This window comes from Megalops cyprinoides, chromosome 1 (assembly GCF_013368585.1).
Source record: "Megalops cyprinoides isolate fMegCyp1 chromosome 1, fMegCyp1.pri, whole genome shotgun sequence".
NCBI lineage: Eukaryota > Metazoa > Chordata > Actinopteri > Elopiformes > Megalopidae > Megalops > Megalops cyprinoides.
The window spans coordinates 3,668,628-3,729,575 of NC_050583.1; the positions used below are offsets into that span (position 1 = coordinate 3,668,628).

The 60,948-nt window shown below is 41.2% G+C and overlaps 3 protein-coding genes across 3 annotated transcripts; all 3 read left to right on the forward strand.

Annotated features, from left to right (window-relative positions):
• The first annotated feature begins 1,636 nt into the window (after positions 1-1,636).
• LOC118773206 (complement C1q-like protein 4) lies at positions 1,637-3,957 on the forward strand. The gene is made up of 5 exons (XM_036522044.1): positions 1,637-1,673; positions 2,047-2,137; positions 2,285-2,341; positions 3,095-3,125; positions 3,473-3,957. The coding sequence occupies exons 2-5, from the start codon at positions 2,126-2,128 to the stop codon at positions 3,871-3,873; spliced, it is 501 nt and encodes a 166-aa protein (XP_036377937.1). The 5' UTR covers positions 1,637-1,673; positions 2,047-2,125; the 3' UTR covers positions 3,874-3,957.
• Positions 3,958-8,310: 4,353 nt separating this feature from the next.
• LOC118773197 (complement C1q-like protein 4) lies at positions 8,311-10,647 on the forward strand. The gene is made up of 5 exons (XM_036522032.1): positions 8,311-8,404; positions 8,780-8,870; positions 9,018-9,074; positions 9,810-9,840; positions 10,184-10,647. The coding sequence occupies exons 2-5, from the start codon at positions 8,859-8,861 to the stop codon at positions 10,582-10,584; spliced, it is 501 nt and encodes a 166-aa protein (XP_036377925.1). The 5' UTR covers positions 8,311-8,404; positions 8,780-8,858; the 3' UTR covers positions 10,585-10,647.
• Positions 10,648-34,897: 24,250 nt separating this feature from the next.
• Positions 34,898-50,627, forward strand: LOC118783941 (adhesion G protein-coupled receptor E2-like). Its single transcript, XM_036537878.1, has 16 exons — positions 34,898-34,907; positions 35,729-35,872; positions 36,185-36,331; positions 37,567-37,595; positions 37,839-37,904; positions 39,015-39,138; positions 40,782-40,895; positions 41,256-41,437; positions 42,923-43,084; positions 46,353-46,559; positions 47,233-47,465; positions 47,824-47,890; positions 48,603-48,694; positions 48,895-49,057; positions 49,456-49,560; positions 50,512-50,627. Exons 1-16 carry the CDS (start codon positions 34,898-34,900, stop codon positions 50,515-50,517), a joined length of 1,851 nt encoding a protein of 616 aa, XP_036393771.1. The 3' UTR covers positions 50,518-50,627.
• Positions 50,628-60,948: the final 10,321 nt, after the last annotated feature.

Sequence of the window (60,948 nt, forward strand, 5' to 3'; positions counted from 1 at the left end):
AAAATAATTGTGCATCTTTCTCAAATTACAATATCAGTTGGTATAAAAGTAAATTGATGACAGTAGCAACATTCATGGATACAGCTATTGTCATCTCTCCTCATAAAAACAACAGACAATAAATTCACACAGTTATGTTTAATAATTAAAAGAGGAGGAAACCTCTTCGTTAATCTTAAGTAGTATTGTACAGTAGATCACCTACATCATATCTATGGTTGGATGCTTATGTAACGGCTCAGTCGCAGACCAAGACAGCTTCAGTTTAAAGGCGGGTTTATTGATAACGACAGGCAAGTTGCGAAACAAAAAGCAGGCAGGGTCGAAAACCGGAAGGCAATCCGTGGACAAAAACAGGGTCGGGAACCGGAGCAGGCAGGGTCGGAAACCGGGCAGGCAAATGATCAGGCAACGGGACAAGACGGCAGGCAGAAAATGAAGACGAAGGGCAGGCAGAGTCAAACACGGAGAAATCAGAAATCAGAAATACTGCGGGAACTAAACAGGTACAAAAAAAACACTGAGACGAACTGGCAAACAAGACAGGAACAAGCAGGGTAGAAATAAGGTTGGGCTGATGAGGAGATGGGATGCAGGTGGGCAGGCAGGCAGGTGAAGGTAATGGGGCAATCAGGTGGGCGGGGACCAGGCGGGGAGCGGGGCGGGGCTGGAACCCAAGGAAAACAAAAAGCACATGGACAGGGAAAAAACAAAAACACCACAGCTAGGGCGGTGGGGTCCTGACAGCTTAAATGCAACTTAAATTGTTACTTTGCCCAGATGTATAAATTTCTTTGTCTACCTCAGTATTTATATCACAGGCTTAGTCATCTGGAATTTTGATGAATCATTCTGCAGCTACAAGTCTGTGGGTGACTTTGTTTATTTACTAAAATTCTGTGTTACTGGGATATTGTTAAGAAAAATTGGCCATCCACAGACTTGTAATGTACATGCTGCCCCAACCTGGATTTATGCCAAATTGACTGGTCTTTAACCCGAGCTTTACCTAATCTTTATAAACATGAATTGGTGACAGGTGCTATACAGTAATTTAAAATATGCAACATATGGCAGTAATAACATGTGACACTGCCAGTTGCAGGTCATAGACAACATGGCAGCCACATAATCAGCCTACTATGGCATATGTTAAATTTCTGGGTTCTGCAATGGTACTTTTTCAAGAAAGGGGGTTTGTTCATGGACTAACCTGTAAATATCAATGGAAATTTCAACCATACTGTTCAACTTAATAGAGAGGGAAGGCATTTACGCTCATGAAGTCATTCAAAAATATTTTTTGAATATTTGTTTTATCAAATAAAATTGGATGAAAAATTTAAAAAATACTTTATATCTATGTGGGTAAATCAAACACTTAAATGTGGTCATAGGTACAAAAGAATGGAAGTAAAAGTGTTTCTCTTAGGTTGCTTTGTGCCTTATCTTTTCAAGCGAAATGGGGAAGCTCTTGTGCAAACAGGTAAATTACACAGAACAGGATCTTGGTTGATAACTATTGAGGGTGTGTTGTAGATACAACATTTTGTGAGCTGTCATTCTTTGACCGCCAGCCTCCACCAAAACAGTATAAAGGTCGCTGTCTGGGACCTAGAAGAGTATACCTGAGCAATACCTCCTGTTGTCATTATCAAAACAGTCTTCGACAGGTGAGTTATGTTTTTCACATGAATTTATTCACCAGCAATGATTGACTGAAATTATTTGTGTTGTGATTTTAAAGTAACGGCTTTTGGTAAAAGCAGTAATTTTCATTGTACACTATCAATTTTTTGAATGGTAGGGGTAAAACAATTGATAATAATAGTAACAATAACAATAGTGATTGGGTTACATTTATATCACACATTTCATGGATCACAATGCTCTGCAATGAAGGGGATTAACTCACATCAACCACCCCAAAATTCTACAGTGTAGTTCCCAAACCCAATATATGACAGCTATTGTGACAGTCAACGAGCAAATATGTTTCACATCAGTTTTTCACATGAAGCGATGTTCCTGTTGAATCCCTTAAAGATTGTTTGGTCCTCAGACTGAAGCAGGACCTTTAGCATTCAACAGGCTTGTTGTTAAATTTCTGGGCATCTTCAGCACAATGCATGTCAAGGTAAGAGTGCATTTCTCTATAAATCTGAATTCACACCTTTACGCATACAACGTTACTGCATTGCATTATGCAAGGAATCAAATGGCACATAATTTGTTACTTACTGTACATATATATGCAGACAGGTTTCTTTTCTGTTTTTCTCAGGCTGTCACTGTTGTTTACTTGATGGTGGCACTGCTGGGGGAAAGTAGTGCACAGAATGTGAGTATTCTCCACCATGATCCTTTAAAAGCAACTTAACCATAAGACACTGCAGCTGAATGGAGAATGCGATATGAAGCGTGAAATACTGTGGAGGATGTTATAGTGGTTTATCAAATCACAGTGTTACTGTGTGAATTAGGGGTGTAGTGATACACTGATTCATATCGGGGCATCCATACAAAAGCATGTGCACATCTGTATTGATGTTACATGTGAGATTCAATTCCACTGATTTTTTTTTTTAATTCTGTGTATAATATTCATATTAATGCCTAAAATTTAATGAAACTAGAGCACCTGTGACAATTCTAGTTATCTTTGAAGACTGAGTGTTATTTCAGTGGCACATAATGAACTAATGTTTAGATACTCTAGATTTCTTTAAAAGCATAGAGTAATTATGGTAAATAAGGTTATGTTGAATCACATTTTTACAAAACGTATCAGCATGAGAATATATAGGTGAGGGCATTAGACTAGTGGTATTGTACACTGTCTTACTTAACAATAATACTCTGTAAGTGTTAGACTGAGCGATCTTGCAGTGTGTGTGTGTATTCAGGTTTATTTGGTGTGGTTAGTACGTCCAACTGAACACTTTCCCAGGGGTTCATTTTCCAAATAAATATTGATTTTGCAAGTATTTGCCAGCTAGGTGTAAAATTATGATTGTGAATCACTGCTAATATTTCACAGAACAGCCTTAAGTACAATTTAAAGTTGACCTTAAGTACTGTTGTGTATCTACAGGTGGGACAGACAGGCATCCTTGTGAATCAAGGTCAGTATCTCTCACATGGCTTGACATTTCACAAACACACACACACACACACACAAACAAACAAACAAAGAATAGTGGCATTTCACAGGAAAAGCTGAAAAAAGATCAAGAAAACCACCAATAAAATCCCCCTGTGTTTTGTGATATAGCAAAACACAGTTGTTGTGTATGTGATAAAGAGATTACAAGCTCAGCACCAAGGTGGAAATTACATTCACTTCACTCAGATGCAAAATTCTAAATGCAAACAAGAGCATTTAGTAGATGGATTGGCAGCATTTTTGAATCAGTATGAATCGACTGTGTAATCCTTATCCTGTTGTATTCCCTGTTTTTTTTTTCCATAGGTCCTCCTGTCCACTTCTTCGCTTCAATGCCAACATCTCTTTCAGGCTATGTCGACCATATCAAATACACTGATGTGACCCTGAACATCGGTGGAGGATACAACAAATACTCTGGTGTCTTCACCGCTCCAGTCAGCGGAGTCTATCAGTTCTTCTTCTCGTATCAGAGTGGTCGTGGAAATGAAAATAATGCCTTATATCTGGTAGTCCGTGGCTCTGAAGTCATGGTGTCTCACTCCCAAATCGCTGCACCTTCCACTGCTAGTAATTTGTCTACATATATGACTGTCCTAAAAAAAGGTGATGTTGTCTATGTGTATCAGAAGCATGGCGGAATCTGGGCAGAGCCTTCGTCACGCACTATTACCTTTTCTGGGTCACTGCTTTCCCAGATATTCTGAAAGCTGCACTTCCTGGCTGCAGTACGATCATCCAATATCTGTTTTCTGTGTTTCATCTCCCTGTGCTCAAGTTTCATGCATAACAGCCAGAAGCAATAAACGCTTCACTATGTTCCTTCTATTTTAAACACTTACTCTTCAGATGAATATACTGAAATTGTTATTGCCAGTTTCTACTATTATCAGTGTACACTGTAGACTGCTATATAATAAAGTGAAGCTCAAATCGCATTTACACTGAAAATGAATTTGTTCAACTTGTTTGAATGTTTCAGTTTGTGATTTTGAATTCAAACTTTTAGAATTTCCATCGTATCTGAACTGTTGTAATTAACTTTAAGAAAAATAGTGTATTTTACACCACAGTTTAGGATTCAGCATTGACATTGGAGAGTGCCAGTGCCCCTATGAGCAAGGATGTGCATAGCAATGACGTTGCTCTTGACATTACATGTTGTCACGCTATTGAAAAACACATTCATGGGTTCCTGAACAAACAGAGCAGTCAGCAGCTCTCCCTCAGCTCTGTAACCCCAGAGCTCCCGCGTTCTCTTCTGCACAGGTGTGCTGATGTAACAGGTGAGCAGGAGGAACCCAACAGCAGAGACCACAGAGCAGCACAGAAACAAAGTAACTTCACTGGACACTCCCGTCACTCCCCCAATTTTGGGTTGATTTTCCAACAATGGAAATTTGCAGCGCACCAATGGGAACATATGGCAGTGAAATCTACACAAACAAATCTCTCAGCCCACTGTGAAAATGTTTTTCTGCTCTATATGTAGCAGAGCTGAAGTGATTAGCTCGTGTGAGTCCTGCGTAAAGCCTTAGGTAGCGGGTAGCAGGTAGCCGAGCGGTTGCATCGGCTACGTCACTCCCCCGAGACCTGGTTAAGTAGCGTTGTCGCCGACAGGCTAAGGGCAATTTGCCTTTAGCTCAACTGGCAACGACGCTGGCTGTAAGGGGTTGGTAGCGAGCAGTGAGAACCTCAGTTCAAAACTCGCTCGCTCGCTGACCCTCGTAACATCATATCTAATACACAACGCAGCAAGGTCCCACCCGTTACATATAGTTGAAGCATACGGCAATATAAAAATATACTGTTATACTGTCATGGTATGCAAACAGCAAAGGAAAGTGGAAAAGAGGTGCAGAAGTCAAGATTTAAAAGAGATACAGCTTGAGCTCAGTCACAGAATTAAACTGGTATACAACAGCCAGGTGCATTATGGGTAATGTGGTTCTGTACTTTAATATCTCCAGTACTTTATATCTTCTGCAGTGCTCTTACTCTATATTCAGGTCCACTTAAACTTTCTCTGAATTCCACACATAAAAATCAAATCATACTTAAAATTATTTGTAAGAGATCAGTGCTTTTAAATCAGTCAATTACCAAGACACCACAGAGAGACAGTGTTTATTAACAGATAATTACATCCCCATCAAACTGACATTAGAGTGCGATGAAGTGCAGGCCAAGCCAATATGACAGTGGAGTAGAGTAGAGAAGATGTAGGAGGTCTTCAAATAAAATTAAAGTTGAGCAGAAGCAGAGTGATATTCTGAAAGTTAGTAGTCCGTGGGCAAGTTGACAGTGGAGTAGTTGACAGAGTCCTCTGTTGGGCATTTGGGTGAACTGACATTGGAGTAGATATCAGAGTTAGGAGGGTCTGTGTGGAAGCTCACAGCGGAGTATTCAGTGGAGTCTTTAGTGAGGGTGATGGCTGACTGATCCTCAGAGTCTGGGCTTTTGGGGAAGTTGACAGTGGCGTAGTTTAGGAAGTCGGAAGGGTCTCTGGGTGAGCTGGCTGTGTAGTAGATGGAAGTGACTGCAGGGTCTGCATGTGGTTGTTGGTTTGAATCCTTGATTTCCTCATATTCACAGTCAGCAGCCTGAAAATAATGACAACAATTTTTTGAGGTTTGACCCAATATCACATCTGTCTAAACACTAAAGTTTAAAAGATTCCAATCAACTTTTTATTCACTCGTCTCTAATCCATATCACATGGAAATTGGAAATTACATGTTTGATTGAATATCCCACCTAAAGACCCTGTACAAATATCAGAATCAGCCTCCCCCCAAATACCAAGCACTTTCTCTCCATCTTACTCTGCACCCGCTCACCCCTGCAGTGTTGGTCCTGTTGATCCTGTTGATCATGTTGGAGGAAGAGGGGACCACTGTGGATCAAACAACATTTCATTTCAGCCATTTTCAACATTTATACATTTACACTTACACACAGCAGTACAACAGCATGACTGGCAATTCACAAAAATGTAACTACAACAATGAACAAATCTTAAACAAAATTGCTTTAATATCTCACGACAATGCAACAAATGTTTCATATGAAATCCATCATAAATATATTATGTGAAGTTCAGGATGAATAACATTCCAGAAACAATATTGTTTTAGTCTTAAAGAGGAAAGGGGAGTAAAGGTTAAGAGGCGGGTATATGGAAGACGATGGAGGATAATAGGAGACTGTGCAGTCCTCCTGCTGATTGGCAGTCCATTCCACCAATAGGGAGCCAGAGACGAGAAAGCGCAAGAGCACCATCTAGTAACATCAGGATGAAGAGATGGGAAGGTTCTGCTTGCTGATCGTCTCAGGAAACACGAGGGTTGATGTTTGGATCCTGACAATTTTTAACAGACATGAACTAGATTATGACCTGACCAGTGCAGTGCACAATATTCCTGTATCTTCAAGTGCAGAAAGAAGCCTCTAGTGACCTACAGTGTCAAGGGCAGCAGTGACACCAGGAAATATAAGGGCAGCAGCGAGAAGAAGCTACACACTCAAGGGGAGGAGAACTGAGCACAGCTACAAGACGAGCCTCTACTGAGAGAAGGTCTGAGGGCAGGTCTGTCAGGCCATTAACACCGCTGATGAGTTCCCTCCCTGCCACCAGTCCGCATTTAATGTGACAGAAGTCAAAGCATGTTTGCTTTTGAGCTGAAAGGAGGGAGATGCAAGGCAACAGCACAGGTAATTCTGAACACGATACTGACTTTAAAACAAAGTTCGGTCCCCTTGACAAAACTGACTCTCTTCCCAACTAATTTAATCTTATTTGATTGTCTGAATTCATAAATACTACAGACTGTAATATGTAAATAGGGTAAATTATTATGAAATGTTGGTGCTTTTTTCTTTGATGTGAACAACATTCTGATTCAATTGATTCAGCTGGATATAATTTTACACCTGTATGTTTGATATTTAAAAATAATTTGCATTGTGTGACTTCCAGCTATACCCAATTTGTCCGTAAAAACATCTATGAACTGAAGGACCAAAAGATGGGATCATTAAATGCAACTTAAATTGGTACTTTGCCCAGATGTTGAAATTTATCTACCTCAGCATTTATATCACAGGCTTAGTTTTAAAAAATGGATTCAGTCTTCAGATGTTTTTGTTATCATGAGTCATGTGGAATTTTGATGAATCATTCTGCAACTACAAGTCTGTGGGTGACTTTGTTTACTTACTAAAATTCTGATGACCCCAATGACGTTTTTAACCCCACTCAACACCTCAAGGCTGCCAGTTACTCAGGGATTTGAACATGGATTGGTTGGATCCTTAAATGCAACTTAAATTGTTACTTTGCCCAGATGTATAAATTTCTTTGTCTACCTCAGTATTTATATCACAGGCTTAGTCATCTGGAATTTTGATGAATCATTCTGCAGCTACAAGTCTGTGGGTGACTTTGTTTATTTACTAAAATTCTGTGTTACTGGGATATTGTTAATAAAAATTGGCCATCCACAGACTTGTAATGTACATGCTGCCCCAACCTGGATTTATGCCAAATTGACTGGACTTTAACCCGAGCTTTACCTAATCTTTATAAACATGAATTGGTGACAGGTGCTTTACGGTAATTTAAAATATGCAACATATGGCAGTAATAACATGTGACACTGCCAGTTGCAGGTCATAGACAACATGGCAGCCACATAATCAGCCTACTATGGCATATGTTAAATTTCTGGGTTCTGCAATGGTACTTTTTCAAGAAAGGGTTTTGTTCATGGACTAACCTGTAAATATCAATGGAAAATTCAACCATACTGTTCAACTTAATAGAGAGGGAAGGTATTTACGCTCATGAAGTAATTCAAAAATATTTTTCGAATATTTGTTTTATCAAATAAAATTGGAGGAAAATTTTAAAAAATCCTTTATATCTATGTGGGTAAATCAAACACTTAAATGTGGTCATAGGTACAAAAGAATGGAAGTAAAAGTGTTTCTCTTAGGTTGCTTTGTGCCTTATCTTTTCAAGCGAAATGGTGAAGTTCTTGTGCAAACAGGTAAATTACACAGAACAGGATCTTGGTTGATAACTATCAAGGGTGTGTTGTAGATACAACATTTTGTGAGCTGTCATTCTTTGACCGCCAGCCTCCACCAAAACAGTATAAAGGCTGCTGTCTGGGACCCAGAAGAGTATACCTGAGCAATACCTCCTGTTGTCATTATCAAAACAGTCTTCGACAGGTGAGTTATGTTTTTCATATGAATTTATTCACCAGCAATGATTGACTGAAATTGTTTCTGTTGTGATTTTAAAGTAACAGCTTTTGGTAAAAGCGGTAATTTTCATTGTACACTATCAATTTTTTGAATGGTAGGGGTAAAATAATTGATAATAATAGTAACAATAACAATAGTGATTGGGTTACATTTATATCACACATTTCATGGATCACAATGTGCTTTGCAATGAAGGGGATTAACTCACATCAACCACCCCAAAATTCTACAGCGTAGTTCCCAAACCCAATATATGACAGCCATTGTGACAGTCAACGAGCAAATATGTTTCACATCAGTTTTTCACATGAAGCGATGTTCCTGTTGAATCCCTTAAAGATTGTTTGGTCCTCAGACTGAAGCAGGACCTTTAGCATTCAACAGGCTTGTTGTTAAATTTCTGGGCATCTTCAGCACAATGCATGTCAAGGTAAGAGTGCATTTCTCTATAAATCTGAATTCACACTTTTACGCATACAACGTAACTGCATTGCATTATGCAAGGAAACAAATGCCATATAATTTGTTACTTACTGTACATATATATGCAGACAGGTTTCTTTTCTGTTTTTCTCAGGCTGTCACTGTTGTTTACTTGGTGGTGGCACTGCTGGGGGAAAGTAGTGCACAGAATGTGAGTATTCTCCTCCATGATCCTTTAAAAGCAACTTAACCATAAGACACTGCAGCTGAACGGAGAATGCAATATGAAGCGTGAAATACTGTGGAGGATGTTATAGTGGTTTATCAAATCACAGTGTTACTGTGTGTATTAGGGGTGTAGTGATACACTGATTCATATCGGGGCATCCATACAAAAGCATGGGCACATCTGTATTGATGTTACATGTGAGATTCAATTCCACTGATTTTTTTTTTTAATTCTGTGTATAATATTCATATTAATGCCTAAAATTTAATGAAACTAGAGCACCTCAGACAATTCTAGTTATCTTTGAAGACTGAGTGTTATTTCGGTGGCGCATAATGAACTAATGTTTAGATACTCTAGATTTCTTTAAAAGCATAGAGTAATTATGGTAAATAAGGTTACGTTGAATCACATTTTTACAAAACGTATCAGCATGAGAATATATAGGTGAGGGCATTAGACTAGTGGTATTGTACACTGTCTTACTTAACAATAATACTCTGTAAGTGTTAGACTGAGCGATCTTGCAGTGTGTGTGTGTATTCAGGTTTATTTGCTGTGGTTAGTACGTCCAAATTAACACTTTCCCAGGGGTTCATTTTCCAAATAAATATTGATTTTGCAAGTATTTGCCAGCCAAGTGTAAGATTATGATTGTATTTCACAGAACAGCCTTAAGTACATTTCAAATGTGACCTCAAGTTTGTGTATCTACAGGTGGGACAGACAGGTGTCCAAGCGCATCGAGGTCAGTATCTCTCACATGGCTTGACATTTCACAAACACACACACACACACACAAACAAACAAACAAAGAATAGTGGCATTTCACAGGAAAAGCTGAAAAAAGATCAAGAAAACTACCAATAAAATCCCCCTGTGTTTTGTGATATAGCAAAACACAGTTGTTGTGTATGTGATAAAGAGATTACAAGCTCAGCACCAAGGTGGAAATTACATTCATTTCACTCAGATGCAAAATTTTAAATGCAAACAAGGGCATTTACTAGTTGGATTGGCAGCATTTTTGAATCAGTATGAATTGACTGTGTAATCCTTATCCTGCTGTATTCCCTGTTTTTTTTCCATAGGTCCTCCTGTCCACTTCTTCGCTTCAATGCCAACATCTCTTTCAGGCTATGTCGACCATATCAAATACACTGATGTGACCCTGAACATCGGTGGAGGATACAACAAATACTCTGGTGTCTTCACCGCTCCAGTCAGCGGAGTCTATCAGTTCTTCTTTTCGTATCAGAGTGGTCGTGGAAATGACAATAATGCCTTATATCTGGTAGTCCGTGGCTCTGAAGTCATGGTGTCTCATTCCCAAATCGCTGCACCCTCCACTGCTAGTAATTTGTCTACATATATGACTGTCCTGAAAAAAGGTGATGTTGTCTATGTGAAGCAGAAGCATGGCCTAATCTGGGCAGAGCCTTGGTCACGCACTATTACCTTTTCTGGGTCACTGCTTTCCCAGATATTCTGAAAGCTGCACTTCCTGGCTGCAGTACGATCATCCAATATCTGTTTTCTGTGTTTCATCTCCCTGTGCTCAAGTTTCATGCATAACAGCCAGAAGCAATAAAATAAATCTGTGTGTTTCATCCTTCTATTTTAAACACTTACTCTTCAGATGAATATACTGAAATTGTTATTGCCAGTTTCTACTATTATCAGTGTACACTGTAGACTGCTATATAATAAAGTGAAGCTCAAATCGCATTTACACTGAAAATGAATTTGTTCAACTTTTTTGAATGTTTCAGTTTGTGATTTTGAATTCAAACTGTTAGAATTTCCATCGTATCTGAACTGTTGTAATTAACTTTAAGAAAAATAGTGTATTTTACACCACAGTTTAGGATTCAGCATTGACATTGGAGAGTGCCAGTGCCCCTATGAGCAAGGATATGCATAGCAATGACGTTGCTCTTGACATTACATGTTGTCATGCTATTGAAAAACACATTCATGGGTTCCTGAACAAACAGAGCAGTCAGCAGCTCTCCCTCAGCTCTGTAACCCCAGAGCTCCTGCGTTCTCTTCTGCACAGGTGTGCTGATGTAACAGGTGAGCAGGAGGAACCCAACAGAAGAGACCACACAGCAGCACAGAAACAAAGTAACTTCACTGGACACTCCCGTCACTTCCCCAATTTTGGGTTGATTTTCCAACAATGGAAATTTGCAGCGCACCAATGGGAACATATGGCAGTGAAATCTACACAAACAAATCTCTCAGCCCACTGTGAAAATGTTTTTCTGCTCTATATGTAGCAGAGCTGAAGTGATTAGCTCGTGTGAGTCCTGCGTAAAGCCTTAGGTAGCGGGTAGCAGGTAGGCGAGCGGTTGCAGCGGCTACGTCACTCCCCCGAGACCTGGTTAAGTAGCGTTGTTGCCGACAGGCTAAGGGCAATTTGCCTTTAGCTCAACTGGCAACGACGCTGGCTGTAAGGGGTTAGCAGCGAGCAGTGAGAACCTCGGTTCAAAACTCGCTCGCTCGCTGACCCTCGTAACATCATATCTAATACACAACGCAGCAAGGTCCCACCCGTTACATATAGTTGAAGCATACGGCAATATAAAAATATGCTGTTATACTGTCATGGTATGCAAACAGCAAAGGAAAGTGGAAAAGAGGTGCAGAAGTCAAGATTTAAAAGAGATACAGCTTGAGCTCAGTCACAGAATTAAACTGGTATACAACAGCCAGGTGCATTATGGGTAATGTGGTTCTGTACTTTAATATCTCCAGTACTTTATATCTTCTGCAGTGCTCTTACTCTATATTCAGGTCCACTTAAACTTTCTCTGAATTCCACACATAAAAATCAAATCATACTTAAAATTATTTGTAAGAGATCAGTGCTTTTAAATCAGTCACTTACCAAGACACCACAGATAATTACATCCCCATCAAACTGACATTAGAGTGCGATGAAGTGCAGGCCAAGCCAATATGACAGTGGAGTAGAGTAGAGAAGATGTAGGAGGTCTCCAAATAAAATTAAAGTTGAACAGAAGCAGAGTGATATTCTGAGAGTTAGTAGTCCGTGGGCAAGTTGACAGTGGAGTAGTTGGCAGAGTCCTCTGTTGGGCATTTGGGTGAACTGACATTGGAGTAGATATCAGAGTTAGGAGGGTCTGTGTGGAAGCTCACAGTGGAGTATTCAGTGGAGTCTTTAGTGAGGGTGATGGCTGACTGATCCTCAGAGTCTGGGCGTTTGGGGAAGTTGACGGTGGCGTAGTTTAGGGAGTCTGGAGGGTCTCTGGATGAGCTGGCTGTGCAGTGGATGGAAGTGACTGCAGGGTCTGCATGTGGTTGTTGGTTTGAATCCTTGATTTCCTCATATTCACAGTCAGCAGCCTGAAAATAATGACAACAATTTTTTGAGGTTTGACCCAATATCACATCTGTCTAAACACTAAAGTTTAAAAGATTCCAATCAACTTTTTATTCACTCGTCTCTAATCCATATCACATGGAAATAGGAAATTACATGTTTGATTGAATATCCCGCTTAAAGACCCTGTACAAATATCAGAATCAGCCTCCCCCCAAATACCAAGCACTTCCTCTCCATCTTACTCTGCACCCCCCCCCCCCCCCCCCCCCAGCTCACCCCTGCAGTGTTGATCCTGTTGATCATATTGGTGGAAGAGGGGGCCACTGTGGAGCAAACAACATTTCATTTCAGCCACAACATTTATACATTTACACTTACACACAGCAGTACAACAGCATGAATGGCAATTCACAAAAATGTAACTACAACAATGAACAAATCTCAAACAAAATTGCTTTAATATCTCACGACAATGCAACAAATGTTTCATATGAAATCCATCATAAATAAATTATGTGAAGTTCAGGATGAATAACATTCCAGAAACAATATTGTTTTAGTCTTAAAGAGGAAAGGGGAGTAAAGGTTAAGAGGCAGGTATATGGAAGACGATGGAGGATAATAGGAGACTGTGCAGTCCTCCTGCTGATTGGCAGTCCATTCCACCAATAGGGAGCCGGAGACTAGAAAGAGCAAGAGCACCATCTAGTAACATCAGGATGAAGAGATGGGAAGGTTCTGTTTGCTGATCGTCTCAGGAAACACGAGGGTTGATGTTTGGATCCTGACAATTTTTAACAGACATGAACTAGATTATGACCTGACCAGCGCAGTGCACAATATTCCTGTATCTTCAAGTGCAGAAAGAAGCCTCTAGTGACCTACAGTGTCAAGGGCAGCAGTGACACCAGGAAATATAAGGGCAGCAGCGAGAAGAAGCTACACACTCAAGGGGAGGAGAACTGAGCACAGCTACAAGACGAGCCTCTACTGAGAGAAGGTCTGAGGGCAGGTCTGTCAGGCCATTAACACCGCTGATGAGTTCCCTCCCTGGCACCAATCCGCATTTAATGTGACAGAAGTCAAAGCATGTTTGCTTTTGAGCTGAAAGGAGGGAGATGCAAGGCAACAGCACAGGTAATTCTGAACACGATACTGACTTTAAAACAAAGTTCGGTCCCCTTGACAAAACTGACTCTCTTCCCAACTAATTTAATCTTATTTGATTGTCTGAATTCATAAATACTACAGACTGTAATATGTAAATAGGGTAAATTATTATGAAATGTTGGTGCTTTTTTCTTCGATGTGAACAACATTCTGATTCAATTGATTCAGCTGGATATAATTTTACACCTGTATGTTTGATATTTAAAAATAATTTGCATTGTGTGACTTCCAGCTATACTCAATTTGTCCGTAAAAACATCTATGAACTGAAGGACCAAAAGATGGGATCATTAAGTGGTGAAAGTCAGCCTGGTGTCTTCAAGGATTTAATTAAGCATTTCCATTTCCACTAATGCCCAACAGAGGGAGCACACTTCCATAAATTTTACATCTGTATGGTCTCAGTGGGGAGATTGTGCAATCTGGATCCTGTATGCAAAAGTTTGCTAATGTGAAATGAATGAGGAACATAGAGTTTCCACTGTGCAGGTGTGTGTGTGTGTGTGTGTGTGTGTGGACAAGGTAATTAACCCACAATTGCCTCAGTAAGTATCCAGTTGTATCAGTGGGCAACATGTAAAATTGTAACCTATGTAATTTACCCTGTGTAACAGTGTTGGCTAAACGACAGTAATGTAATGTAGTGGACGCACTTATGTTTTCTTGTGCTGAAGCTTGCTCTGGATAAGAGCGTCTGCTAAATGAATGTAGTGAAATGAGTTTGCTCTACACCACTGACACTCCTGTCAACCATGAAGCTCAACAGTTGAACTGTCAAACACTCTCACTGTCTTCATCACTTACAGGAAGGGAGTTTACTGAACAGAAATCATTATCACTTCATATGACATTTTTAGACTGTACATTAAGCCCCGCCCCTCTTTCTGAAGGTGTGATTTCCCTCCACCAGCTGCAGTGTGCCCAGCAGCCAATTACTCCCTTTAGAGAAAGTCACATGACCTACACTTCAGTGCTCATTGGTTACAATTTTGCTCTTGAAAAGCAGAGGCTCGTACTTTTACCCAATATGTTTGACACCTGTTATATGAGAACTATAGACTATAGCTGCTAGAGCTAGGTTATGAGGAAGAGACAAAATCATTGAACCCCACTTTCTGCCACCTCCTTCTGCATTTCCTCTGCATGGTCTCAGTGGGGAGATTGTGCAATCTGGATCCTGTATGCGAAAGTTTGATAATGTGAAATGAATGAGGAACATAGAGTTTTCACTGTGCAGGTGTGTGTGTGTGTGTGTGTGTGTGTGTTTGTGTGTGTGTATGTGTGAGAGAGAGAGAGAGTGTGTGTGTGTGTGTTTCTGACTCTCACCTGGTGGTTTCCTGACTCTCTTCTTCTGTCTTAGGAATATAAACAGGCCCACTCCAAGCACTGACGCAGTGGCACCCAGACCCAGACTGACATACAGCAGTGGATCTGGCAGACAAAGGGAGTAAAGTCTTAGCTCTGAAACATGCTGAGATTAAAATGGGTCCTCCTGCATGATCACAAAGGGTTAATTACGTAGAGGGTTAAATATCTGAGTCTTGTTTGCAGGAGCAGCAGTCTAGCATAGTGGTAAGGAGCAGGAGGAGCATAACCATTAGGTTGCTGGTTTGATTCCCTGCTGGGGCACTGCTGCTGTACCCTTGGTCATTAACCCACAACTACCCCAGTAAATATCCAGCTGTATAAATGGGTAACATGTAGACCTGTAACCTATGTAAGTCACTCAGTGTAACAGTGTTGGCTAAATGGCATTAATGTAATGTAGTGGATGCACTTCTGTTCTCTTGTGCTGGATGTCAGTCTGGTTAAGAACGTCTACTAAATAAATGTAGTGAAATGGAATTCAATCTAATGAGTTTGCTCGACAACACTGACATTCACGTAAACTATGAAGCTCTACAGCTGAATTGCAAACTACCAGGCTCTCACTTTACGTGTCACTTACAGGAAGGGAGTTTACTGAACAGAAATCATTATCACTTCATATGAAATTTTTAGGCTGTACATTAAGCCCCGCCCCTCTTTCTGAAGGTGTGCTTTCCCTCCACCAGCTGCAGTGTGCCCAGCAGCCAATTACTCCCTTTAGAGAAAGTCACATGACCCACACCTCCATGCTCTTGAAAACCAGATTTTCACACTTTTTCCTGTTGTGGTTTAGAGTTTTTACATGAGAACTATATACAGTTACTGTAGAAACAGCAACCAAGTTATGAGGAAGAGACCAAACCAGAATACCTCGGCGTTATCTGCAAAAATAAATGTGATGTTTCTCTGTGTCAGAATGCAGAACTTACTCCAATTCCTCAGCTCAAAGAGCCTCTATATTGATATTAAGCACTTATTTTCACTGTTTTTCACACAATTTTAATGATGTTCCATGTCATCATGAATGTCTTCAGTGCTCATTGTTTACAATGTTGCTATTAGAAACCAGAGGTTGACACTTTTGATCAATGTGTTTGACAGCTGTTATATGAGAACTATAGACTACAGTTACTAGAGCAACAGCGACTAAGTTATGAGGAAATGACGAAATCATTGAACCCCACTTTCTACCACGTCTTTCTGCATTGCGTTAGACGAGGATCTGGTACCTGATTCTGTATGAGCAGCATCTTCCTCAGGAGGAAGAGGAGCAGCAGAGCTGTCAGAGTGAGGAAGAGGAGCTGCAGAGCTGTCAGAGTCAGGAAGAGGAGCTGAGGGGAGAAGAGAGAGATGCTCTGATGAGAATAAACCACAAAGTGTGAAAAGAGGAAGAGACAGAGATGAGAGTGTGGAGCATTCTAAGAAGTAGAGATGAATGTTAATTATAAATGTGTCTGCAGATGACCTACATAAAAGTGATGTTTCTTCATGACGCACAGAGCTCATGCTAATACTTCTGCTTTCTTGTATCATGTATGTCAGATGTACAGTTAATGTTGCTGATTTTTTAATTAATTATTGTGACTGCCATTTATTCCTCTGACACTGTATCCCAGCAACAGGCCTAGACCCAACTCTTGCCTTCATTAAGTCTACCTGTTGCAGGGGTGTGTCTGTGTGACCCCCCCTCAATCCTCCCCTCTGTAGCAGGTATTGGTGTTTGGGGGTGCTGGGGGTCAGGGACAGCGTCACTAATCCGATGTGGGGGTGATGTGGGGGGTGGAGATGCTTGAGTCACTGCTGGGGGGGCTGTGGGTGGAGCTGTAGGGGAGAGGGAAAGGAAGAGAGACAGTTTGGGAAAAGAGAGCAGAGTTAGAGATCCATGCTGAGCAGGTCTCTCAGTAACAGCGCACTCACTGAAATTGTACTGCAGCCCCTAAAGAGCAGAGTTAGAGATCCATGCTGAGCAGGACCCTCAGTAACAGCGCACTCACTGAAATTGTACTGCAGCCCCTAAAGAGCAGAGTTAGAGATCCATGCTGAGCAGGACCCTCAGTAACAGCGCACTCACTGAAATTGTACTGCAGCCCCTAAAAGCAATTGCTCTGCATTATATGCGGAACACTCATTTCTTCACACAGCGACTTTTAAATACACAAAGTTGCACCTCGGAGTGGTCTTTATTAAAAAGTACATGCTGATCTATGCCACTTCCAAGCAACCAAATTAAAACCTCCGGTGGTACACAACCGTCATGTGTTCTCTGTAAATGGTAAAATGACATCTAGAATGCAGACGCATGTATTAGGTTTTTAGTGAAAAATTAGCAAAGATGTTCAAATTTTGATTCATTGTTTTGGTCATTTCATTGATTCAGTGCATTGGACAGGCAAGCACAGGGGGAAAATAATGGTTGAAGATTATCTGTGAGTTCCTTCGGGACAGTAGCTGCATCATATAAAGTAAAATCTGCACTGTGAACAGTTTCCATTTCCATTTAGTGTAATAGGGAGTAAATGAGGTAGAAAAACAGTATCTAGACTCTTACCTTTCTCTGTTTTTAGCACAAACTCTCCGTAGGTGCAAGAGTAAGCGGGTGTATCAATTCCACACCTGTACTTCCCAGCATCCTCTTGTGTCAGTTTGGTGATGTGAACAGTGAAGAATCTCCCTCCAGTGTTGTCATTTAGAGAGAATCTCCCATCTGACACCCAAGTGTTCTTTTTCCCAGTTCTGATTAGATTTTTACAATTCAAACCAATGTTATCTTTGCAGAAGTATTTATTGCTGGCTTCATGGTTGAATGCATAATGACACCTGATGTTGATGTCTCTTCCCTCATATCCATTGATGGAGTCCACAGAATGTGGGACTGTCAATCATACAAGCATATGAATGATTATGAACACGACATAGTTTCAAAATATACTTTGCGGTGAAAAACTGTGTTGGTCAGAATCCACAGAAAGAGGTCATTCTCAAAGAGAGATAACTGAACATCCATGTATCAGTTCCACAAACCTCATTTTCAAAAGTTTTACTCTCAAAAAAAGTGCTATTTTTCTGGGTGGTTTGAACCTTCGCTCATCCATGAAATGAATGCAATGTGTGTACCTGTAAACTGTATTTGTAAACAGGAAGTCTCATCCACATGATCCTTCAGCATCTGAGGTTTGTGAACATAATGGAAATACCTGTCATTAAAAGCACACACCTGTGAAGGTCCACTAACACAGAAATCCTCAAATGCTGTATTTATTGTCCATGATCTCTGCAGAAGCGGGTTTTACACTGATTCTTACTGTTTATCACTGCTGGGGTTTTGAGCTTTCAGATCACAGTACTGCTGTCAGTACTTCGGCCCCCTAGCTGTTGTTCTGGTGTTTCTCTCTGTCTGTCCGTGTCGTCCATGTGCTTTTGTTTACAGTTCCCATGTGTTCCAGCCCTGCCCCACTCTCCGCCCTGTCCCCGAAGACCTGATTTCCTGACCGTCTCCACCTGCCTGCCCGCCCACCTGCATTCCATCTCCTCGTCAGCCCAGCCCTTTATATTCCCTGCTTGTCTCTGTCTTGTTGCCAGCTTGTCTCAGTTTTGTCTGTTACTCACCTGATTACTCATTGTGTTGATCCTGTGCCGATTTCTGCCTGACATCTGACTTTGTCCCTGCCCGCTGCCCTGCCTTGGTTACCTGATCTGCCTGCTTGCCCGGTTTGACACAGCCTGCTCCTATTTCTGATCCCCGCTCCTCGTTCATTTTGCCTCGGACTGCCTTTCTGGTCTTTGACCCTGCCTGTTCTGCCACTACAAACCTGCCCTGCGATTTCCCATTCAAATAAAACATCTTGGAACCTGAGTACGCCTGGTCTGCTTGTGAGTCCTATCTGTGCCCTGACAGCTGCTGTAGCAAATCTTTTTATTTTAAAATTGTTGCATGAGCTGGATATATATTCATGTGATCTCTCCAAATGACGTGAGATATTGCTTTCATTTTAACCTGCTTTATACTTGAACAGATCAGACATTGATAACCTGTGTCACTGGGTCAAAGTGTGGACACTTGTTTCTATCATGCAGTTTTAACCAAACGAGCCATTTACATCTCCTAAATTCAGCAGAACTCTGCATGTGTCGTGAACATGAAAGAGGTGAGCAACTCTGTGAGCGAATTCCAAGCCCCCGTCCTCATCTCACAACCAGCTCTAATGACCAACATAGTTCCCCGTGGAGCTAAAGGCAATTTGCCCCTGACTCCATAGGCAACAACGCCAGCTAACCGGAGTCTCAGGGAGCGACACCACTACTGAAAGTGCTCTGCTACTTGCTACTCTAATGTTACTGGCATTATGTATAACTCACAGAGGGTATTACTTTCAGCTCTGCTACATATGCATACAGTATTCAGTGTACTACATCTCAGTAGCTGGTTAATCTAGGGACTGTGAGCTATAGAAATATTTATTTCAATTTAAACTCAGTAATTTATGCCATTATGCAGAATGGTTTACAAAGTAAGAGAGCAAAGTGCCTCCAATAAAGCTGCAGGAAAGAAGGATCATACTGAACAGAGCTGCAGATGCCTCAGTCCATCACACAGGGCTGTGGTAACTAGCGCTAACATAAACACCTGCACGCTACAATAGACTCACTGCATCAGTTATAACTCTCTGCACAAACTGAACAAACTGATTAGCAAGAAAAGGATTTAGACCCTTACCTTTCTCCACTTTCAGCTGTACTTCATGGTTATAGTCAGACTTCATAGTTATATCAACTCCACACCAGTGTATCCCAGCATCCTCTTGTGTCAGTTTGCCGATTTTAACAGTGAAGTATCTCCTTACAGTGTCGTCATACAGGGAAAATCTGCCATCTTGCACCCAAGTGTTCTGTTTCTTAGTTCCAATTAGATCTTTACAGAGCAACCTGCTCCCACCTTTGCAGAAGTATTTCCTGTTGTCTTCATGACCCTGTGGATAATCACACCTGATGCTGACTGCTCCTCCCTCATATCCAGTCACTGTGATGGAGCTCACACAGCACAGAGCTGTCAATCAAATAAGGAGAATATTATATCACTCAGCTACACTTGTGGAACGCAAACGCGATTTGTAAAAAGAGCTACATCACAGCATTACGAAAATACACTGTGTACTTAAAATAAATGTAGCCGGTATAGCTTTAAGACCGCGGGGAAGATGGGAGAGGAAAAGTGGGGAGTGAGAGCTGACACAGGTGCTGTGTTCAGTGGGTGTGCGGCGAACTCAAGTTCCCGTTTGTGTGGAAGCGTTGCAGGCAAGGCGGTGTGAGACCCCATTCACTTGTGCGTGTGACCCTGCGAGCCTGCTCGGCACCGAGCGAGCAGCGGGAGGCAGCCGGTGTGAGGGGGTTTTTTTTTCGTCGTTTGCAGCTTGACCAGCGCCGCTATTTAGGTGCTGCTTCCGCACGAGAGTGAGGGGGAGATTTTTGGGAGGACCGCCGCTTCAGGTAGTAACTTTGATGTTCCAAAAAGTAATGCTTGAAACACCGTGTACAGCATATTGTCTTTGTTTTAAGACCGTGTGTGCTTTTTCTCTCTTTTTCATTGCGCAGTCAGCCAATGTGTGTGAAAATAAATAGCTACGTGATGGGGACACCATGAAAGAAAGAAGTGGTCCACTCGCTCGCCACTGCTTTTCCCATTATAGAGGTGAACTGAAAGTGCCTTTTATCCGTGCATGGCTGGTGATTGCACGTTGAAAATTTGAGGGTTGTAATTGACGGGTAATACTTTAAACATCGGTGGATTTTGGTGCTCCGGTTGAAGGGCGCGTTTGACTCCCTTGGGAATACTTGTACTTTTTACTAGCCGTGAGGCCACCGTCTTCCAAGGCTGTTTTAGCTTTTGTAAATTTTAACTATTATTGTGAATGTTTGGGGGTTACTGGGCCACTGTCGTTGTGTGTGCCTAATGCATGAGCTTTTATACAATACACCAGTTTTTATTAGTATTGATAACAAAATTTACTGTATGTACGCTGGGCTTAGCGTGGGCATTCAGGCCTGCTTGACACTTGTGTAATGGATGTGGGGCCTGGGTTTTATCTTTGTACTTATTGGAGTGCAGTGAAATTTGTGGTGGTGTTATTCTGCCACCTGATACCTGAGTCTAGTCTGTAGCGTGAAGCACTGTTTGGTCGTGATAAGCCCCTTATGCCCCCGTTTCGCCTAGTCGGATAATATGAAAGCCTAGCTTACTGTTGCCCATGGTATAGAAATGATTTCTTCTGTTTTTAAATTTGGATTGTGAAAATAAAAGATACATATTTTTTGATACACCAGCCTCCTGTTCCAGTTATTCTGGACGCTTGCCTTTTGGGGAACCCAGCTTTGGTGATTTGGAGGGTCCACCCCCAGATTTATCTTACTATTGGGTTGTAGTTTTTGCTACATAAATATAATATTAAAATACATACATATGTGGATATAACATCCTCCCATGTAAAAAAAGAATATTTGCTTGGTACTGGACACTGCATGGAGATTTTAAGTTACATAAACAAACTTCTACCAAAAACCTCATGCCTTCTAATGGATCTGTGCCTGGCTGTTTGTGTGGATATTTGCAGTTGTAAATATGTATGAAGAATTGTGTTTATTACATGAATCTCTCATATCAAGCATACTTTGATTTTTGAAGTCTCTGGCATTACCTTATGGCATTAAGCATAATGCTGTCAGCAAATCCCTCTGAATGCTTGGGCATTGTTGCTGTCACATTGCTTCAATGAATTATTCAGTAACAGTGTTTAGTGAATACTTGTCAGGTTTTTTTTGGTCAGGTTTTTTTTTTTTTTTTTTTTTACATTTGTTAAATGTAGTTGAGTGTAATGTTATTTGATAATACAATGCCAAGCAAAATATTTTAATGGTGTGAAATGTGTTGAGGTTAAGAAAAACTTGGACTAACCCATTAGAGAGAAGGTGACAATAAGGAGGTTCCTCATGCTGAGCTCTGGCTCCCAGTTACTCCCAGTTATTCCTAGTGCCTCCAGTCCTTTCCCTTACAGAGTATCTCTCCTTCTCTTTCTCTTTCTCTGTCTCAGTTTGTTCTCTCCTCCTCTGTTCAGTTCAGTCTTTACATCAGTCTGCAGCTCAGGGTGTCAGCAGCTGTGTGTGGAGAGACATGGCCCCGCCCTCTTCCTCTTCCTCCTCCCCCTCTCCCAGCTCCCTCCCTCCTCTCTGTCTCTGCTCTCCCTCACTCACATACACACTGCGCCCCCTGCTGGCCGTTACAGTGCACTGTCTTACAGAGTGGGGAGCTGCACTGTGGATTGAACACACAGATGTTCTTCCTCCATGGTAACTGTCAGCACTGCAGAGACCCACTACATTACACTGTGACACCATTGTAGGGACAGCACAGTGCATGTGGGTTCAAACAAAGCTTTGAAGGGCAGCTGCAAAGGTAATTTGTTCAGTCTCCCTTTGAGTAAATATAATCTATAGGCAAACGTGCACAGGAAAGGTGTGAAACGTGTGTTCTTTTCCACTGGCGGTACCCTCTTGGAGGATAAACTGGAAGGTAGTGAAACCCAACCAAGGGCCTTTAAACTGAGGGAATCATATGGATTACAGAGAGACAAGAGCCAAAGCACATCCATGAAAAGCCTAACTGTACATTTCTGGATCTTCATTTCCAGCTAAAAAAGGTCACTGAGAGCATGGCACCGTTATCATAAAGAAAGACTTTCATCATTACAGAATAGAAAAAGGAGCACACTGTGTGTTTGCTGTGGAGTGCTTTCTCCTCAAACTCTGTTCTTCTGTTCTCCTCCATCTCCCTACACAGGCTGTTTCTGGGATCCTCCCTCATTGCTGAGAGTGTCCCTAATGGCCCTCCTGGAGGAATCTCCAGCTCCAGCAGAGGGTCACTAACACCATGAAGCAGGTCCTGTGGGAGGCCGGGACCGTGAGGATCTTCCAAAGAACAGCCATGGACCTGGGTGTGATCAGCAGGAGGCTGCAGAAGCTCTTGAGGGAGGCGTTCTGCTGCACCTCCAGAAGGACTAAGACATGGTGATGGAAGAGTAGGGGGTTTAGCTGCTGGAAAGAGAAGATCACTCAGTGAAGGACCCAATGCTCCCACCAGGCCTCATCCACCAGTTCACCAGTCCCTCGTTTCAGCGCTGCGCCTCCCCCTCTGTATTATACCAGCTGCACAGGTCATGGCCCTTTTGCAAATGTAGTGAAACAGCAGGGAATGTAAAGGTAGCCTGTGTTTAACCATTCTGTACACACTGATAGGAGAGCATAATGTTTCATGTCAGCAACTCATTTTACTTTGGACATTTCTCTTGTATGTTTTATGTTTCTCTTTCAATTTTTTTTACTTCTACACCTATAATATTCAAGAGTTATGGCTCTCTCTGTGACCACATATGCCTTTGAATGTGGTTGTTTTCATTGTCGCATACAATGCCATCTCACACAAGTAGCACAATACGAAACAGATATGCAAACTATGATACAAGGAAATTTTCCCAAATATACACTGTGGCTGTTTTTCACAAATCAAGTTGGTGTCACAAAGGGTTAGGAAAACTTAGGGCTGTGAAAGTATTTGTAACTGGTCACCTTCAAAACACATTTTATTTGATAGATGTGTATGTCTGAAATGGTCCCGCCCTCTTCCTCCTCTCCCTCTCTCTCTCCCAGCTCCCTCCCTCCTCTCTGTCTCTGCTCTCCCTCACTCACATGCACACTGCCTCCCTCATTGCTGAGTGTCCCTAATGGCCCTCCTGGAGGAATCTCCAGCTCCAGCAGAGGGTCACTAACACCATGAAGCAGGTCCTGTGGGAGGCCGGGACCGTGAGGATCTTCCAAAGAACAGCCATGGACCTGGCCGTGATCAGCAGGAGGCTGCAGAAGCTCTTGAGGGAGGCGTTCTGCTGCACCTCCAGAAGGACTAAGACATGGTGATGGAAGAGTAGGGGGTTTAGCTGCTGGAAAGAGAAGATCGCTCAGTGAAGGACCCGATGCTCCCACCAGGCCTCATCCACCAGTTCACCAGTCCCTCGTTTCAGCGCTGCGCCTCCCCCTCTGTATTATACCAGCTGCACAGGTCATGGCCCTTTTGCAAATGTAGTGAAACAGCAGGGAATGTAAAGGTAGCCTGTGTTTAACCATTCTGTACACACTGATAGGAGAACATAATGTTTCATGTCAGCAACTCATTTTACTTTGGACATTTCTCTTGTATGTTTTTTTGTAGTTCTGCACCTGTAATATTCAAGAGTTATGGCTATCCCTGTGACCACACACACACACATATATTTAAAGATGGTTGTTTTCATAACCAAATAGAACGCCATCTCACACAAGCAACACAAGACATAAGATATGCAAAGTATGACACATGGAAATTTATCCAAATATACATTGTGGCTGTTACTTCAATATTCTCCATGATTCAAGCTGGTGTCAAGGGTTAGACAAGCTAACGGGCTGTGAACGTGTTTGCAACTGGTCACCTTCAAAGTCCATTTGTTTTGATAATTGAGTACATTTAACATCCTAAGAGTTACTGAAGTGTGTATGAAATGAAAATACCCACTCTGTTGTTTTCATGTTAGCAATAATTAATACCTGTCACAATTAAACCAAAGGCTGTGAAAATGTTCACCAATATTCATCTTCTGATTCCATTCATTTTTAATGGATTAGGTTTTCCTGTGTAGCAGTATTTTCATGCTAGATGTCCGCTATGGTGCTTAAAAAAATGAATTAACTTTCATAATGAAACTGAAAATTGTAAAATTATTCAAAATTGTTCTTTCTCAGATTCTCAAACTACTCATCTTTAAACGAGCTAATAGCCTGTAGTGTTTTTTTGCCACACTATACATGTTTTATGTTGTTAGAAAAATATATAAACTAATTATGATTTCATTTTCCCAAATTTGGCCAACAATCAGTAAAGTTCACAAGAATTATACGACAGTTTGATAAGTTCAGCAATTAGAAATGTTATGTTTGCACTGAAAAAAATATTTGTGTTGTTACTCCCAGTTCAATTAAAGTTGTTAGTGAAAGATCAGTTAAATTCTCTCTCTTTCTCTCTCTCTCTGTCAGTAAAATGTAGTGGGATCTTGCGGCAATAATTCCCAATGTATGTATTGTCATACCTTATGCACGGCTACAGATTTAAACTTGACTCTTTCTCTTCCTTCGAGACAGAAGAGTAAGGTGGAACCTTCCACTTCCAGCGTCACAGGGTGCTCATTAATGATTAACTCACTGAAACAATAACATACTGTAAAGGCAAATCTGTTCCTGTAAAAGCATATTCACCCTGCAGCACTCTCCTACTGAAGAAGAGTGAGAGGTCCCTGTCTGACTGACACGCAGGAACTGTCAGACCATCAGTCATGAAAATCGACCTTTTCACCACCCTTTTCTGTGAGTATTAACACTTTTAATCACTGAAAAATCCAGAACTTCTGTTGTGCATTCAGTGTAGTTGACATGACAAGAAAAAGTAAAATGCTTTCTACAGATTAACAATGCTTCCCTGTTTAGTCTTATCAAAGAGGCACAGATGTGAAATTGGCATTTCATGATATACACCGTCTAAGATAATAAAATTCCATCATGACCGTTTTGTAGAATGAACGTTAAAACCAGAGAATCAATTTTGTAGTCGAAACATAACGTTGTCATAGAGACACTGAGAAATTACAGTGGGTGTGAGATAGGGGTCGACCGATTATCGGGACTTTAGATAATCGGGGCCGATATTTGCAAATTTTTGATTATCGGTCATCGGTATATTTTCATCTAAATTACCGACCAAAAAAAAAAAATTAAAAGCAATGCGTGTACTATCCCGACGCATCTCCTCTGTCAGAAAAACTGCTATTGGTATGGCTAACATTCCACAAAATTCCCTCATTGGCCGAGACAGACGACGTTATCTGAGCTTGAAAATCAAACGTTTTCTCAGACCTGCTGCTGGAAACAAGGATGGAAGGTAAGTATCCAGTAAAAGGGTCGTTGTGCTCAAACCATGCAGTTAGCCAAATTGCAGTAAGCTAACTGGACCTTTTTGAAGCAGTATAAATAGTCTACGCTTAAGCTAAAAAAAAAAAGTTCGGAACATAAAAGAAATAAGGATTTGTAATAAGGACTAATTGGTGCACTTAATGCTATAAGTTGCAACAGTTTGACACTGCACATTTAACAAGTAGTAATGTATATGTATTCTTTCAAATGAAACATTCAAGGAAATTTACCCTAAAGCACAGCCCTTCTGAATTACAGTCGTCATTTGAGCAACCGTTCACGAAATCAAACTTCAGCTTGCTTGCGGTTGCACTGTATGTCAGAATGTATGGCAAATACCCGTTTGCCGCTTTGTTCTTTCTTCATTTGGATTCATCATCATCACGGAAGTCTAGTTATTAAAATAAAAAAATTGCAGCATAGTTTGCACTTCACAGTATTTTCGCTAACTTTATCATAGTCCTTCCACACGGTACCCTACTTTTGTATGACCTGTCCATTTTTCACGTAAATGACTTAGCAAATGGCCTCATAGAATCTCCCCGCAGCTTTAGAAAAAGTGTGGACACGCAGGCTAGTTTTAAGGTTTGATATTTCATACGTTATGATGAAAATGCAGCCTAAATGATGTATCAATTCGCTTTATTTCTTATGCAATGATTACCATCGTTCGTCCGATAATTGAATGCTTTTGAAACAGCGATAGGCATCTGCTGCATAGCCAAAATAAGATAACCATAGAGGAATTTACCCACAACATCAATATTAGCTCCCTTTTAGTAGGCCCTGTCTCTCTCCTACACCTTCTCATTCGAACCTGCACACCCTCGCACACACGCTGCAGCTCAAATGCGACCCTCACAGATATGTAATGGCAAATGTGGTCATTTTAGTTATTGCAATTTTCAGTTTATTTTTATCTTTGAGAAAGGATTTTCATTTGATCTTTTTGCTCTTTATTTAACTTTATGCCTGAAAACATATGACTAAGTAAAGAGGGTTTGTAATTAAATCCATGTTGTCACAGCCTATTTCCTTTCACACCGGGAAAAAAAATTAATAGCATTCAAATATTGGCCTGAAATATCAGTTATCGTCCTTTTTTTAATTGTCACAGATAATCATTATCGTATCGGCCTTGAAAAAACCATATTGGTCGATCCCTAGTGTGAGATTACATGGTGTGAGAGAAAAAATTCTGGGAGTGATAGAAAAGTTGAACAATTTTTTGCCATTTGCCATGTGTGTTATCTTGTAATCTAGCTGCTGGTATGTGGGACTTTTCAGGACTATCCTCAATCATTTTCATGTTTGGAGTGAAACCGAATTGTTTCATCTCATATTCCCTCATTAAAATGTCTGTACATGAGGTATGAGTATGTTCCAAGACACATCAATTTGTAGCTGTGAGTGTTTTTCATATGTGCTACATTTATCCAATCAGTTATAGTGTGAGTATCAACTGTTGGGGTTCAGGGCATCCCTTAGTCTTACATACAGAAAATCAGCTGAATCTAAGGAGGAGAATTTCTCTTTTAAGTCATGGAATGCTTACATCCTCATTGAATGTATCCTTTTCTACTTCTCTTTGTGCATAGTAGGATTGGCATCATATTGGGCTTGATATTTATTCCAAATATAAGGAAACTGAGGAAGTCAGTACATGGCCTATTAATTATTGCTGAAGGGACACAGAGGTGTGACAAGAGGTGCATAATGTTTTATTTAGCAGTGGTCTTAAAATGGAAACTAGAATTGATGTAGATTATCTACAGTAGCACATTAGAGGGCAAGCTTGTGGAATGAAAATGTGTCCTTCCATGACAGAAAGAGCCTTCCTTTAAGTAAAGAGCCAGTTAGCTAGATACAGCGACAGCACAATCACAATCATAGAGATCAATGGCCCAACTATAAATTTATCTGTTGTGCAACGGTTTGCCTAACAAAAAATTGCTTATAAGTCAGTTCTCACCCCGAATGTGTGTCAGCTAAATGGTCATGTTCATCGGTCATCTTTTTGTTAATAGTCCTTTTGTTAATTGTGCAACAAACTTTGGGTAATTCCCAATACTTTAGAAGCTATAAAATAAAAATAATACCTACTCGTCTAGAGATTATCAGTGGAAGACTGGACATGGATGTGGATATATCTCCTCAAGGTCAAATCTCTTCTTTAGAAAATAAATCAAGGTCACAAGGTGCCAACTATGTACACAGAGGGATTCTGTATATTTAGGATACACATTAACAGTTAGCCTACAAGGAAAAAAGCATGATGATAAATAATACTTAGCGTGTAATATGATATAATACATTGAATAACAATTACGATAGCAAACAATAATGAGCACCATGCGTGTAGGCTACAGTGCTTCCCCTGTGGGAGATTTTATTTTGCAGTATATAAACTAATAAATGTGCAGACGCTGCAGAAGTACTAAGACATGGTGATAAAGAGTTGGCGTCAAGGGGGGCATTCGTGGGCCATGCCCCCCCCCCCCCCCCCCCCCCCAATGAGTTATTGTGCCCCCCCTCGCAAGCCAGGCCTTTGGCGCTAAACTTTGTGTTTTATTAATTAATTTATATTTATCATATTAAAAGGGAAAACATTTTCGCTAAATGAAATGAAATAAAAAGAAAAACAAGAAAAGAAAAAAACACACCCTGTTGGTCATATTTGCATGAGGTCACATTTGGGGAAGTAGTATGCTCATTGGTCTGGTGCTTTGGTGCTACTGGTTTTATTTGTTTGATTTGTTGATTTGTTGTCATTACATCAAGATAAGCACACACACAACGTACAGTTAGCATTAACAAGTCAGACGGCGCTTGGTGCTAATATGTTTCAGTGAGAGCAAGCAACTATCAGAGTGACTTGTTTTGAAATTGTAACTGGTTTGGTATGATGGTTGTTGACGGCAAACTCATATTATCATATCATATTATCAAGCATTTACATCACAGATTGAGTTGAGTTCTCGATGCACCGTTTATTTATTAATTAGTAGATTTATTATATTAAGGGTTACTAAAGTATGTATGTAATACAACTCCCCACTTTTGTTTTTTTTTCATGGGGTTTTATATTATTAAAATAATTGATAACTGTCCCAAGGACTGAAAATGTTCACAGCTTATCCTCTCTCAGTTCTGTTTGCTTTTCAGTGATTTAATTTTCTCTTTTAAAGAGTTACTGGAGCATACATACACATTTCCTACCATGTGTGATTACTTTGGCACTTTTGGAAAATTTTGAAAAATGATGAACATTAAATGAAAAAAACAAATCAAAAATCATGAAATTATTCTAAATTGCCCTTCTTCAATTCCAAGTTGGTGTGAAATGATTTGGCAGCTAAAACGTGTTACTGTAATATAATGAATCTGTAGGCTAATTCAAGTCACCATACTATACTGTAATTTGAAATTAGTACAGTTCAAAATGAATTTTGAAGTTCCATTTCTACATTAATCACAAAATGATTCATGTCTGCATTTAACCAATTTTGCCCTTAAACTTTAACTCAAGTTAAAGACTCAAGTTAAAGACAAGTACAGCTTGCTGACATCAACAGTCTTGAAAATCTATTTAAAATGTTCTGTTTGTAATGAGAAAGTAACACTTATGTTGAGTTGTAAGTTAGAGGTCTGGCCAAATGTTGATTAAATTCAGGAGCAAATTAATTTTAGTTTACAATAAATATATAATGTGCAAGGCTATTACCAAAAGGAAATGTTGCAATACTTCAGTCCTGTGTTCTGAAACACAGTAAGTGTTAAATGACAAGTGGGAGGCACACAAGCGTAGTTTTGCAAAGAACTCTCGTTGGAAAGATGATGAGTTTGCATATCTGGTAATTAGCCTACTTACACGTAAAAACAGAAACCCTCCTCAGCAGCAGCGTCAGGGAGGACACAGGGTGATGTGTTTATTTTGGGAGACTGAGGACAGCTTCATTGGGGGGATTTCATTCAGCTGAAGCGCTGCTCCGAGTCAGGCGTAGTTAATTAGGTAGGAACCAGTCACGTTAGCTTGACGGACTTAATTATTATTATTACATATAAAGTAAGTTTTATGAAACGTACATTTACCTCAATGGCATCATTATTTCGGTCACCAGGAATTAATTACTGTTTCCATAAGATTCCACATAATTATCCCAACAAACTGCGGATATAACTGAAGTTACAAATTCAAAACTGTGTGACCGTTACGGTTCGGTTGCTGGGGGAGACGCGAGCCGAGGAGGGCGGTGAGGTGAGCTACATTAGCTGTACATATTGCTACAATATTTACCGTTAAAACAAGTTATTAACTGTATTAAGTTAAAAACAGCATAAACTCAACGCCAGCTTCGTCTGAGGGATTTCATTCAGATCCCGGTGCTGTTATCTTGACGGACTAATACCGTCAAGTAAAGAAACTGTAAAATTTAAAAGAAACTTTGAAATTTCGTTTATCTGAACGGGCAAAGTCGTCTTGACACTCAGGACTGTCATTTTCCGTTTAATTAGGGATTCTTGGTCCCAGAACTTCAGGGCGACTTTCTCAGCCAAAGGCAGTGTGGCAAGGCAGCGCTCTCTTTTGGTTTTGACTCAGATAGGAAAATGAATTGTCTTTCAATAAATGCCAACGGGTTCAGGACTGCTGGACTATATTCTTCCTGCGTCAGCCGTGTATGCTACAAATTGGACTGCGAGTTCTTCTGATTTTCTGAGGTGGTGCAGACAAATGTCATATGCAGTTGTGATTGTTTTTCACTGCCTGTGTTTATCCAGTCAGCCAAAGTGTCCGTATCAACTACTGAGGTCCAGGGAAGTGTGTAGAGAAGATCTCAGTCTTAGATAAAAGAAATCAGCTGAATCTAAGAGAGAGAGTGTCTCTTTTAAGTCACAGAATATTTGTTCTCTCAATAAATATGTCCATATTGACCATTATTTGTAAATAATGTGCTGATTCCCTGTGGTTATTCACAAACTGAAAATGAGGAGAATTGACATGGTCTGTTACTGATGCAATCTGTGGAACAGGTGATGTGATGGTATTTACTTTTGCATTTACATTTATTCATTTCGCAGACACTTTAATCCAAAGCAACTCACAAGTGATGTACAATACATCACACGAGTGAAAAACCATACAGAGTCAACAATATTAGAAGCGCTGCATGACAAAGTTCCAAAGGTTGGCCAATGTACAAACTAGCAGGTAAAGCTAGCGAGTGCGTTAAACCATTACAGCCAAACCAATACGTTTAAAAGCCATTACAACCACACCATTACATTTTTTATATAGTTAAGTAGGAGATAGGGGGTATTTGATTTAACCAACATAACAACGGTGACAAAACATAAGATAGAATTGTTTTTATTTTTCTCAACCGACTTAAAAAATATTCTAGCACATGAGAGGGCATGTTTGTAATCTGGCTTTCTGTGCTAGAAAGAAAGAAAAACCAATTAATTAGACTGACAGCAAAATCACAGTCATTATCAAATTAGACTGGATGAGAAGAGTCTCAATGAAAGTGTATTCTAATGTGTTAGCCAGTGTATAGATAGCTGTCACTAGAAAGCTGACATCTCTGCCTAATCTTTTTATGGAAATTGGCTTTTAAGGGGTCAGTGGGGGTACAACAGCAGTGTCCCAGCCTGGATTCAGCCTCCCAGGTAGCCTCACTCCGTATTTAAAGCATGAGAATCCCACTCACTGTAGGGGAAAGCAAGGGGTTAATGCTCAGAAACTTACTCCAACCAAACTACTGTCTCTCTCCTGCAGGGGGTGTTCTGGTGCTGTGGAAGGGGGCAGAGCAGATCGGTGAGCATGTCAGTTGTGGAACTGCACACTCTTCAACACACAGGCATAATGACTAAATATGAACAATTTCTAACTAGACATGCTGCCCACACCTTTGTAACTAACAATCATATGAAATAATAAATTTGTTGAATTCTAGCCATTCTCTGTCATTGTTTCAATAACCCAGGAAAAAAAAACCTATAACCATACAACCAACATCCACCCATAACAACAGTAAGGGGAGATTCAAAGGTGGTGGCGAGACTAAAAAGGAAGGAAAGTATGGGAAAATGAAAATGAGGAACAAACTGCAGACAGTAAGAGTGGAAGTGCAGTGACAGTGGTTAAGACATTTTCTGCTAATATGTTTGCGCATGTGAGACACTCAAAACACATTCCTCAGTTTCTTTCCAAACACCTGCTTGGAAGTGGTTGTCCCACTTTGAACACACAGCTAAGCAAGCTCACTCTGTCTGTCTGGATTTGAGTGCATCAGCAGATTTGATGCTTCATGCTTCAGTGCTCCTGTGAGAGTTTAAGGGATGCTAAAGGAGCCTAATGTGCAGTTCCAATGGGGGAATAATGAATAGAAAAAAATACATGAATTATATTACAGATTTATGAAACGAAATGTAATAACATTACACTCATGTGTTTCTTGGGTAGCAGGATACCCCAATGCTGAATACATACACCAGCTTATGAATGAATACATTTTTGCCATAATAAATATTTATTTTTAGATTATGCTATGCGCACTTCAGAGTGAACAATCAGCTGAATATGACCCCCGATCATAGCAGAGAAGATTCTACACCTGAAGCTGTGGAAGGTCTCAGTCCTTATCAGTCTCTTTGTCTCTGTCATCATTAGGTGATTTCCAGGTCAGACTGGTCGATGGGAATAATAACTGCTCTGGGAGAGTGGAGGTCTTCCACGATAATAAATGGGGCACGGTGTGTGATGATGGCTGGGATATGAATGATGCCAGAGTGGTCTGTAGAGAGGTGGACTGTGGGAGTGCTAAGTCTGCTCCAGGTAATGCCCACTTTGGACCGGGGAAAGGGAAAGTCTGGATGGGTAATATTCAATGTTCAGGCCATGAGGACTCTCTCAAGGATTGCTCAGACCCCTCGTTTGGACTTTCTCAGTGTCCTCACTCTAAAGATGCTGGGGTTGTCTGCTCAGGTGAGAACCTCCCCTTATTCTGTCATTCATATAACGTAGTACATAGACCCATCAGACAGTGATTGATTATATACATAAGCAGTCCACTTATAAGAGTATTTTTGGCTTACTGTCATGTAATATGATTCTCAGTTGATCTCAGCTGCACATATGCATAGAGCTACAAGAAACATACAGCAATGCAGGGGCACCACTACTCAAAACTATGTAGCACATCAGCTCAAGCTCCAAAACTGTATTTAAGGGCCCAAAATGTAGAGGAGGAGCCTAACCAGAGGGGTTAGGTAGGATATATGGGGACACATGCTGTCGAGAAGCTGGCCAATGCCCCTCACAAAAAAAGCAATGGTTGGGGCAAAGCATACAAAAAACTGATAATTTATTTTAACCCTTTCATACATAATTTCTAAAATATTTCCAACTACACCCCAGCGTGACTTAGTTTATGCTGTGTAGCACGCATGTTACGTTACACAGTTTATGTTTTCATTAGCGTTATTAAGCTTCTCATGGTTTTCACTGCCGCATTTGCCATACTTTGTAACCCAGTGGTAAGCCAGTGGTTGCCCCTCACTCTGAACACACAGCTGAGCAGGTCCCCTCTGTCTGTCTGTCTGTCTGTTGGTTTTGAGTGCATCAGCAGTTTGTGTGCTTCATGCTTCAGTGCTCCTGTGTGAGTTTAAGGGATGCTAAAGGAGCCTAATGTGCAGTTCCAATGGGGGAACAATGCATAGAAAAAAATACATGAATTATATTGCAGATTTATGAAACGAAATGTAACAACATTATACTCATGTGTTTCTTAGGTAGCAGGATACCCCAATGCTGAATACATACACCAGCTTATGAATGAATACATTTTTGCCACAATAAATGTTTACTTTTAGATTATGCTATGCACACTTCAGAGTGAACAATCAGCTGAATATGACCCCCGATCATAGCAGAGGAGAATCTAAACCTGAAGCTGTGGAAGGTCTCAGTCTTTATCAGTCTCTTTGTCTCTGTCATCATCAGGTGTTTTCCAGGTCAGACTGGTCAATGGGACTGATTCCTGCTCTGGGAGAGTGGAGGTCTTCCACGAAAAAAAATGGGGCACGGTGTGTGATGATGGCTGGGATATGAATGATGCCAGAGTAGTCTGCAGACAGCTGGGCTGTGGGAGTGCTAAAGAAGCTAAAGGCAATGGCTACTTTGGACCGGGGACCGGGGATATCTGGGACATTCAGTGTTCAGGCAGTGAGGGCTCTATTGAGGAATGCTCACAGAATAGGACTGTAGATAATAGGTGTCCTCACTCTCAAGATGCTGGGGTTGTCTGTTCAGGTGAGAATTTTTTTTATTCTTTCATTCATAAAACGTAATTCATGAACAGTGATACATATATGCGATGAATAACAATATGATATTGTGCTGGGGGATGCTACAGTTACATTTAGCCCATAACTAGCCACAGGGAATTTTTACATTACATTTAAATTTTTGTCATTTAGCAGGCGCTCTTAAACATAAACATAAACATACAAGATGTGAGTATATTTGCATACAGCAGACGTTAGATATACATAACTGACAGTTAAACATCTGATCCTAAGTGACTTGTGACTGACAGAAAGTAAGAGCACACTCTTAGAAAAAAAGGGTTACAAAGAAGTTCTTCTTGGGGAAAAGATTCTACCTAGATCCATAAAGTGTTCTTTCCCAATGACAAGCCAAAGAACCCAACCTGGTTCAAGTTAGAACCCTTTTTACTAACAGTGCATACAGGTACCTCAGAAAGGGTCCCTTATTTATTTCCTTTGCTATTGTAGAAATTTTCTTGTGTGAAAAGCAAATGAAATGAAAAAAGGTGTCATCAGAGCACCCTCTGGTGGCCACAGAGGCCCTATGCAGCCACGTAATTCACCCGTGCCAAGAGTCGGCACTGGGAAGAGCTGCACTGTCAGGCCTGTGCATATTGTTTAACTAGTCTTCATGCAATATACTATCTTTTAGGATTTTTATTTCATGGATATGTAGATTTCAGACACAAAAATCGAATGGGTCTTCCACAGCAATACAAAGTTCTAAAACGCACTAAAACAACGCACTACATCAAAACAAGATTCTACCATACCGGAAATATTCTATGAAATATAAAATACAAATGTAAAGGTTTAATTAAATTGATCTAAATCTATTTATTGTACACATGATAGCTGAATGCTATGGAATATCTTGGTTGTTTTGATTTTATATTTTATATTAAGTTTTTTAAAATAATGAATTGTAACTAATGAATTTAAAATACCATCCTTGGTCTCAACAAAAGGGATTTTTAAATTTTGGAAAGGTTTTAATAACATGGACTACAGATGCTATTTCAAGCTGAGTGCTACCGGGAGAACAACAGGACACAGGTTGCACTCACTCAGAAGTGTTTTTGGCCTGTTCTCCACACGTCTGTTATGCTTTTGAGTTTCAAAATACCAGTATTACTAACAACAGCTTGTGTTGTAATGTTATGTTTGCACTGTTGAAATAGGGTCCAAACAGTTTTGTAAATGATTTTTAAATCAAAAAAGATCTGATTCACTCTACATTTCGCATAGTTCAGAAGTACAGTACATAGTTCAGTAGTACAAATATGTTGCAGGAGAATTTAAGTACTTTATTGCTGTGGGGTTTAAATAGGACTGTGTCACACAGGGCAGGTGTCAGCTGTGTTCTTCTCCACAGATATAGACGAGTGCAAAGACACCTCTGTGTGCGGCCCCAACGCAAACTGCAGCAACACGGTGGGAGGATACAGCTGCTCCTGTGACCATGGATACAGAGCCCCCCCAGGGGTCATTCTCACCAACTCCACATACCCCTGCCAAGGTGAAGGACAAATATACACACACACACACACACACACACACACTTTTTGATTTAGGATGTCTTGGGGTGCACTGCCATAGATTTATACAAAGCCCTTTTCAAAGATTTTCTCTATTAGATTTTATAGATTGCCACGATCATCCCTCAGACATTTCATCATTTCTCCTTTCATTAAACACATGCCCTACATGTACAATTAGTCACTTGGCAGACACACACATCCAGAGCTAATGTTGCATTCATAGCTGCACAGCTACTGAAACATTAGTACCATCTTTGAAATGTAGTGCTTCTCCTTGCTGCTTTGTGCAGATGTGGATGAATGCAGGGAGAACCCTACAATCTGCGGCTCAAACGCAACCTGCAGCAACACCGCTGGCAGCTTCACCTGCGAGTGTAAGGAGGGATTCATTCCCAGCCCGGGGCCCGAATGGAAGCTGGGCGTCACCACCTGTACAGGTGAGCTGTAAATTGCAGGGTAAATGAGCAAACACACATACACATGAACACACACACACATACACTTTTTGATTCATGAGGATTTTTTGGCATGTCTTCTCCAATTGGTGGTAGGACTTGTACGAAGCTTTTGTAAAATTCTACAGTTCAACAGCCATGATTAGCTAGATAGCAAACTGGTCCAGATCAATTCCACCACGTTTCACCACGTGCTGACATTCGAATGTAAATGCAAATAAAATGCTACCTGGTAGCCTATAGGCTACATTTGATTCCATGTAGGCCTAGCCTTTTTTTTTAAACAGGCTACAGATGTTACAGGTTACAGATGTTTCGTAATAGCCTACATTGTAGCGGCTAATGTTGAGGTTTTGCTCAATCTTAATTGCTTAATTGTTACTGTTCATTAAATAGTCAAACTGATTTGAGGTCGTTGTCATTTTTTCATCAACCTAGCTGTACATTATATTTGCGTTTGTAACATAGACTGTTATTGAAACGTGACCCTCAGGTTTCAAATTTGTCCAGCAAAATAAATTCTTTCCAGACAAAGACAGAGAAAGACAAGAAAAAATCTCAGCGGAAACCCTGACACACACACATGCACGCGCACACTTTTTGATGTTATTACATTTAGCACACTCTTATTCAGTAACAGTGGACTCACTTGCATATTAGCTTGCTATGATATCTTAGACAGCTATTTTTGCTACCTGAAACTCATTGATAGCCAGATGGTTTGACAGCTAGCAGTAAATAATTGCCATTTAAGCTTAGTTATTGAGTGATTTGAATTTGTGGCCATTATCACAGCTTAACTTGAAAATGAATTAACAACTATATTATTGCATTCTGTTCTGTCAATAGTTATGTTGTCTTTCATCCAGAATATGACACAAAAACTGAAATTTATCTGTTAGATGCTTGATTTCTTCATTGGATTTATATTTTCACTTAGTTTTGATCACCATAGGAAAATTATTAATGATCAGTGATCAATTCCCAGAGCCAGTCTGTCAGGATGGTTTAGATTACAGTGTGACACTGCATATTTATTACTTTTGACCTGGGACAGTCATGTGATGTTGTCACAGTTGTCCTTCTTGTGGGTCTTAATGGAAGTGCAGTCCTGAGCTCCAGTTCCAGGTTTTACTACATTCCTCCTCACTACCTGCATTCACTGTCTCTGGACAGACAGGTCTGTGTTTGAACTGAATGTATTACTTGTGTTGCAGGTGGGACAGAGGGAGAAGGAGAATGTAAGGTGAGAGCTTTCATTCTATGAGAGGGAGGTTGGGGTCCAGACAGCAGGGAGTAAGAGTGAGAAAAAGGACCAGAGACAAAACTCCTGCTTGCATTGTCTGCATCAGTGATACTTCACATTTTTCAAACATGAGTCTTAGCACAACACTGTGAGCCTGCAAGAAGTTTTGACAGGGCTGTGCGCCCTCTCTAGCTGCAGAAATCCTCCCCCACATGATCAGCTCTGCTTGGTCGTCTCTTCCAGGGTAAATCAGAGGAGCAGTGCCAGCTGGACTCTCTGGATAATCTGCTAGACAACAGCAGCTCACTGGTACTTCCATCCGAAGTGAATTCAGTATTTCCTGCCATATTTACAGTGCTGTGTAGCTCTGCACAGATACTAGCAGCCATGTTGCAGTGGAAGGATGCGTCCTCGCTGTCTTTTTCTTTTTCGCTGTCTCGCTGTCTTTTTTCTTCACCCACAGTCCTTCTTTCTTCTTCTTCCACACCCTCCCTCCCTCCCTCTTCCTCTGTGTGTCTGTGGAGATTGAGGGTCTCACTGGATAGAAAAATTAGCAGCAGATGCCATGTTGGTTTATACACTGATTTGTCACTGTGGTATATGTATATTTTTTTCCTATGCCATTCTCATGTCATAATTAATAATTACAGTTTAACTGTCACGTTAAAGTTTTATAAGGCTGTGTTCACACGTAGTGTCTTTTTTGAAGCTGTCGGTGTCTGTTTCACATAATAATCCTATGGAGTAACGTTTTTGACGTTTTCAGAAACGTCCTGAGCGCCGTCGCCGGCGTCTTTTTCTGCAGCTTGGGGTGTTTTTTTTGCAGCTCGGGGCTTTTTTTTTTTTTTTTTTTCAGCTGAAAAAAGTTAAACTTTTGATAGCTGACCAATCACAAGTGGAGATGGAGAAGGTAGCGGTGGAGAAGTTAATTGTGCTAGTTTCTGAGCACAGTGAACTGCACAACATGACAGTTAAACGGTATCATAACATTCATCATAAAGATGCCGTTTGGAGTCAAATTGGACGAATCATAGGAGTTTCTGGAAAGTATTTGTGTTTACTGCTTGTCGTTAGCCTGTTACCTAACGTTAGCTCTGCAGCAATGTATAGCCAGCTAGATCTCTAACACCATGCTACTGTACATGCTACTGTTGTTATGGCAACAAAAGACTCTTTCAACTGATTTTTAGAAACAAAACCCTGCCAGCATTTTTTTTACTTGAAAAAATGCTCTGGCCAGTGTTTTTCATCAAAAAAAAAGACGCTATGTGTGAACACAGCCTAATTGCTGTGTTATTACTGTGTATTGCTGGCATTGTTGCTGTTATTACTTTGTTATAACAGTGTTATTGTCTCACTGGTCAGACACCGGAAATGTTGCTGAATGTGACTCTGCGTGCGGTAGATCTGCTGTCTCAGTGGAAGGGGGAGGTGGGAGAGAAGCAGATAGATGTTGCACTGAAGATCCCAGAGAAGCTGGCGTTAGCGCTGGTGAAGCCCACGCAAACCCAGAGCAGCATCCACCTCTCTACCGAAAAAATAGGTTTGTACCTAATGATGTCCTTGAGCCTGTGGGTGTGGTCATCTGACATGATACCTAATGAATGACCTGAGCCCGCTTTTTGATGACCTTTTGATCCTTTGCTCCAATGGCAAACAGATCCTAAGGCTTTCCCAGAGATCACTGTGTGTTCAGGGCTGAATCTCAACAATGACATACTTTTCCAGTAATCTGCTGCTGTAGGTCATATGCGAAAGAGCTATGTTGATTCTGGTGTGTTTTTGTAGTAAATACTGAATTGGTGTGACAGATTAGGGCAGGGCTGAGTGAGGGCTCAGGTGTTTTTATGCTGTGAAGTTCACCTCAACGCAACATCCCTTACTTCTCATGCAGGAGCATCAAAGCAAAATTCATGCAATCCGCCAAGACACCCGCATGTAGCCAGCACAAGAAAAGCAGAGATAACTCATTACTTTACATTACTGTCATTTAGCAGACACTCTTTTCTATGGAGACTTATATAGGTTACAAGTTTTACGTGTTATCCATTCATACAGCTGGGTATTTACAGAGGCAGTGCTGGGGTAAGTACCTTGCCCAAGCAGGGATTGGGACCAGCAACCTTTCAGTTGCTATCCCTGCTCCTTACCATGATGCTGCACTGCCAAATACATTTACGGTCACAGTGGCTCAATTGTAAGCCAACAAATTCAAAATGCCGCCTCAAATTGAAAAGTGAGGTAACTCAAAATTCAACACAGAGTTTACTAAAATGAAAAATTAGACTCAACTTAGACACAGAGCACAGACCATAAACAACATAAACAATCAAACCAGTGTAAAAATGCATCAATGGACTTTGGTATTTTGCAGTATTAAAACTGCAATTAAAAGGAGTCTATACATGCATTTCATTTTCTATTTCTGGCATGAAAACATTTTTTAATCAACACTTTAACATGTGAGTAAAGCAACAAAAGAGATCTAACAGATTTTGAAAGAGGTCAACGGCAAAAACGGGAACGGCAGAAATACTTAATGTGTCAGAGGGAACAGCATCGAAAATCATAATGACATAAGCCAAATGAGGATTCCAGGAAGTTCTCAAGAAAGGAAAGTTCAACAGCAGTCACAAATCAAAGCTCAAGTACAGGGATTGACAGACACTGAACAGGATAGTTGCCAGAAAAGAAAACACCAGCCTGAAAAATTACCACAGAGCTGAACCTACACCTCTGTAACCCAGTATCTACAAAAACTATACAGCATGGGCTCACAGAGCTAAATTTGTGGTGGGACTGTCCCACAGCATTATCACAGTAGTGCCCCAGGGGTCCATCCATGTTTTCGTTGTCTTCCTTGGCTCAGTAATATTCTCCCATGGATTCTCCTACCACTGCTATGCTGATGATGCACAGCTCAATCTCTCCTTCCCACCCATTGATGTTCATATCACCACAAGCATAGATACCTGCTTCTGTGACATTTGGAGATGAATGAACAGTTGGCAGCTCAAACTCAATCTCGCCAAAACTGACATTATATGCCTGCAGCATTCTCCCTGTTCAAGGATCTCACCATAACCCTTGATAACACAGTGATGCCCCGGTGTAGCCATGGATAACACTCCCTGTTCATTTACAATCAACAAATTCATAATCACGTTTTTATCGCCTTTCTGTCAGAGGTGCAAACATTCGCCGTTGGGCCAAAATCCAACCTGACAGAAACACCTCAGCTAAAATCCAGAGACAACCTTCTGGAAATTGATCTACTCGGCATTGCTAAGAATAACAATGGTGAGTTAATCCACACCTCAGCCAATCACACAGTGTTCTGTTCATTACTCTGTCTTTTTGGATCTTTTTATTCCATTTTTATCTGGTATTTTAACATCACACATTGCTGTGTATGTAACTAATGTGATATTTCAGTATTTGAATGAACCCTTTTAACGCATTCATGTGATGTTGTCAAAAATCATTGTTGTTTGCTGGTAAACACACATGACCACAATATGGCTCAATAAGACAACATTATAACTTCGTGCATGTAGGTTATGCTCCTTAGAAGTTCTGAAGGGAAGCCTACATTTGAATAAAGGTCTGTGTCCTGTGTAAGTTTCTAGTTTCTGTTGGTTCTGTTGGTCTCTTCTGCAGGATCTGCAGCAGTGGTCTTCATAGCCTATGCCAACATGGAGGATGTGCTGAAGGCTGAATTCTTCCACACGGAAAGAGAGACCAATAAGACCATGATGTCCGATGTCGTCTCTGCCTCCCTCTCCAATACCAAAAACACAACATTGCTCAAACCAGTCAACTTTACCCTGAGACACCTAAAGGTGAGTCCTTGCTCCATCCATACCGCTCACCGACCCAGAATAACACACCAGTTTGAGCTCTTCCTCATACTTACCTAACATTAATACCCAGGAAACACAAAAGTTGGTCCTTACCCTTTTCATTCCCTTTGACTGAGCCCTTAAAACAAACTTTGTACCTTCACCTAATTATATCTCTCAGTAACCCACAATAACAGTTACCCGTTAATAACACACTACCTTCAGACCTTTTTCATACACAGCTCTCATTCTAAATGACCTCTAATAACACTTAGTCCAATGACTTCAGTCTTTACTCATTCACACCTGAACCTGTAGGACTGTGGGACCAGGGCTGAGTGCTTCTGCTGCAGCTTTTGATGGTGTATCAGTCCCTGTAGTCCACAGTTTCCATCAGTGGAACCCATTGATTTGTCAAGTCAAGAGTCAAGAGAGATTTTATTGTCAGCCCATCCATATACAAGTATACAGTAGTAGTAGGTTGAAATAATGTTTCCCTGAGACTCATGGTGCTACATCCAGTCAGTGAAGATATGCACAAGACAATAAACAGACAAAACATCAAGACATATAATGGAAAAAGTGGCAGGCAGAAGTGAGCAAGTAAATTGTAAACAGTTACACCTTTCATAAAGTGGCTATGTGAATTTAGGTGGAATTTCAGAAGTACTGTCTTTAAATGTGTGTTGCTGGAGTCCAGTAAAGAAGCTGTCGGGGTGAGCCATCTGTAGTTTGCTGATTCTCCCGTAGAGTTTATCCAGGGCCCCCTGGCATTAGCATTAGCGCTAGATCTCTATGAGTGCTGAGCAGTGCACAGAGACGATCGCTGCTTTCATGCACTATTCCTTGTTGATGTAAACACACAGGCCACCACCGCGGGTCTTACCGGACAAAGTGGCAATCCTGTCCGACCGGAAAGTGGTTGGCCCATCCAGCTGAATGGCCGAGTTGGGGATACGCTCATGCAGCCATGTCTCAGTGAAGATGAGGGTACAGCTGTGTCCCATCTCCTTTCGGGAGGTCAGGAGCAGTGTTATGTAGTCCAGTTTGTTGTTGACGGAGCGGACGTTGGAGAGGAAAACAGACGGGAGTGCTGGTCGGCTAGAGTTAGCTTTTAGCCTAGCATTAATACCAGCTCGCTTCCGCTTCCTCACACAGCTTGCGGCATCCTTCCAGGTGGTCGCCATTGTCCGGTGATGCCCTGGTCTTGCGGTACGGTGTCCGGAGCACACCAAAGCGGCACAGGTGGTCCAACGTGCCTCCATCTGGTTGAATTCAGCATTGTTTGCCGATTTTGACTAAGGTCTGGCAGTCGTACACATAGCGAGGTAGTTAAAGACAGCTTGCGGAAATCAGTAAATGCTAACAAAACAAAGCACAATTGTTTGGGACCCGGAGTACCCACTATGACCTAGCGCAACGCCATCTTGGATCAATCATTTGGATTTTGATTTGGTGAGTGCTGAGCCTCCCTCCCTTTCTCAGCAGGTGGACCCTGAGGGCCAGCTCACCTGTGTGTACTGGAATCATAACGGGTGGATCGTGGATGGCTGTAAGCTCACAGAGACCAATTCCAATTACACCGTGTGCACCTGCAACCACCTGTCCACCTTCGCCCTCATCATGCAGACGGGCACACCACCTGAGGTGAGGAGGGGAGGGAGACGACCAAACCAATCAGAGAAAAGACAAATAGATGTACTTTGGTGGGCCTCAACCAAGGGTATAATAATAGAATAACTACTGTAACAGAGTACTAACTCTGTTCCCCAGCTCCATCCAACACAGGCAGCTGAGTGCTTATTAAGTGAAGATAATCACTCAATAAAATTATATTTGATATGCTTTTGTTGTAAAGAAATTGATAAATGGTGCTAAAGGGAATATATTTTGTGTAGATGTCTTAGATAGCACTCAGGTGGTGACTGGCCTCTAAGATGATGCTAGTCTATACTGATTTGAGACAGAAAGATGCCCTAATGAAACATCTTACAGGTACATAGATTTAGATATAATTTTGCTTTTGAGAGGACCATTGTTAATGCAAATGTTAATAAATATAAAAAATTGGAAATTTTCCTCGCGGGTTGCCTTGTGGCAGCCAAAGATAAATTTATCTTTATCCTCTGGATCAAATCTTTTTTGTTGGCTCATCTGTGCTCACCTGACAGGAAGAAACTCAGCTGCAACACATTCAAAGTATAAGCAGTTACTAACAGCTGAAGCAGAGGAAAGCTTAAGAGATAAATTCCATAAATCACTACATGTGTTCTTTTAAAGGAATGCTGCTGTTGAGGTTATAGGTAAACAGAATGCTCTGTAATAGAAGTGTAGCAGATTATGTCCCATATGAAAGGGTGGCTGGCAGGGTGAGTGGCGGCTTCACTTGAAACAACAAAACGAATCCAAAAATGAAACATTCTACTGCATTGGCCTGTATCAGGACTTGCAGTTTTATTCAAGGTGCAGTAATACTTGGAAAAATATGGTAATTTTGAGGATGGAGTTTAGACTTCCACCAAGGGTGGAGCCATGCTGATAGGAAAAAAAGTCTTATTTTTGTTTTATTCTGATGTATAACTTCAGGTAGTAAGAATTGTGACCTCAACCCCTACTGCTTGCACGCCAGTGAGACTTTTTAAATGGAGAGAACTGAAAAATAAGTCTTTATTCTTTGCATCAACAGGTGCTGACACCTGAACTTCTGTTTTTAACCCCTAGAACCCGACAGCTACAAATCGTGGACATATGAGCTTCCCTCATTCTCCACTGAATAACTTGCATAGCAACTTACCGTTTGTTTTGTCATTATAAGTCAATATATCATCAGTAAATGAAAAATCGGCTTTCTAACAGAGAAGTCTGCCTGTGTTTTTTTCAGGAGGTCTCTGATTTACACCAGAAAGCACCATAGTTCATTTCTGATCAACATCTCTATCATTTCAGCACGTAGAAACATTTGTTTATGTACCGGAAACATTGGTCTTACATGGTGGTCAATCAGATGTCAGTAAAGAACAGAATTTTATACAATGAAAACAGGATCTCCATCTGTTGGTATCTGCAGTGTATTCAGACGTGCACCTCTGAGCTCAGCTAACCAAGCAGATGACAAGAACAAATTTGATGATTACTGCAAGCTTTTCCTTTTATCTGTAATAGACCTGAAATGTAAATTGATTTATCATGACATCTATGTGGTTGCAATTGCTTAAAATCTATATATTTATGTATTTTTGATTCGTATTGATTTTTTATCATCATGTACTTATTAAGTTAAAAACAACACTTTTGTCTAATTCTCAAATACCTGACCATAGCTTTGCCTGGCACTCAACTGATACTTTTTCATAATGCAAAACAATGGAATGTCCCTCTGATAGAGATAACTGAGCTGGAATTTGCTTTTACATGTGTGATCAAGTAAGCTTTTTTTAAGTAAAGTAAAAATGATTTCATGTCATATAAAATAGAATAGAATAGAATGCCTTTATTGTCATTGCACATTGTTGTACAACGAAATTTGCTGTGCAGCTCCTGAGATGGTACATTTACATTCCACACATGTATATATATATATATATATATATATATAGTAAAAATGAATAAATAGAAGTGGCATATCAAAAGCTTCTTTTGTATATTGTACCTATGATATTGCACCATGTAGAAATATTATTGCACTGTGCCAAAAATGTGCCACTGTACCAATATTATTGCACTATAGAAACATTATTGCACGTTAAATACAGATTTGTATGGGAATACTATTCCAGTTGTGTGGGGGGTTATGATGATGCCGGGGGGTGGTGATAGCTCTGGGGTAAAAGCTGTTTTTGAGCCTGGAAGTGCGGGACTTTAAGACCCTGTAGCACCTTCCAGATGGCAGCAGAGAGAAGAGGTCATGGCTGGTTGTCTCTTTGAAGCACACTGGGATGACGGACTGCTGCAGTGATGCATTGAAGATGTCCGTGAACACAGGAGCCAGCTGGTCTGCGCAGGTCTTGAAGACGCGGGGGGGAATTCCATCTGGGCCAGCTGCCTTCCGTGCTTTCACCCTCCTGAAGGTTCTATGGACCTCAGACTCAGACAGTTGCAGTACATAGTCCTCTGAATGGTTAGCCATTTTGGTGGTTGGCTCAGAGTTCTCCCTCTCAAAGCCAGTATAAAACAAGTTTAGCTCGTCTGGTAGGGCGGGGTCGGTGTTGATGACTCCTCCTGAGCTCCCCTTGTAGTCGGTGGTGGCCCTCAGTCCTTGCCACATGCGTCTGGTGTCTGAGCCCTCGTACCGTAATTCCAGTTTGTTTTTGTAATCCGTTTTTGCAGTTTTGATGGTCTTTCTGAGTTCGTACTTGGCCTTGTTTTTAGAGATTAGAGTCCCCTGATTTGAAATCAGTACTCCGTTCCCTTAGCATATTACAGATGTCTGGGTTCCAGTCTTGGTGGGAATGCATTCCTCCACCAGCCTGTTAATGTATCCAGTGACGTGATCTGCATACACATCCAGGTCTGTGGTCTTGAATACACTCCAGTCCGTGTGGTCTTGAATACACTCCAGTTCGTGCGGTCTTGAATACACTCCAGTCCGTGATTTCCAGCCCACCCTGCAGCTGTAGTATGATGTCGTCTGTCTAGCGTCACACAGTTCTCTCTGTTGTGGGCGTGGTTTTCAACTTCTCTTTGTAAGCAGGAAGCAGGAGCATGGAGTTGTGGTCAGAACTGCCGAAAGCCGGTCGTACGATAGCACGGTAGGCATGCTGTATCATGGTGTAGCAGTGGCCAAGAGTCCTTTACAGATCCTGAAAATTCTGCCTAAAACTGGGCAGAGGCTAAAACCTCAAGAAACATCAAAAAGTCAGAATTCATAGTATTTTGAGGTGTTAGAATGATTTCTGTGATTGATGGCTGTTTCCAGGATGACATCATCTTGAAGTGGATCAGCATGATTGCATTGTCAGTGGGGCTGCTGTGTCTGGCCCTGGCCATCCTGACCTTCATCCTCTGTCGCTGGAACCCTAAAGTCAGCAACACAGCACGCCTCAACCTCTCCATCTGCCTCTTCCTGGCCCACCTGCTCTTCCTGCTGGTGCAGAGTTTCCTCTCTCACATCCAGAAGCACAAGGTTCTCCACCCACAACTCCTAACCTTTACTTCATATCGGAGACCTCATCACTGTGTATAATCTCAGTGTCAGCTGTCTCCTCAGTTTCATCTGTAGTCTCAACAACATGACAAGGTGGCCTGGCTATAGGTGTATGGGAGCTCGACAGTGAGACAGCAGACTGACAACGTCAGCTAGATATGACTAGCAAACTAGCTGACTATAAAAAGAAAGGAAATACCTTGCTACCTAAATACCTAGGTTAAGGTTTATCGGTAAAAAAGTACACAAGCAATGCTTTCTTGTAAATCATTTTTGAGTGATGATGGATAGTAATTTTAGCATGCAAAATGTTGTGTTGTGCAAAAATCAGTTGGCACCAATCATCTGTCTGTCTCACCAGAAATCAATCAACCAGAAACCAGTCTCCTGAATTCAGTCAACACTTGTCCATCACTTAGACAACGTGCCTCACGGTTAATTGCAAGTGTCATTTATCTTCCATTACAAATAGTTTGGGAAGTTCAGTGATCACAAAAGCATTATAGAAGATAGTGAGCATAACAGAAGGTTTGCATTTTTTTCCACTTTGTGATGGTGATGGTAATAACGATGATGGCATCAGTAATGATGGTGGTAATAACGGTGATGGCATCAGTGATGATGGTGGTAATGATGATGTGTCCCTCCTCAGCTGGTGTGTGCAGTGATCTCGGGCGTGCTGCACTTCCTCTTCCTGTCCAGCTTTGTGTGGATGTTCCTGGAGGCTCTGCAGCTCTTCCTGTTGGTGCGCAACCTGCAAGAAGTTAGGGTTATACAGAGGGAGGGAATCCACTGGGGCTTCCTGCTGCTGATTGGCTACGGCATCCCCTGCCTGGTGGTGGGTGTGTCTGCAGGACTGGTTCCCAAAGGATATGGCAGTGACCAGTAAGCACAGAGAGGGGCGGAGCCAAGTGCTTGGGGCGGGGCATTTACAGGGTGACCTACTATTGTTCTCTACCCAGCAGATATTCTTGTTTGAGTAGGATTTTTGATGTTTGCAGATCAGAGAGGCGAGATTAACTGGTCCACAAGCCATTGATTAAAGTACTCCTGGTAGTGGAAAGCTAGCAGCATTATGGACAGCTATGAGATTTATGTAGACGTTGTTCTGGATCAGCCTGGAGCTGTTGTTCCCTGGTGTTGTGGTTCTGGACTTGACTCCATATTGGGCTGGATTTGATTGATTTGTGTGACTGTGTTTCCTTTGTCTTCCTCCTGTAATTCTGAGTCTGGTTTATCGTAGATGCTGGCTGAAGGCTGATAAGGGCTTCAGATGGAGTTTTTTGGGGCCAGTGTGTTTTGTCCTTGCAGTAAGTACTAAAATTACATTATATTACATTACATGCATTTAGCAGATGCTCTTATCCAGAGTGACTTCCATCACAAGAGAATATAAGTGTAGCCGTTCAATTTAAATGAGCAACAGGGTCAGACAAGACTAACAACATTCCCAGACCAGTGAGTGTGAGCTTAACACCCTACCACAAGTTAACTTGTGCAATCTAACAGAAGCCAAGTATACTATGATACTACAGTCCCTAGAACACAGAATCAATATACATCATTACACTGCACATAACTACAGGTACCAGGTGTGAGGGGGCAGGGATTGAAGTGGATGCAGTCTGAAGAGGTGGATCTTCAGTCTGCATCAGAAGATGGCCAGCAATTTCACTGTTCTAACCCCCGTGGGGAGTTCATTCCAGCACTGAGGGACCAATACAGCTAGCGATCGTGTCTGAGAAGAGCAATCCTGTCAGGTTGTGACAGTCAGTTGCCATGTAGATGCAGAGCGCAGCAATCTTGAGGGAGCATAGGGTTTGAGGAGCGATTGTAGATATGAGGGCGCTGTCCCAGTAACTGTATGGAAGGCAGGAAGGCAAGTAAGGAGGGAGTTACAGTATTCCAGGCATGAGAGGACCAGGGCCTGATCTAGGACTTGACTAATCTGTTTCGTTTCCAGTTATAGTCTGACTGTGTTTAAACCTTTGATGAAAATATACCATTTTCTGACCTGAACAGGTGAATGTCATCCTCTTTATTACCATCATTGGATACCTGCGGTTTGCCTTGGCTAGCCAGAACAAGGAAATCTCTCAACTGAAAGACACCAGGTAGGAGAGAACAGGTAGAAGAATGAGAGGATGGATGTGGGTAAGAGAATTTAGCTAGGTGACAACAGATAGAGAAAAAAAACAGTTGCAAGTAAAATAAAGGAACAAAAGGATAAATACAGGTGTAAGAGAGTAGGCACAGACATAAAACACCTCTGTTGCAAACCCATCTCTCTCTCTCTCTTTGTGTCTCTGTGAAGGATGATGGTGGTGAAAATACTATTCCAATTCATCATTCTTGGTTGCCCCTGGATACTCGGCTTCTTTGTGAATAACAGCAAGATGCTGGAGTATCTCTTCCTGCTTATAACCTCCCAGCAGGGCACATTCATCTTCCTGGTGCACTGCGTCTTCAGAAAAGAGGTGAACACCCACCTGTTCGACCCACCTGTGCCCCTGTTCCCCACTCACTGTCCTGGTACCAGTCTTCCTTACCTGCTTACCTAACTTATCTTTTATTGCTTCCTCTCACCTCTGACCCTGATGTTACTTCCCTGTGTCTCTACCTCTGTTGCATTCATTATTTTACCACTCTTGACCTCTCACCAATAACCCATCTCATCCCCATTCTGTCTCACCTGTATCTCTGATATGTCTTTTCCATCTCTTCTGTCTCACCTGAATCTCTGCTCTATCTCACTGATCTCACACCTCCACTGACTCACCTGTACCATTATACGATCTCACCTATCTTCCATCTCCATTGTTTTACCTGTACCTGTGCTGCATCTCACCTTTACCTCCTCCTGTGTGTGTTGCAGGTTCAGGAACAGTACAGGAAGTGGTGGAACAACATCTGCGGTTCCAAGGTTGCCTCTGAGTCCTCCCACTCATTTACGACATTCACAACGTCCCAGACCGCCACAGTGAGTGAAAGCTGACAGAAACCAAGTGCCATTAACTGCTCTGCAGTAGAAAAGGGCCTTTATCCAAGCTCTTGTAATGTACCTGTCATGCACTGAGAGAGGAATCAGATTTTTCCTGCACATTAGTAATGCAGCAGTCTTGGATGGGAGGCTTCCTCTGTGCTGCTGTAATGTTTCAGATTCTGTGCTATGAAGAATCCTCTGTTAGGGATTTCTCTCCTGCCTCCAGGATCTCCAGCACTTTCCTCTCTGTAGAGTTCAGGCCGAGCATTGTTACACTCTTTCCTTTCTGAGGTCTCTGCGACTGAGTTAGTTTCGTACACCTCATTCAGAGGACTCAGAGGACATACCTGCTGTTTTTGGCACATTGCCGCTACTGTTGAATGTTTGTTTTTCAGTAGATGTTGGCAATCCCCCACTGCTTGTGAAACTGGGATAAGGAATCAGAAAAAAAGATAGCAGCATTGTCCAGGCTCGTGAGGTGCTCAGAAGAGCGACTGCCATCACTCTTCACAGCAGCTGACACGTCAGGCCTGCGTGTGTGTTTGGCCGGGGCGTGACTTCAGCACACGCTCCACTAATTTTGCCTTCAACCGTGCGGGAATCCAAGGGGAAACAAAAATGCTGAAACTGTAGAGTGTGTACTAGGCTCAACAGAATTGACTGTACTTTTAGTGGTTGTGTGGTGTTCTTTTTTAAATCGGTAAAAAAAAAAACTGTGAAAAACTATGGCAGACTGGGCTGAAATCTAAGAAAAACGTCAAATTTTCAGTGCTGGAATTTAAATTTGGCACACCGTCCTACTAAAAGCCTTTTGTTATGTTGGCAATAACTTAAAACCACAGCTAGATGTTACACTATGCTGTGTTATGCTATCCAGCAAGCAGGGGACAACAGCTTTGTAGGATAACCTCCTTACTAATGTAGTCGTTTCTTTCTTTTGTCTTGCAGAAGTAAGAGTCCCCACCTTCGGGACCTGGAGCTTCAAGAAGCAGATGTGAAATTTTGACGAGCTGACCTCTCATGTCTTCTGTGCCTTTTTTCTTGCTGTTTCTCAGAATACAGAAAACGACTTAATGATGTAAACTTTTAAGGGTACATGCAATTTAATTTCATTTTCATGCAACAAATGACTATGGTCCTTTGCATCTTACTTATAAAATGATTATTTTGCCTGTAGCATAGCTATTCTTATCTGATTAAGGGAGACAGTTTTCAGCAAGGGCATTGATAGATTGATAGATCATTCACTGTGACAGACAAGGATAATCACTTAAGAGTCCTTGAAGTCTCCTTGTTCTCATCTTCACGAGCTGCAGCAAAGCATGGTTTAGCTCTGACCCGGGGAATGGAGCGAACCCAAGGGACTGAACCTCTGTTAATGAGACCGTTTTAGCTGTTTTAGCTATAGACCAATAACCGACAAGCCTGTCCTTTATCAAATAGAAGAGCTGATGGCTGTACAGAGGCATTTCACCAATCAGAGAAAAGGGAAAACACAGGAGCAGCCTGTGGGTTCCTGCCCCACCCCTCCCAGAAGAGTGACTATGACAGGGTGCTATGAAACCCTTGTGAAATCTTAATCACAGCAAAGTAACATATTTTTTAAAAAATAAAACCATATGCATCATTTTTGCTTAATCGTTTTTCTCCTTTCGGTAAAATTTGTTTTTCTTGTGTCTAGTTGCTGTACTATAATCAGTTTAAATGACTCTGATTTGTATCATGGCATGAAAATAAACCATTTGAGATCACAGATGACATGCCACACCACTAAGCTCACAGTCCTACTGTGGTTGAGAGTAATAATATTCATTATAGTACTCTGTAGTGTGTGGAGAGACATGGCCCCGCCCTCTTCCTCTTCCTCCTCCACCTCTCCCAGCTCCCTCCCTCCTCTCTGTCTCTGATCTCCCGCACTCACATACACACTGATATATGGTGCCAAATGTAACAGACCTTTTTTGTGGACAGAATGCCTTCTGTGCTACGAAACGCATAAATTCATTACGAAACCATATAACACCTTAACGCCTTTTGTCCACAACAAAACACAAACGCGTTAGCATTGTGTTCACGAATTACTGAAGAAAGCACATACTTTCGTGCACAAAAAACAAAACGGATAATTCCTTTCGTGCACTGAATTGAACGTTGTGCATTTCATTTTGTGGACAAAAGGCGGAATGCACTTCGCACTATGTGGACAAAAGAAACTCATTTTGTAGACAAAAGTAATTCTGTCCACGTAACAGATGTCCTAGGCCAGCATTTATGCTGTTGTGGCACGAAATGCAGAATGCGCTATACTGTCATCATTCCGTGCACTGAATGTTCATTTTGTCCACTTAACTGTTTTGCTACAGTACTGAAAGTATGATGTGCACGAAAGGACTTCAGCACAGTATATTTCGTGACTCCGCAGTTACAGAAGGCATTCCGTCCACGAAAACAAAGGCTGCTTGAACTTTCGTATACATCAGCATTTTGTGGACACAATGCTAACGCATTTGTGTTTTTCGTGGTTTCACGCGTGACCGTGCTATATGGTTTCGTAATGAATTTATGCGTTTCGTAGCACAGAAGGCATTCTGTCCACGAAAAAAGGTCTGTTACATTTGAGCGCTCTGTGACGCCCCATACTCAGCGTCACAGATAGATAGATAGATATGTACTTTATTAATCCCAGAGCGCTCACCTATTTATAACAAACTGAAACAATAACATAATGTAAGAGCAAGTCAGAGATGTATGTTGTATGGGGGGTGGCGGTCGGGTGACCGTCAACAGCAGAAGTTCAGAAAATGTAATTTGTGTGGTGCCTGTGAAGCTTTTTGCCCTACAATGTTTAATAAAATTCGGCAGGGTTACTACTTAGATAGCTAGCTACGCAAGAAACAAATCAGACGTTTGGGGAAACCCCGTATTACACTACATTTCCCGTATCCCGCACTATATGCAAACCCGGTATTTTATACAGGCAAACTGTATAGGTTGACACCTATGAGTTAGCTAGCCAGTTCCGTTTTATGGCTGGGTTGAACTTGACAACCTAGCTATGTTTATGGCTTATTTGAGGAAAAATATAGCTCAAGCCATAAAAATATTGCCAATAAACAAATGGATAAGACATGTTTGAACTTTTATAAACTAACTCTTCTGCCTCTCCTCTATTTATTTTTTTATATTATTATTAGGGGCAAAGCACTGAAAGTGCTAGGCACCTATTGTAATTGTTAGAATTCTTCACTATTATTATACTTTCTGCCATGGGAGTCTGTGGCAGCCCATAGATTCGTTCGTACGATTTTTATTAAATTTGGCACACTCATAGAGGACAGTCCCAGCTGTCCACTCACCAATTTTGGGGTCAGCAAATCAAGCCCTGTAGCGCCACCATCAGGTCAAAGTTCAGTTAACATTTTTGGCCATAACTCCTGACCCTGTTGGAATTTTTTCAAAATTCTTTTTTCCTAGATTCCTTAAGTCAAGCCGAGTCCAACGCACCCATTGCCGTCACGGTCCGCCATATTGGATTTTCCGCCATTTTGAATTTTTACAAAAAAAAAAATCGCTACTCCTCCTACAAATTGTGTCCAATCTTTACCAAATTTGGTACATATCATCTTGAGACCATGCCTCACAAATATATTTTAGATATTCCAAAGCGTTCGCCCGTAACATGCAAATGAGTGACACCAAACAGGAAGTGAGGCCATATCGCAGCAATGCTTTTGCGTCTTGTATATGGACTTCCTACACAGTCCTGAGAGTGTCCAAGAAGTTTTGTGTCATTTCACCCCTAGGTGGCGCTATAACTAAAATAATTGAATTTCTGCTCATAACTTTTGATGTCTTTAGCTTAGAATTATGATTCTTTTTTCTTTTGATTCCTTGGGTCATGTCAAGTTGAACAGATGTAAAATTTTCATTTCCACCATAGTTGCTTGTTCGCCATTTTGAATTTTAATGAAAATAGTCTTTTTGCTGCTCCACCCACAAATTTTCTCCAATCTTCATGAAATTTAGTCGGAGCATATTGAGAGCATGCCACACAAAAGTTATCCATGATTTTTTGTTTATGGAAAGCATTCGCTAGTAATGTGCTAACAAATTCAACAGCAAATGTGCCAAACAGGTAGTGAGGCCATATCTATGCAATGCTTTAATGTACTGACACCAAATTTTGGTGCCTGTGTTTGCGACTATGGCCTGAGGGTGCCCAAGTGTTTTTGTGTCATTTGACTACTAGGTGGCACTATAACACATATTGCATATAACTTATATTTTAACATATCTTTTGAATTGCATGGCCTAAAATGATAATTCTTTCTTCTGCTGATTCCTTCAGTCATGCCAAGTTACGCACACATAATGGTTTCAATGTCTGCCATATTGGATTGTCTGCCATTTTGAATTTTAATGAAAACAATCTTTCTGCCACTCTTCCCACAAATGTTCTCCAGTCTTCAACAAAATTGAGTCAGAGCATAGTGAGACTATGCCTCACAACAGTTATCCATAGATTTTTGATTACTGAAAGTGGTATTCTAGCAAAACAGGCTCTCATTGTGCTTGGCCCCTGTATCGCTGTTTGCAGCTATATTTATTATTATTATTCTTTTGATGAATTTTACCAATTACATGCCCATGGTAGAGTGAATAGAGCGAATAAAGAAACTGATTTCTAACATACTTTTTTTCTTGTTGTCATCTTGTTTCTGTCTTGATGTATTCAGCTCCCACATCTATTGATTCCTTTTATATGTTTTATGTAGGGTTGTTTTACCCCATAATGGCTGTTAGAATTAGTTTTCAGGCAGCTGCAGATATACTTGTAATAACTAGAAATGAGCACATACTGACACGCAAGAACTGTCCAATCATCCTCTTCTCCTCCTTTCCCTGAGTATTCAATGCTTTTATGTCCATACATCCCGATTTGGAAATTATCATGGGCAGCAGTGTAGCATAGTGGTTAAGGAGCAGGACTCGTAACCGAAAGGTTGCCGGTTCGATCCCCGCTGGGACACTGCTGCTGTACCCTTGGGCAAGGTACTTAACCCACACTTGCCTCAGTAAATATCCAGCTGTATAAATGGATGACATTGTAAATAACTGTAACCTATGTAAGTCGCTTTGGATAAAAGCGTCTGCTAAATGAATAAATGTAAATGTAAATGTAAATCATCATAGTGTATGCGTAACTGAAAAAAAATGTGGGAATTGGTTAGAACACACACACACACCACAAGCTCAGACACACATGCACAAACAAATGCATATATTTTGCGTGTGTATATACACAAGAGGAATTGGCAGAAATAATTAATTAAAATAAAAAAACAGAAGGGAATATGGTGTATGGCTTTTATACATACAAGTAGAAGCAAAGAGTACGTAATGATCAGACAGAAGACACTCAACTCTCACAATCCTCCCCTTTCTCACTATGACAATGCGTTCACACTCAGGTGTCTTCTGGAAAAGGCATTTCTATATCAAAGGAATCGGGTAATAGTTGTTCTTCTTCCTCGAGCACTACTACGTTTTGCTGAACATACGTGTGAGTAACAGCAGTGGATACCAAGCGGCCGATTAAAGCTCTAACACAGATGAGGGTACATACACAAAACATGAGAAGCCAAATCATCACAATCACAACAGGTTATAATGTTTTAACAATACACGCCCCCCAAGTTCCAAGCCAACTCCTGAGCCAATGAAGCGGTCTGTATCATTGTTGACTTCAGTAGCCTATTGCTGTAAATGAGTGCAGTTATGCCGCGGGTTGTGATCGAAATTCGAAGAACAATTTGAATGCATGGCTAACATCATGCACACAAAATTTTCACCAGTCATGGGGACGGGGATGAGAGGCCAGGGTTACTGAGCTGAATGAAGCATCTGAGTACACACAAAACATGATCCTCCTCCTGTAGGATACATCTGAGCAGTCAGATTCAACCAATTCCACCAGTCATTTATCGTGTGTGAATATACAGTTTGAGACGTCAAGACTCTTCTCTCCCTCTTATCATCGTCAGTGTACATGTGTATGTCTGCATTTCGTGGGTCCATGGTCCTCGATTCGTCTGCTTCTGGGTTACTACTCCGACCCTGTGGTGGTGCCGCTGGCTGGGCAGTCATCACTGAGTGGTTATCTTTACAATCCCACCGTTGGGGTGATTGGCTCTTGGTTAGGTCCTGTCGTTGGTCCTGACACTGCTCACATTCCTCATAGGAGCAGGGCCCCAACCAAGACTCCTGTCACATGGCTCCAGGGCCCCGTCCTCTCATTGCTTCTCAGGGGGTCTGTCGAGTTGGCCCCCTCTCAGCTGACCTTCCCGCAGTGAGTGGCACTTATCCAGGTATCTTGCTCGGCCACCTGGTCATAGAGCCGTCCTCCCTTTGGATCTGGAAGGGCTGCCTTCACCTGGGGAAAGTAGGACTTCAAAACACCAAGTACACTACAACACTGTACCATTTCATCATTGAGTCCAGTCAGCGTCAACCTGTTCTGGGAAAAAAGGGCGTTGCCGTGTTCATCATAATATGCATCGGTCTTCCTGTAAGCACTCCATATGGTGCTAACCATATGACCATAACCATGACCACCCACGCATGTACATCAGCCCAAGGGGCAGCACTTATGAAACAGAATCATGGTAATCTCCTTCGTGCAGCACCCAATTAATGCCCAATGCTATGCACATGCCTTCAACAACTGAGGAGAGGTGAAGTGCATTCCCCTGTTTATTTGTTGTAGGCACCCCAAAACCGCGGAGCTACATCTTTCATTAAGCATTGTGCCACTGTCCTCACGTCATCCTGTCTGGTGGCAAAATCCTCTATGAATGTTGAGAGCACGTCAACTATCACTAGTAAATGTTTATTTGCCAGAGCTGTCTCTGTTTTATCGGCCATGGATTAAGAAGCTGTAACACCATTAAAAGGGTGACTCTGCATCATGGGAGTAGAAATAACAGGCATTTGTAATACCACAGAGGACTGAGATAATGCAGTTTGTCCAGCAGCCTCATCTGGTGTTACAACAGAAGACCTCAGCAATTCTCCCAGTGTTAATCAGTTCCACCTGGTGTGTTGTTCGTTCGATCATGTGTTTTCATGACCTGTATAAGCCCTGCCTGTTGCTTTGTTGTTTTCTCAGTCTTGAGCTGCCCTGCCCCGTGTATGACCCTGTGCACAAAGCCTAGTGTTTTTGAGTCCTCGGTGAAGCTACTTTCTCTCTTTACCACCCATCTGTGTTACTGTGTGCTCTCTGCAGTTGGATCCCACCTGCTCACTTGTTAAAAAAACACCCTTAAGCAACCTTAACCTTTTTTCTGACGGTGCTGCTAGTCGCCATGACTTCCTGGCTGCGCTGTTACTTTCTCTTTTGAAGCTCTAGAGGCTCTCGCTCTCCCGCCCGCAGCTTCCGCTCAGGCAGCGGAACTGTTTATGCACGAGTGAGGACACACAGAACATTAACTCACACACATATAGATATATATATATATATTTTTTTTGGACAATTTTCAGAAATTGTGTCTGCACTCTTTTACCTCTAGTTTGTAATGGTGTATCCACTGTAAGTGCAGGCGGGTCCCACTACCTCAGTTTGAAGAGTTACCATTACCATCTCTGCACCATCAGGGAACATTCTACAAGCTTGATGGTGTTTGGAGGGTGCTGCTGTTCAGCTTGAGGATGAAGATTCAAAGTGAAAGTAAAACATCATTATCTGATGTGTGTTAGGAACCAACCGAAATTTGCAAACGCTCATTGCAGATCGTCTACACCGCCAAACAAGTACACACTGATAAACCTTTGGTTGATTCAGTAGGCCTATCCAGAATGTCGCAAAAATCCTGGTTTAACGCACTGAAAGGCAACGTGGGAACGGGAGTGATTGTGACGTTTATTCTGCTGGGTCTAGAAAAGCTTTTGGACATGGACTTTAAATGCCCTTGTGATCGCGAATGGAATAGGTATTTTATCTCTGCCTACTTCATCATACCGGCCCTCATAGCCTGGCCGCTGATTACAATCGCTAAAGTGAAGGAAAAGAAGAAAGAGAAGGAAGAGAAGGAAAATATTCGGTGTGTTGAATGCGCGTGTGCAGTTTTTGAGTGCTCTGAGTATCTGATCGCAGTTTTGCAAGGTTTCATAGCAGCAGTGGTTTGGATTGTCATTCTTCTCCTGGATGGTCGGTATGTGGTCTGTGCAGCCACACGCTGGGAGGGCGAGTTTGTGAACATGAAGTCGGACCCCTCTCAACCTTGGTGCAAACCCGCTAATGCCACTGAAGATCAAATTAATGATTACATGAATCGCTCAAAGTGGATGATGTTTCGCTCAAAGGTGAGAAATTTTAGCATTGTGAACAGTGCGTGTCTGTATGTGTATATGTAAATATGTGTGTGTGTGTGTGTGTCTGCGTGTGCATGTAAATATGCTATGTACTCTTTTTATGTTTTTTGTATGGGCATGTCTCATATCTGATGTTTCTGGATCATTGTACAGAAAAGAAAAGAAAAAAAATAAATAATGTATTCTTAGTATTTCAAACAAATGTTAAATTTAAAGTAAAATGAATATAACAATCCAGGAAACTGTTAGCACATATGCAAAGTAACCAGCTCAGCCAGTTTTACCAGCTAAAAAAATGCATTTATATGTGCAAACCTGCTAATGCCACTGAAGAACAAATGAATGATTTCATGAACCGCTCAAAGAAGAATTTGTTTGACTCAAAGGTGAGAGATTTTAGATTATTGTTTGCTTGCATATAGAGATATAAACACAAACGTAGTGATCACGTTAAAAACACAGTCATGTCAGGAATTAGGAATTATTTCTTATGTTCTATATGTGTTGTTCATGACTATGAATTGCACTTGAATAGGTAAAGTGTGTTGCTGCACTAAATGTTACCTGTGTGAAGGATGCCAGCTAACTCAATCTGGTCAATGAATCATTCTTCAGTTGCGGAGGATTTCAACTTTGAAAGATGTTTTGAAAGCATTTTCATTATTCATTTTTAATATGTATTTATGCAAAGACATAACCACCTTAGTCACCTTTTTAATTTATTTTATTCAAATAGTGGTAGTATTGCCATTTTTGGCATTTGGTGTTACGGCCCGATACTTGAACTTAACTTTTTTTTTTTTAAGTTGTTTTTAAACAATATTACAGAGACATTCTTTTGAGAATTCAGCAGAAATGATTTGTTTAATATATTTAATACATTGTATCCATGTAATTATGAATTTGCATTGTGTGGTGTTTTTTCCATTTTAGCAGTCCTGATGTTGCCATCAGGTGCAAACCAAATAAAGGTTAAAAAAAAAACATAGCGTAATGCTCTCCTTCATTTTTTTTTTACATTTATAACAGCAATGCCACACTGCATCACGACATACATACCGACATTACGGCATGATTGCACTATATCACGATACATGCACCAGTGTCACAGCCTAACAAAACCGCACTCCCTGTCCACACATAGCTGTCAGTACCCCGGCCCCCTAACTGTTGTGTTTATGCTCTCTGTCATTGTGTCCATGTGCTTTTGTTCTTTTGTTTTTCCTTGTGTTCCAGCCCTGCCCCGCTCTCCGCCCACCTGATCATCTCCACCTGCCTGCCTGCACACCTGCTTCCCATTACCTCATCAGCCCAGCCCTATATCAAGCCTGCTTGTTTCTGTCTTGTTTGCCAGATCGTTGCAGTGTTTATCGCCTGTTTCGTTCCCGCCGTGTTTTTGCCTGTAAGTCTTGCTGTTGTTGATCCTGCCTGTACCTCGACCTTGATTCTGCTCGCCATCTTGTTCTGGTTGCCTGATTTTTCAGCCTGCCTGGTTACCGACCCTGCCTGTTCCTGTTTTGTCCTTGCTTTATCCACGGACTGCCTGCCTGTTACGAACACTGCCTATTCCGGTTTTGCTACTTTGCCTGACGTGTTTATTAAAGCTCTTGGAACCTGAAGCTCTTGTGCCTGCGCTTGAGCCCTTGCCTGAGCCCTGACAATAGCGACCTGAGACATACTGACAGAAAGACAAAATTTTAGAAAGTAATTACAAAATGACATTGACAATGTTTTTATGTTAAGCTAAATAAAATATACTTAGAGATACTTGACAGTTTTGTTATTTTTAAGATCGTTCTGTTGATGCAACCGCAATTGAACAATGGAAGAATGACCCACATGTGTAATATTAGGGTGTGTGTAACACCTGAGAAAAAGTGGTACCAATTCACAGAAAACTAAAGCTTGCAACCTAAAAAATACAAACAGAGATTAATTCCGCCAATGTTTCAAAGATAACTATAAACAATACCTGTGTGTATTCTAACCTCTGACCTCTTCCATTCTGTTCCTGTAGGTCTCCGGCCTGGTAATTCTTGGTCTCATCAGTATCGGGCTGATGATTTGGATGCTGTGTGAATATCGCGAAAACGGCTGCAAATGTAAATGCCGTTGCATAAACAATTGTAAGAAGAAGCAGGAAACAGAAACCTCAACAGCTTTGCAGGAAAGTATGCTCTAAACCAATTGTCCTACCAGCTGTAATCATTTGAAAACATTTAGTATAGTTCTACTGCATGAAAAAAAAGCTGTTAGCATTGCAGAGAGTAGATAGCAGTATAAAACGCTGAGGTTTCCTCCTTTGCTTGGGGCGCATTCATTATTGTCACTCACATTTCAATGTCTCTGTTAGCGCTGAAATCAATCTGACATCACTGGTTCTCATCTCAGACGAGTTGGGACGGTTTTATTATTGGCATTAAAAATCACATATCAGGGATTCAATAATTCTTTCAGAGTCTGTCTTTTGTAATCACTTGTATTACAATAAAGCTGAATAAATCAAACCATTATGGAGTTCTGTTCCTAAATGCTCAACGTTTTTCTCTACCAGCAGTTCATGTTCATAGAACATTGTTCATTTCACTTGTTTTCTTATAAATGCTTGACATTGGTAGTACCTTTTGTAAACTTTATGAAAAAAAAAACATTTCGTAACGAGAACCTTTCCCAAGAAAAATAACTTTAAAACCAGTTTCAACAATTTTTGTGTGTGCATTGAGAACAGAAGTAACTCGTGCAGATCTTTGGCAATGTTATGGATCGAAATAAGCGATACATCGTTTAACGTAGTCAGGGCAGTTAGGTTGATAGTCTCGGTCCCTGTCCAGCTGGATAGTAGGAGATGTCTTTCGCTCCAGTATCAGCTGTGTCACATACACACTGCGCCAAGGGTTTGGCTTGAAAGTTGGTAGGGACACATTTTCTTCGTCAGGGCTCAGGCACGGACTCAGACGCAGACCACGAGTGCTTTAATTCCAGGCATTTATTAAAAGAATCATCAAACAAGCAGGC

Coding starts and splice junctions, on each gene's coding strand:
- LOC118773206 (XM_036522044.1), top strand. Junction 2,342..3,094: donor GGGAAAGTAGTGCACAGAAT/GTGAGTATTCTC, acceptor GTGTATCTACAG/GTGGGACAGACAGGCATCCT. Junction 3,126..3,472: donor AGGCATCCTTGTGAATCAAG/GTCAGTATCTCT, acceptor TTTTTTCCATAG/GTCCTCCTGTCCACTTCTTC.
- LOC118773197 (XM_036522032.1), top strand. Junction 9,075..9,809: donor GGGAAAGTAGTGCACAGAAT/GTGAGTATTCTC, acceptor GTGTATCTACAG/GTGGGACAGACAGGTGTCCA. Junction 9,841..10,183: donor AGGTGTCCAAGCGCATCGAG/GTCAGTATCTCT, acceptor TTTTTTCCATAG/GTCCTCCTGTCCACTTCTTC.
- LOC118783941 (XM_036537878.1), top strand. Junction 39,139..40,781: donor CCTCTCTACCGAAAAAATAG/GTTTGTACCTAA, acceptor CCTTTCTGTCAG/AGGTGCAAACATTCGCCGTT. Junction 46,560..47,232: donor CTCACATCCAGAAGCACAAG/GTTCTCCACCCA, acceptor GTCCCTCCTCAG/CTGGTGTGTGCAGTGATCTC.